At 42.7% G+C, this 72,089-nt stretch overlaps 1 long non-coding RNA gene across 1 annotated transcript; it reads left to right on the top strand.

Annotated features, from left to right (window-relative positions):
• The first annotated feature begins 21,496 nt into the window (after nucleotides 1–21,496).
• LOC136010832 (uncharacterized) lies at nucleotides 21,497–69,889 on the top strand. The gene is made up of 3 exons (XR_010611022.1): nucleotides 21,497–21,586; nucleotides 53,916–54,033; nucleotides 69,863–69,889. It is a non-coding gene; the product is annotated as an uncharacterized LOC136010832 (long non-coding RNA).
• Nucleotides 69,890–72,089: the final 2,200 nt, after the last annotated feature.

The following is a 72,089-nucleotide window of genomic DNA, read 5'->3' as shown; positions in this document are numbered from 1 at the left end:
TTTCCATTTTTCAGTCTTGGAAGAAATATGGATCTTAATACATCTGTGAATCCATTACCCATCCATAAAGCAGCCAAACTAACTCCTCACCAGTAAGCTGTGAAAATAAACCCATTATCATCATCATTTATGAAACGCTTGGATTCCTTTGTGATAAATGACATAGAAGAGGCCACAAGGAAATGAATAATCCTGACTTCAGCGCAGAGTTTGAGTAGTGTGCTGAAAAGAGATGACCTGGGACCACATGTTGATCCTAGATGTTCAAGTAAAATATTCAGCATCTGCATATTAGTCTAGAACTACTTGGAGGCTGTTAACTGAGGCAGTGATGCTACCAAAACCAAAACAAAGCAAGAGCAAATGAAAAAAGGATATCTTACATCTGCTGGTAATTCCATAGCTACAGGAATATCCTTCTTCAACATTTCTGGACTGGCACAGGTCTAAGCAGGGAATATCTAATGGAGTCAGAAGACTAAGTGGCTGAGGAAAGGCTTAGACAGGGATTTATGTGATAACTGTGTCAGAGTAGTAAAGCCAGCCCTTTCAGTCGCATCTCTCTTGCTCCCTTCTGTGTTCACATCTAGACAATCTCATTCCTTCATTGATCTGTGTGGTTCTTTCCATTATGCTGTGCAGGAGGAAAAAGCAGCAAAATCATCTGGCCTGATTTCCCTTTCTGATTTCTCTTTCTGATTCCTCTTTCTGATTCCTCAGACCACAGTAATTCCACTAAAGTGAAACGAATTCTTAAAAACACTGGGCTAGATCAGAATTAGTCTCTAAACATCTATTTATAATTCCCTGAGGATGACAGAAAGGAAAAACTGGGGATGTGCTGAAACACTGCCCCAGGCACATTCAGCTGTTATTAAAAAGAATTCACTTCCATGCAAATTGTATTTCATCAGCTAATTAAAGAGGTATTTGCCCTTTGCTTTAATTAATATCTTGTATCTTCCTTCCGAAATACTTAATCATGGAATGAAATCATCACAGAAATATTGCCCCGAAGTTAGCATCAGCATTTTATATCTCAGCAAATCTCCTGTGTGTGTGTGTATGCATATACATATATATGCGTGTGTGTATATTTTAATAGCAGTAATTATAAACTACTCTGCCAGCTTATAGGGCTGCTTTACACTTGTGGCTTGCTGCCAGGCTTTTTTCTCCTGGTGCCTGATGAATAGCAACTGTTGTGCATGCTGGATCTGTGCTCCATTTAAGCAATATCCCTGAAGAAATTGGTCTTCTTAGCCGTTAAGCACAACTTTGTTAGGCAGTGCCTGGGGCAATTGACAAAACCCATTCGTTAACTAGAAACTGTAATCAGTGGTTTGTGTATCAGGAGCGTAGGCTTTCAGTAAGGACACATTATAATAGATGGAAAATCAGTTATTTCCTGAGCATCAACAACCAATTTTCTACCAGTTAGGCTAGAGATGTATATCCCAGAGGTATGTAGGAGACAGAATTCACTGGTGTTAGCTTAAGCATGGGAATGATAGTAGCAGCACACGTGGCAGCAGGCTTTCTAAACACATTAAATAAACCATGCTGGAATATTGCCACCTGTAATTCAAGTGCAAGTTGTGAATCTTGCTAAACTATTAATGTTGCATTGAAATGGAATAAACTGCAGCCTCTGTCATTTGGAATATCTCAAGCTGGCCTCCTTACAGTCCTGAGAGGTGTTAAAACTCAAACAGAAGTTATGGGCTTGAGGCAGGTGCTGCTGAACCTTTGCCATACTGGAGACTGGTCCAAGGCTAATAATCCCATCTGAGCTTAAAAATAAATCTGTGAATTTACAAGATGAAGCCTAACTTCCTAAAGCAAGCCTTACTCTTGCCATTAAATCAATAGGCAATGTTCAGTCCATTCTTACATGGTTGGACTCAATGATCTTAAAGGTCATTTCCAGCCAAGTTGGTTCTATGATTCTGTCATTGGAGCATCACTCACATGAGCCTTTTCTTCCCATTCATCTTGGAGACATTCCTCACCCAGAATCCTTCATTCAGCTCAGCTAGTACATTACTATAAATAAAACCAAACATCAGCAGGATGTACCTTACCAGTTATTTCTGAAATGTTCTTATCTCTTTTAGTGTTTCTCACCGGGAAATAATGTGCAGACTTGTTTTTCCCCTTCTCTTTCTCTCGATTACATGGCTGGAGTGCTCTACAATTGGTATGCAGCAAACCAACAGTCATAACCTAATTGGAACAATTCACTCACTTCAGTAGTCTTAGAGATTTGGGAAGGGTTGAAGTTTCTCTTTTGATTCAAGAGTTGGAAAACCAGGTCCCAGATGCAAGCTATTACATGTGGCATCAGCCAATGGCACTGACAGGTCGCAGCACCCTTTTTAAAGTGTTTTTAAGCACTTAACTTTGAAGTGTTAACTGTCTTAACAATTTCCTTCTTCATTTCTGTCCTTAACATGATGAATTATTAGAACATTATTAAGTCAACCCTTTGTTAGAGAGCATGACAAATCCCTAACTAAGTGAATGCGAGATGCCATTGGACTGAGTGGCCTGTGGATCTTGCTGTTATAAACAGAATGATTGCAATTCCTTGTGCCTGTTTTTCACTGGAAAGATGGATTAGTAGGCAAGCATGTGCTGGAGCTGTAAGTTACAACTTATCTCAGAAAGTTTTAACTTTATGCCTTTGCATGCCTAAGAAGTCATTTTTAAAGGCAGCTTTAGCTTTTACGAGTCCCTGCGGATCGCTGCACGAATCTGTAGCTGCAAAGACTGTCCAGGCTTTTTGATGAAGGCCTGGGAGTTCAGGCAGGACAAAAGGAATCATGACCCAGTTTCTGTTCTTGAGAGTGTCACCAACTCTGGCTGTGTCACTAAAGTTCTCCAGGCTCCAGCTTTCCGTATAAGACAGGCAAAGTAGGATCTGGAGTGTTTTAATGTTTTGCTAATACTTAGAGCTGGCTACATGGTACCACTGAGAAGTATGAAGAAGTGTTTCAGGTCAGTGCTGAGTTATGGAATGCCTGATGTCCACACCTTTGTCTATCCCTAGGCTTGTTGCTGAAGACAACACTGGAGACTGCTCACAGTTCTGGTGCGATTGGTGTGAGGTCTGATGTGAGGAAACTTAGGGGCCCACTGATTAATCCTTACACATCTCTGCTCCTCTTCTCCCTCCCCTTCAGAGCGCAGTCCTCTGCTCAGTGGGTACCACACCTTTTATGCTGACTAAACAGTTAAGAAATTCATGCCTCTATTCTGTGCCCATTAATTCAATTATTGATCAACATGATCAGGTGCACTTTAACGCCAGTATCTAGGAGTTGATATTTATTACACAGGAACAGTCCAAACAACCAGAGATTCATCTCCTTGTCTAGGACAGATGGGAACTATCCAAACATTTCCATCTGCCAAGCTTAGTGAAAGACTGATAAGACCGAAATAAGAATTCTTGGGATTTATTCTGGGGAAAGACATATTGACAGATCACCAGGATAAGCCCACCACCTCCCAACCCTGGAACAATGGAGTACTTTAGACATTTTAAAGATTCAGATTTGTCTGTTCTTGTATTATCTGATCTGCTTCACCCATCAGTCCTCTCATTAAGCGACAGAGATTCTGGGAATTTTAGTAGGAATTTAGGATGTGGCAGACATTGATTGCTTTGCTTTTCCATTTTCAATCACAAAAATGACATTCAAGTACCAAGCAAGACAAGTCATGGACAGTCAGCCGTGTGATTAGGATGACTGAAGCAGAATATGGATGTGTATACAGAATACATCTGCAAACCAGGCTGTGATTTACTGCTAGGCTTAAAAATGCTTTAAAGACTTCTAAGCACAGGAAGAAATATGCTGTTAGTAAAGCTTCCATGTTATCAGCCCAGCTAAATAATGATGTGCAATGTGTCATGTGTAAAGAATATATTAATGCTTGGATAAATATTTTCCTAATGTCTGCTTGGTTGATATCTCCTTGGCATATAACCAGCGGATAGTAAATAACACTCACCACTCTGTTTACTTAAGGTCTATTTTCTTTCTTGTCTTTTACATTGGCAATAATTTTGGAGGCTACAGGGGAGGAAAAGGCTGAGGGAACTGGAGCCTTATAAAATGTTTGTTTTCCTTACAAATTTAACGAGGAATAAACTGTTTATGCTTTAGTGTTTCACTGCCGTGGAAATGTTAGATGATTTTGTGTGGCTGTCAAAGTGTTTCATGTGTAGCCAAGCAGTAGCATTGTAGAGAGAACGGGAGGGGAGGAAAACAAGAAACTTAAGGAACACAATGAAAAAAACCAAATGAGTCCGCTTTACCTCATAGTTCCTAGTATGTTATTTTCCCTTGCTCATGGGCATGACTTAATGCTGGTTACTTCCTTTGGCTTCAAACTGCATTTGTTTTCATCCTCTGTTTTGACAACCTCTTTCCCCCTCAGGCTCATGGCTAATTGAATTTGTCATGCAATCCTCACCTCCCTGAAATGGTTTGTGCAGGAGGGAGGCTGGGAGGCAGCAGGACCCAGGTTGATTTCTGTCCTGTTACCTCCAGAAATCAGGCTATTCCTGTCCTACCTTGGGAGCTGAGAGGCTTTGCATTGTCTGGTATCCCACAAATGTGGCTGTCGTACTTCTAGACCTAATCTGATACCTTCACGCAGCTCTCAGTGGACTTCCAGTTCAGATCCCTACCAACTCCTGCCCTTCTCTGCTGTCGTCTATGTCACAGGGTAGACATGCTCTTAAAGAGCTGTTTATTTTGAGATTATATTTCTCCCTGCACTCCCAAAATTGCAGCTTTCAAGCTAAATTCTGTCCTTTATGACTTCCTTGTATATCGAGGGATGTCAGTAGGGTGCACAGAGTGGACTGTGGAGCCCCCTAAGCAGGGAGGCAGACCTGAAATACCGCAGTTTATTCAGGTATACAGGCATAACAGAACTTGGCACTTGACGTTTAGTGAGGCCCCAGCTGTGATTTGTCCAAGTGGTCAAGAAGGAACTTAAGAATGTTATTTCTTCATTTTTCTCACTTCAGATGTCCTCAAGCCTGTCAGCCTCAAATACTGTGCTTTTATTCCTAACAAAGCAAAAGAACACTTAAAAAAACAACCTGAAGGCAAGTTCCCATGCAGGTACGTGTTTTCTGTATTAAAGAACTGGCTACCTTTTTCTCTCCAATTCTGCATTAAAAAAATGAAGTTCTTCTCACACCTAAAATAAGGTTTGTTTTGGTTTTTAACATTTCTGTTGCTGAATTCAGCTGAGCGGTTCCACCCTGCAAGCTCAAGCTGATAACCTTAGGCATGGGGGAGGGATATTAACACAAGAACACTCATCTTGTTCTTTAGCATAAGTGGAGCCATCATGTTGTCTTCATCTACTCCAAAGCGCTGTGTCAACATGCCCCTGTAACAAAAGCGTTCATGGTACCTAGATAACACGTCACACGTTTGACACACCACTGTGTTATCTCAACTGGCCAAATGCTAAAGATAAACAGTGTCATGGAAGTGCACACGTGCTTTAGACAGGGTTTGTGATCAACTCCAATTTGCAACCTTTGTAACTGACTGCAGCATAAACAAAAATATGACAGGCTTGTATTGTCTGCTTTTGAAAGAGAGCCGGTAGGAAATGTTGCATTATGAAATCAGAAGTGTTGCACTTCAGAAGTCAGAACATTTCCTACCTCTCCCTCCCAGGAGCCTAAGTGCAAAAGAGACAGATACTAGTATTTTAACTAATTGATAGTTAAGTATTTTCCTAAATGCACACACCTTCTAAAATGTATGTCTAAAAATCATCAAAGTCAGATTATTCCATTGTTTTCAATAGAATCTTTTCCTTTGAGCACCAAATCTCTCCCTCCCCCCTTTAGTCCCTCCTCAGAAACAAATCCTTTTTTGCTTTGTGTTGTCAGACTAGAAAGGAAATACTTTGAACCCTCCAAAACCCTGTTCTTTCACTGAGGAATCACAGCATACAGTGGTGGGCTAAAGGGGTTAGTTTTCCTACAGCAGTGCAATCTGGAGTAGATGAGAAATCAAACTACTTATGGCAATGCCATTGTTAAGTGGATAAATATTTCCAGATAGAGGATTCCAGTTTGATATACTATTTTCTTTCTCTTCTACGCAGATGATGTGAGAGCCTTGCAAATAAAGGATATAATGTCAGGGGGACGGAGGTAGGAAATGAAGATCAGTTTCCTTTTCTTCTATCTTCACCTCCCAGGGAGAAGTTAATTTTGGCTGTGTTCAGTCTCAGTTCACAGAAGGAGGAATGCTAAAAAGCTTTATTCTTGTAAAAGTCAATTGCCAAATTAAATGGAAAGAGGAAGCAAAAATAATAATAGTAAAGATAGAATTTGAATCAAGGGGGAAAAGCCAACATCCTCTCCAGACTTCAGCTCTCACCCCTTTGGCACCTTTATTTGCCAGCTCATTAGGAAACATCTTCTCCATATTTTGCTCTAATTGAAGTGGACAGATGCTGTTTCTCCCCAAAAGGAAGTGGTATGAAGAAAGCCTGTCAGTCAGTTTGGCATTTTCTTTTGTTGCATTTTGTGTTTATTGACCTTTTGTGGGTTTTTTTTTTGCTTCCCACAAATAAACTCAATAAGATAGACATGAGTCCCCTGGCAACAAGGAAACAGAAATCATGCCTGTAGGTATATGCCCTGGTCTGCAGTCTCAGAGGGCTTTGCCAGGCCCAGGTTTGACAGATCAATTTTACATATAACTTTCACACGCTGTCAACAGCCCTTTTTATTTAGAATAAACTAAGTACTGAATAGGCAGAAATATCTGGGCTTAACCAAGATACAGGATGGAAAGGCATGGCCTAATGATATTCTGTGTACACCATGGTGTAAACCATCTGAAGCCCATGGGGGCCCATTGTTGTAACTGGCAGGAAGTCCAGCAGAAAACCAGCCAGCCCTGCTCTGAAGTCCCAGCCTCATTCCCCACATCTTCTTGGCCCATTTGAAGGAAACTCTGGGTGAGGTTTAAGGACTGAGTTTTGCAGGAGGTCAACTGAGAGGCTTTTTAGTCCCCAGTGGCCTCAAAATCCAGCAGAGCAGGACTGGATTTAGTTCCCATGGCTCTGCTTACTGGCTGTTCTGAAAATTAAGTCCATAGCTATCCACAGCAGTGTAAGCAATAGATGTCTTTTAGCTTGTGTCTAGCCTGGATAAATGTTCACCCTGATGCTTGCATTGCTTCCAGCCCCCAGCAGAACCTGGATACACCTGCATCCAGGTGGAAACTAAACAGAGCTTCCCCATGCAGAGGAGCAGGGAGGGTTGCCAGTGCACACTGAGTATTGGTCTGAATCCCACATTGTTGATGTATCTAATTACCCCCAAAGGCACTCCCCGTCTATCTATTCTTTGTCACTTTGATTCAGCCCCTTCACTAATACTGCCTCGTTCCTGAGCACAGCCTGCTGAAGTCACTGTTCTGCATTAGCAAGCTGCTGGAGCATAACTGTCCAGTCTAAAACCCATCAAAAGCAGCATAAGGTTTCCCATGGGCTTACTGGGGCTTTGCAGTGCCTTCTAAACCTATGGCCCACTTTTCCCGCTGCACCAAGCTCATGCCGGGATGAGGGAGCTGGTTTGGAAATTGCAGCTATTGCAATAACTGACATTAGCTCACCTTAGTCATAGATCAAGGTAATTGCCAGAATCACCACTGCAAACTCCATCAACTGATCCCTGCCAAGGCTAGCTAAGCTATTAACCTAAAACATCCCCCTGTGCCTTCATATAGTCTGTTTTATTGTGCTATGTAAACCGGTGGTTAAATAAGCAGTCCTCATCTGCACAATGTAAAGGAAGACCAGTGCTTATCAGGAGAGGAGAGCCATGGGTTTGCTGCCTACAAGGTTATGCTTGCTCTCAAAAATGTGCATACATCATCTGGGAAATCACAGCCCTCAGAGGCATTGAAGCCAGGCATTTCTTTCTAGGACAGACACGAGGTGGTGCTCGTATGTGCACAAGTGGTGGCCAGAGGGGTGAGAAGCAGAGCCTGCAGCATGGCTGGGAGCAGTCCTCTGCAGAGCAGACAGAGCATCATTACAGCAGCTCTCTGTGTGTGTGCCCAGAACTGGCTGTGTGGAGCTGGAGTTAAGACAGTGCACACAGGCTGTGGGAGTGATGAGGTGGTTTGGAGCAAATAAAGCTTAATTAGTGCACAGTGACCCTTTAACGGTAGTTTCCAGTGTGATGAAACACCCACCACCAGTGATCAAAACTTCTAACTTAATCACTTAGCATTTTTCTTGGAAATATGCATTTCCTTCAAGCTTTCATGTTTTTCTCTTTTTAGTTCAGGGAAAGGATAAAACATACCTCTAACACAGACTTGAAGCTGTTATTCCCCTCTCTGCTGTTAATTCTCATGGCGAGCTCTGTTTTTTTCCCTCTCTGATTTGCAGGCTTGCCAAGTTTTCCAATGCTGCAGGGAGAGAGCAGGACCCAACTCTGGTTCAAATGACCCATTGATAAGCACTCTGTCTGAAGGACCATATGGAACTTCTACAGCTCCACAAGGAAAGGAATCTAACCACCCTGGGTAGGTGATTCCCAAACAAAGGGGCACCCCACTGTGGTGATCACAAATCAGGCATGACAGTAACACAGGGGAATTGCTTCCAGCCTTCATACCTTTCCTTCTCCACTTTCTACCTTCATAAGGCACTGACCTAACAGGCCCAGGATCCATGTTGCAGAGTATGTGGAGATGGACCAGAAGTGTGGCTGTTTCTCCCTTTCTGCCTGTTCTGTGAAGTGGGATGACAAGCTAAGATGGGAGAAAAGGGAAAGGACAAAATGCATCAGTGGAACAGTAAAAATCACTGGTTAAAGCAAGATAGCTACAGGGGTCAATGACAGAGCGGGAAGACGAGACATCCTAAAGAGTTTTGATAGCAGGCCTTGGTGGCATTTGGCATGGAGAAGCTTCTGGTAGAGGAACTCAGGCAAGGAGTGCAGTGAGATCCACCAGGCATTGTGGTCAGACAAGCAGACCTTACCTGGGGGTAAGATACCAAGTTTTGGGTGAAGAGAGTTAGCTGGAGAAGGCTGGGATTGGTTTCACAAGAAGAGGTGGGCAGGAGGATGGTGCTCAGTATGGTCCAGACGACCCCATGCTTAATTGCCAAGGCAAATATTTGGGGAGTCTGGGAGTGGAGTTGTGCCTAGCTATGGGAGCAGGCATGAACTGCTGAGAACATGAAGCGAGCATATGACTGGATGACAGAATTTTCAAGTGCTTCTATACCGGATTGTCCCAGAGCAAACCTGCATGGTGACAATCTTGTCAAACATCACATCTTCCTTTCATCACTAGGGCTGATTAGTGAAACACACATCTTGTCTCAGCAATGTCCTCAGCCTTTTTCACTCCCCCTCAGCTGCTGGTGTGCTCTGGCCCCCATCTCCTTTCAGACTGTAACTCTGTGGAGCAGAGACTGTTTTTCAGTGCAGAGACTCATGTTGTTGATCTGGGTTCAGCCCCAGGCAATACTCAAATGCAAAATCATAGCTGTCCTAGCACACCAGGAGCCTGGGACAGTGAGTCCTGACACTGGGTTTTCTGATGTCTCTAATAAGATGCAAACTTGACTTTTCTTTTTGCAGTTGGAGCACTTGGTCCCCTCTCAGGGGATAGATGTTGTCTCAGGTACATAAGAGCTGAGATTGCGCTGAAAGTATCCTCCCATGAGGGGCATTAAGCCCTCTCCTATCCATCTGCCGTGGTTTTGTGACATGTAGGAGCGTAATATGCACGAGACTCCCCTCATGCATCTAGTTCTGCTGAAATTGGCCCATATGTTCAGAAGCTGTAAGGGGTAGGGTAGGGTAACAGAAAAGAGATGGATTCCTCAGAAGTCCAGCTGCAAAATACTGCTAATTGCATGGTCCCTTACTGCTCGAATTGGGGGTTTCCGTTAGCAAATTAAGCCCACTCCAGATGAGACACACCACAGATGAGAGTCAGCCACAGCTCTGCTCGCCCTCTTGAAAGCTTTTGCAATATTGCCCTTTTCATTTCCCTTGCTGACAGGGCCTCAAAGGACAAGGGCTGCAATTGCAGAAGACGCTGCAAGAGCCCGCTGACAGGTGATTAACAGCTCCTGGATGCTGGGAGCCTGACCACACTTCTGACCACGGGAGCAGTTAAACAAATTATCAGCAGGGCGGTTTTGTGGTTAACTAACCCTTTTCTCTAAACAAGTCTGCTAATGACATTCCCGGGCCTGGCACCCCACCCCATGCACTTGAGAGCCAGGCACTGTGTGCTGAGACCTACCAACAGACTGCTTTAAAACACAGCAATAACAACAACAAAGACCAGCCCGGGAGGCAGAAAGAAATCTGGACTGTCAGTAACATGCACAGCAGAAACTGAATAAAGGAGTGAATTTTAATAGAGTAGTTCTCTGGGGAGACTTCCAGCCAGGTGAGGAAGCTAGAATAGTTTTGGTGGCATTTATTTCAGGGCAGTCTTTACCCAGCGCTTTCTGTCAGAGCCAATACTCTGCTCTCCATCCCAGACAAAACCTGAGATTGGAGTAAGTCCCTGACATTTTGGAGGATTCAGGTATCAGAATGTGAGGTGTTGGCTGAGATCTTGACCATGAGCAGCAACTGAGCAAACACTTCCCCATGCTACTTGTCTAAACCCCTCATTGGAACCAGTCCAAAGGGTGAAGGAACACTGGTGTCACACAATGGGACACGATGGAGAGGAATCCCCAGGGAATCTCCTGTCAGCACTGTGAGGTATTGTATGAGAGAGAGAAGGAGGGATCCACTTAACACCCTCTAGGATCATTGTGGGCTTTGTAGAATGGTGGGTTCAGAAAGCTTCACAATAAGTCACTCAAATGGGATTTGATCACAAATAAAAGTTACTGCTTTGGTATGTAAAGGAGGTTGGTGAAGATGGGAGGTTACATATATAGGCATATGGTCTGACAGCTCTCTGAGAGGAAGACTTCCCCTGGAGTAACAGGGTGCTCCAGAGCTGCTTCAGCCTGCTGCTTGAGCTATACTCATGATTTGGCATGAAGGCACACTTTTATTGATGTCCAAAACCCTTCTCCAGGTTGGTTGAGCTGAGGGATGTACCACCAAGATGCTCTTAGCTCCATATACTGGGTGTTTGTCTGTCTGCCATTCCCCAGATAATTAATGAACTCTTTATGTCACAGGGGTTTATTGTATCACCCCACCTTCCCTTCACACAGAAGAGATCCCTTAAACCTGAAGGCTTGTAGCTGAGTCTCTGGCACCATCTCATAGCAATATGGAGACTAGCTGTCTAGCTGGTGTCTCTTAATAACTCAAATTTGCATTTGATCAGTGGAGCTAGAGGTGGAAGATAGCTAAGGAGATTGCACACCCTGGGGTGGTTCACCTTATCATGTGGACATCATCTTCATGACTTTGCAAGGGCTTTGGGTTCTTGGCACCTGGGTATCTGTGACAGAGTCTGGTTTCCTCAGAAGAGGAGTGCTTAGGGCTAATCGTAGTCTTCACACTTCATTTAGAGGTGTCAGGGTGAAATTGAAAACATGAAGATGGAAGACACAAGAATACCCTTCTGGCTTTATACTTTTAGTGAAAAACATACGGTGGTGTTTTGGGAGATTCCAAAATCGTACAGTGTGCCTTAGAACCAGCTGTTAGGAAGCTGTAGTGATTCAGTGTATAGAAACAGCACATACCCTTGCTCTACTGAATATCCAAGTAGTTTCCAATAAGCCAGGAGCTCCATTTGGACTCCTCCCCATGCTTCCTGGGCTTGCCTTTCCTTGAGACTGATGCAGGAAAAGGATGTTCCAGAGGTCACCAGATCACGTCATGAATAGTGAGAAACACGCGGAGTTCCACCCTGATTGCTCTGGGCTTGAGGAGTGAGGCGCTACCAGGAGAGATGGAAAGTTGTAATAGCTTAGGTAGTGTATCCATTTTAATTGTAGCCTCTCCTCTTTCCCTTTCTTCCTCTTTTGTTACAATGTAGGCAAAGAATCTTTGTCATGACAATGCATTCAATAGCTCTCCAAGGAAAGCAAGCAGATGGTTTCACACCCTTACACAGTGAATTAGGTGAGAGAAGAGTCATTAAGTGCAACGATGAGAGTTTTTCAGCTCCAGTACTCATTGAGGTGCGTGCAGAGAGCACAGAGAGTGAGTACTTGCCATATTGAAGTGGATAGTGTTTATAGTGAAAAATATTATGGCAACCTGCCTTTTTACCTTACAGCTAATAGAAGCAGGTGGCTATGCAAAGTCCAAGCTGAAGTGCTTTTTCACTTGGAAGGCTTCAAGATACAACATTTTCTGTTTCTCCTTGATGCATGAATAAGAAGTTAGGTCTGCTTGCAACCTGGCCTAGCCTCTGCATACTTAACCCTGTTGAAAATACTGGCTGTATTTGTTCAGAATTGAGAGGAAGAAAGCAAAGCTGATGTTATATTCAGGCTCTTCTGAGCCTCTTCTGTTGTGTCGTGCTATTTTCATTTCGGAGAAAGAGTGTTATGCCTTCAACTAATGTGAATAGTAGAATTTTTAAATACTGCAGTGGCTTGTGCAGTTTGTATAACAGCTCAAATAGCTTTTTCTTTAAGCAGCAGTTATTACTATTTCTGTAAATAGCTCCTTTTTTGTTCTGAAAAAAAAAAAAGGGATAAAAAGTAAGAAAATGCATCCTGGGGAGAAGCTGCTTCTTCTGTTGCTTTACCTGAAACAGTAGCTGATCCTACTTCAGGAGTGAAGTTCAGAATAAGCTGGAACAGTTGTAAAGTCTTCCCTACCGGAAAGAACACATTGGAAACCTTCTCTTGTTTATGTAGGTCACATGCTGACATGGAGAGCAAGTGTAGCATCTGTTTCTTCAGGTATTTGAAAGACAAAAACTTCACTGTCTTGCTAGTGTGAATGAATATTCACATGGTTCTTCTCTACCTTCTTACTCGGTCAGTCTTCTAAACTACCTTCTCTCTGACAGTCTTTCCTCCCATCGAGGAGCACAGGTTCGTGCCCAGAAAGTGAGTGAGACAGTAGCAAACTAACTCCTGCCATGCAACCAAGAAGAGTCCTTCTAAATCCGAAGGCTGATTCTCAGTTTCCTGCGATGTGCTGGAGTCAGTTAAGTCCTTGTAGACCCACCTACTTTTCTAATGCCTTCACAGAATTCAACCCTCCAGGGATAAAAAGTCCTCTAATCCACCCGAGGGTGCTACTGGTTAGGAGTATTTGATTTTCCGCCCCACTCCAAAACTTGGCCGTGGGACAGATGGGTCTCAGGATCTCCTCATAAGGAGAGATATTAATTTCTGGTCCCTCTGTTTTTTATCTTAGAAGAAAACACCAGAACAGTAAGTAACTTCCGCAGGACACCTCCAGCCTGGCTGTGGGCACCCTTCTGCTGAAAATTCTACATATTTAGGTGCTTGTTGAGTTTCTGGACTGCAGTTTTGGTCTTGGCACCTAAATCTTGTTTAGCTGCTTCAGCTCTGTTTTTGTTGCATTGTAACTGGTTCTGAGCCCTACAGCTATAAGCTGGATGAAGATAAATGTACAATGCGAACAAGCCACTAGCAGGGGGAACAACGCTGTTTCTACAGTATGGCCTAGGCCAGTGTCATTAAATAACAAACCCATAACTGAACAGCACCTGCCATGTTGCGTGATTTGTAACAGCTCTATAGTCTCTCAGAAAGTCTCATTTCTTTCCAGTGCTCCCAGAACTTGTCTTCCTTTCCCACTTCCCTGTGCAGGGCATCTTGTCCCATGAAGGCCTCCATGATATTTCCCTGCCCCTCAAAGGTGTTTTAGATGCTATGGGAACTCTAAAATGTCTTTTCAACTGAATTAGTCAAAACTTGTTTGGTTCTTTTTCTTGTCATCACAACGTCGTTTCAAAGTATCCCTTAGTTTTGGAATGAGCCCTAGTATTTACACACAAATTATCCTGAAAGATGCCGAATGTGTCCTCCTGCAGGATCCACTGAGAAGGGCACTGCTGGAGGATGAGGCAGCTTTTGAAGAGAGAGAAATTTTATGAGGGCCCTTGGTTTCTGAAATGAAAGCTTGACCAACCTGAGGCTTCCATTCCTGGGACAGGAAGGGGAGCAACACTTCATTTGTTCTATAGCCCCTAATGTCAAATGTTTGCTTTCTCTAAGACAAAGCCAATGCAAAAGTCACAAAAGATTGGTGGTAATTTTAGGTAACGGATGTGCTCTTTTCTTTGGGTTGATGGTGGGTTTAAGATCATTAAATGAACAATAACATGTAAATGCATAATTGCTAGCATGCTTTCTGAGGGAGTCATTTAAAAGCAAAAAAACATGTGAAGAAGTGTAAGATTTCCCCCCCACCCCCGAGTTTTCCTGCCCTCTTACATGTTGTTACGACTTTTGTTTTCTCTATGTCGAGCCATGGGTAAGTTTTGCCAAGAAAAATCTATGTGTTCCTGTCTGTCGATGCAGCAGTCAGAGCAAGTTTCTAGGATTTTCCTTGCTTTTGCGGAGAGGTTTGGTAGCAAAGTCTGTCTGCGTGTGCTATAGAAGGACCACGAACAGACAGCATTTCTGCATTAAACATGTATTGCTTTCAAATCAGCCACAGGAAGATGAGGCCACTGCAGGTGAGCCTGTCAGCCAGAGCTGCATGAAGAACAGCTTTTTTTTTTCCCTTCAGTGGTCACAAGATAAAATCAGCAGAGGGAGGGAGAACATTGTGTTTTGTCAGACCAAATCATAGTGCACTGGGTCATTTGGTGACAAAGGAATATAAAATCAGTCAAGTTGGGCCACTTCAATACACTTCCAGGTTATTTAACTCTGAAGCTAGTGACAACAGTGTTCAAAGAATGATATCAGGGGGTTGGAACCTGATGATCTTAAGGTCCTTTCCAGCCCTAACCATTGTACAATTCTGTGATTCTATATCAGAACTAGCAGAGCAGCTTCAAAACTGCTTAGATACAGCGGAAAAAAACCAACCTGCATGGTGTTGGAGAGACAGCAGCATTTAAGGACTAAGGTTTTCTCAAAGTTTTGAAAGCCAAACCTCATTCAAAATAGGGTGAAAGCACTCTGCCTTCCACCCGAGTATGGGAATTCAGCAAAGCCTTGGACAGCTGCTTTTGTAGCACTTCATGATAAGCTTCTTTTTATGTTGTAAGAGGTGAAAGCAATAAAAAGCAAGCCCTAAGGGCATGTTTGGAGCTACCATTTCAGGCTCTCTGCAAACTCAAGAGTGTCATTGATGCCTTGCTATTGCTACATCTATTATGAGTTTTTCCTACTTTATATACTTTGGTAGTGTTTAAATTCTATAGGATAGAGATAAGCAAATATGCGATATATGCAGCATCATAGATTATAGAATCGTAGAATCATAGAATAGTTAGGGTTGGAAAGGACCTCAAGATCATCCAGTTCCAACCTCCCTGCCATGGACAGGGACACCTCACACTAAACCATCCCACACAAGGCTTCATCCAACCTGGCCTTGAACACCACCAGGGATGGAGCACTCACAACCTCCCTGGGCAACCCATTCCAGTGCCTCACCACCCTAACAGGAAAGAATTTCCTCCTTATATCCAATCTAAACTTCCCCCGTTTAAGTTTTAAACCGTTGCCCCTTGTCCTGTCACTACAGTCCCTGACGAAGAGTCCCTCCCCAGCATCCCTATAGGCCCCTTTCAGATACTGGAAGGCTGCTATTAGGTGTCCACGCAGCCTTCTTATCAAGAGTATCTTCATAAAGTTATTAGCCTTGGATGCTATTTAGACAGTCACTTACTTCTGAGCATCTGAGACTATATGAGACTGTAAAGGAGCTCTTAAAAGGCCTTCCTGCTTTCACCCATTCCTCTCACTTCCCCACACCTAGAATCATGGAGTATTTTGGGGAACACTGAATTACGTTTTTTATGTCAGGTGCTTGTGCTTCAGATCCAGCACTGCTTTTGATCCCCTTGTGAGCTGGGGCTCTTCACTGCTCAGCACCTGAGTTTCCCCATTTTTGGATAACTAATAATGAAGCTCTCCCCCACCACTTGCCATCGTAGCAGCTAACTGACTGCTGGTGAGGTGCTTAGACCAGTGTCAATGGAAATCCCTGCTGAGAGAAAAGGCTTATTTGACCAGTGCAGAGCTGTGAGATCTGTGTGTGGCACAGAAGCTGTATCATTCGTAAACATCTAAAGGAAATTTTTCTCGGAGAGAAATTCCCAAATAATCTATTGAGCCTCTGCATTTTTTATTTCTAGTTCTGCAGACTGTTTCTTGAATTTTCTGGTTTACAATTGCTCGTAAAATGAACGTCATGCCTTACAGGCAGCCATCAAATGCGTCTGAATTCCACTGCTTGCTCCTAGGCAGTGCTGGTGGTACTTTTGCAAGCAGCATAAATCTATTTGCACAGATGAGGGGACATCTCACAGGGACCAGTTGCAACAGTACTCACTCCCATCTCCTCTGAGAGGGCAAAGGCAAGACTTTAATATCACCCTCAGTTAGCCTGAGAAAGGCTTATGAGCCTGCGAAGGAATAAAAAGTCCTTGCTGGCACTGTGGGACCTGGAGGGTTCATACTGATGTGCTTTCCAAAGGGTGCTCTCTAGGGTCATGGTCCTTTCCCAGTTCTTTTACTTAAACACCAAACCAACTTTTTTCTCGAGTGTTGATTCTGTATGATAGAAGCTCCTGAATGCAATACCAAAAAATACAGAAGCTACATCAGGGGCGTTTGCCTCCCCCACATAATTCAGGCTCATCCATATTACATGCTCAATCCCATTTTACACACAATATGACCATGGGCAACTCTTCCTCCACTTGGCCACTGTCTCTGTCCAGAAAGCCACAGCCCTGGGAACCTACTCGTTTATGCTTGACTGAGGCAGATTAAGCTCTTGTTACAAATCAATGGCCAATCTGTTTTTCCAGCTATGTTTTCTAGGGATTTTCTTGCTCTCCCCAGTCCCAACACCCCTGAAACCTTTGCAAAATAATCCTTTTTGGCTTTTGTCAATCTCGGTTTCAGATTCCTTTTCCCGGCTAAAGGATTTCTGGGCAGGTTGACAGACATAACATCTCCTTCTTTTAAAAACAGTCCATATACTGGAGCGATGGGTCTGGGAGCTGTGTTTGTCTTAACTCAAATTGCAGAGCTATCCTTCAAGCTGGGAAGATTCCCCTTTTCTCAGCTCTCTGAAATTAAAGACTGCCTGCCTTCATCTCTGTCCAGGTTACATTAAAGTTGCTTCTCCATTTGTCAGGAGTTCATTTTGATGTGTAAGAGAGCCTTGCCACAAAGAGTGACTTTTATATAACATACTGATGTCAAAGAAGTAAAAAAAATCACTAAGAGAGAATCTTTATAGGCCTTGAGTGTTTCTGTGTTACTTGATCTGAGCTAACGTGTGTTATTTTGCAATGGCAAAAAGACTTTTGTTACTTTCTGGTCAGGTCAAAGCCTGGTAGATACTTGCATGTGATTGTGCATGAAGCATTTCATAGGAACCTTAATGCTTTAAGCAAAATAGCTAGCACCAGGGATGGGATACCAGAAGCGCTTTCTTTCCACTTACTGTAAACCATAAATTCTACTGCTACTTTATTGTGGTGGTTGTAGTTCTTGAAAGAGCAAAAGGGGTGAGGAACCAGTTCCCAGTCAGTTTTATAAAGTACATGATTGCTTGTACTGGTACCAAGTCCAAAGTGCAGTATTTCAACTGTGAATGATTGGATGTTTTCCCAGATTCCCATAAAGTCATTAAATACAGCGTAAAGGGTCAACTATAAAATAACCAAAAGATCAGTACATGCAGAACTAGAGCAGATTGTCAAGAGAACCCTCATTTTCAAGGAGGTGAATACACACCTTCAACTGCATAGCCTTGGAGGTGGCCTTCTCTGTGAAAATGGGCCTTGTAAAGCATACTCTGGTAAGGTCTCTTAAAATTTGCTGTGCCCTCTACAGGTATGTCTTCTAAAGTCAGCAGCCAAGAGCCAAGAGCTCCTCCATCACTAAAGAACTCATCTCATGTGGAATTTCCCTTTGGAAAAATCTTCCCTTAAGTAAGATCCAGTCTCAGACCATGTCATTTAGGATAGACATAAATAGATGATGGAATTTTCTTCCTAGTAGCTGGCACCATGCTGGTTTCTGGATTTAGTATGAGAATAATGTTGGTAGCACACTGATGTTTTATTTGTTGCTAAGTAGTGCTTACCCTAAGTCAAGGGCTTTTCAGTCTTTCATGCTCTGCCAGTGAGGAGGGGTACAAGAAGCTGGGAGGGAGCAGAGACAGGACACCTGACCCAAACTAGCCAAAGGGGTATTCCATACCATAGAGCATCACGCTCAGTTTGGAAACTGGGGGGAGATGATTTTTCCTGGGGGACAGGCTGGCTATTGGTCAGTGGGTGATGAGCAGTTATAGTGTGCAACACTTGTATTTCTTGGGTTTTATTCCTCTGTCTCTTTTTGTTGTCTCCCATTTCATGTGTATTATTTTGAATGCTTTTGTGGCAAAGACTCATCCAAAAGAATAAGGATGATTTCCAGAGGATCTACATATGTTAATTTAGGCCTCTCCATAGAAGTAACAGGGAGTTGGGTTGTCACCTATGTTTACTGAACCATGTTGCAGAATTTGATAGCTCTACTAAGATGTTTCTGTTAAACTGTATGACTGCTCAGCAAACTAGTGGGGAAATCATTATTTCCTAGCCTGCTTTGGTAGAAGGTGGGAGCCCAGCACTGACAAGAGCTGGAGGTGTACTTCCTGCAAAAACAATGCTCCTACAGGAAGAGTACTCCAAGAAAAACTGAGGAGACATGTCATCAGGCAGAGGGGACACTGCTAAGCATTGGGATGTGCACACTAGCTCAGCAGACGGCTGAAGTTAAAGCTTTCAGATCATCTTCACCAGTGGAGGGTCACCTCAGTGCCCCAGAGGTCCAAGCATGCTTTAGAACCTTAGAAGAACACTTGGCTTCCAGTGGCATGGGAAGGAAAAGATGAGATTGGGAATCAGCTCCTGGTTTCTTAGTAGTGCAAAGCATTACCACTGTAGCAGCACAGGTCACCATGCAGATTTTAGATGTTCACAAAGAGTTTGTTTTCTCAAGAAGTACTCAGTCAAGGAGGGAAAATCATAGAATCATAGAATAGAGTTAGGGTTGCAAAAGGACCTTAAGATCATCCAGTTCCAACCCCCCTGCCATGGGCAGGGACACCTTACACTAAACCACGTCACCCAAGGCTCTGTCCAAGCTGGCCTTGAACACGACCAGGGATGGAGCATTCACAACTTCCCTGGGCAACCCATTCCAGTGCCTCTCCACCCTTACAGTAAAGAACTTCTTCTTTCTATGTAATCTAAACTTCCCCTGTGTAGGTTTTAACCTGTTACCCCTTGTCCTATCACTACAGTGCCTAATAAAGAGCCCATCCCCAGCATCCTTATAGGCCACCTTCAGGTACTGGAAGGTTGCTATGAGATCTCCAGGCTGAACAGCCCCAACTTCCTCAGCGTATCTTCATACGGGAGGTGCTCCAGTCCCCTGATCATCCTCGTGGCCTCCTCTGGACTTGTTCCAACAGTTCCATGTCCTTTTCATGTTGAGGACACCAGAACTGTACACAATACTCTAAGTGAGAGCAGAGAACAGGGGCAGGATCACCTCCTTTGAGATGATTGAATTTGTCTTTTGCTGTCTGCTATAGAGACAACTCATTATCATGCTGCAACAATAGGCATTTCCAAATTGAAGCTGAAAATATTAGTCCATTTGTGGCACATGGAAAGCCTAAACAGCACATTTCATGCTTGTTTATGGCAGCAACAGGCATGGAAGCAGAGACAGGATGCGGGGTTGAACTTTTCAGTCCTGGGTGTGTTTATGTAGAGACTTTCCTTCAGTTTGTTGTGCCAAAATACAAGCAGGCCATGAATCTGAATTTTCCCCAAGTTCAAATGCAACCGTATTCAGACTCCTCAGACCCTTGTTTATTTGACGTTGTGACGTTTACACAGACACACAGGGACTCATTTAAACCATCCAACTCAAATCCTCCTACAGCCACAAACACATAAAATTTGAATGCTTTTTTTTCAGACATTTTGGCTGAAATGAAACTTTTCTACAGTAATAAATAACAGAATAATTATTTTTACTTCCTACACAGGAACTCAACTGTTTGATTGATTTTTCTCTTTTTGGCAGAGCTGATAGGTCTGAAATAGCTTTCCCTGGCATCTCAGCAATAACAGTTCCCATTAACCCTGAAGACTCCTGATGACCTAAAGTCAACTTTAGGATATTTGATTTCTCCTTCTCCCTCCTGCCCACATGGGAATGCGAGAGGAAACAGCACAGCATAGTAGTGATTAGAGCCTAACTTTTTGCTGTCCCTAGCATCTGTGCAACAGGTCAAGGTAAATTCACATCTACCTTTCCATACACTTTATACTTGGCAGTTATTTTTGGTGGAATCTGAGGATTTTTGATATTTGCCTAGGATTTCCTTACCCAGCAGGAAGAGCAGAGAACTTCTGTGCAGAGCTTAAGAGAAATAAACTGATCATTATACTTGAAAATCACAACCATTTCTGGTGCCTACTCAGTGCTTCCTGGAAACTCTGGACCAGCCGTGCCCACATTGTACAGAAGGTTCTTCAGTGTGCAATAAGCCCTGTGCAAACCAAAGATGTTGGTCTTAGGGCGTACAGTGAGTAGCTGTATGGCTAAAAGCTTCCCAGAAACCTCAGGCTGAGCATGTGTGTCTGCACACATCTGTCTGGGAAATGCCAGGTTCCACTCATCATTGGCAAATGCTCATGTTTAATGGGAACTACTGTGCTGACAGGTCTTTGGCTGCTTCAATTACATGTGAACGGTAAAGACATTATTGTTCTCACTGGTGTAACTAGACACACATGCTTGCCTGCCCTGGCTTGTTCCAAGCCACTCAAGTTTTGGTAGCCTGTGTGGCACACATTTGTCTCATCATTCATCTGAGCTGATTCAACTACCACCATGCAAACCCAGCCCATACCCAGTTTAGTCTTTCAGGCACCGGTCAGTCTTATTGTTCATGCATCCAAAATGATACAATAATCTCCTTTAACCTTCTGTGTATATTTATATATGGCAGAAAGAACTAGAAGAGTAGAATCCCATTAACCTCATTGAAATGATTTGCGAAAGCTCAGAAATCAGGGAGGTCCACATGGAAGAAACAGTGGGGTGAATCACTGGAGGCTTTTCCTTGTGAGCACAATTGTGATGATGCGATCTTAGAACGGCAGAAAGCAACAGGAAGCAGACTAACATGCTGGGATAATGTTTGGAATATGTTTAGTGTCTCTACATTACTGACGGAGTACTCTTGGATCTGTTTGACCGTCATTCTACCAGGAAATTGTTCCAGTTTCTGTGGTCTGGAATGGTTAAGAAGCAAAGGATCTTTGTGTTGGAGAACATCACTCTTCCCACTGCACTGAAATGTACAGCAGAGTACAGTACAGTAAGTATTTAGCTAAATTATTGTTCCTTCAATGACTGTGTTTCCGCAGCCCCGTTCTGTCAGCCAACACAGTGCCTCTCCTACATTAATCTTTCCAGTTTGAACCTTTTCTTTTTAATTTTATATTTTTTAAAACTGTAGCCACCATTCACTTTTCTTCCCAAACACACTAGAAAAGTTGTATGAAATGAGGCCAGTGTAGGCCCATGTTCCCTGGTACAAATAAGACCTGTAGATGGGGATCCTTGCAGGTAACACTAAGACGCAAGGAAGTCTGGAAAATGCAATTCACTTAATAGTGAACTTAATAATAAAGTCACTTAATAGTGACTTTAAGTTTGTCTGGATGTAGCTATGTGGATATCAACTGCTGCAGCTTTTGTACTTTACTGCTTCTGCAGGGAACCAGTAAAGATTACTGGAAGTTTCTGCCTTCCAAAGGCAGTCAAGTCTTTGGTAGGCTTAGATACCTTCTGGACATACCAGTTTGTCTTCACTAACCACAAAGTCCCCAGGAGACACTTAACTGTAGGCACTGTCTGCCTCTAGGTCAATGTATCCGTGTATCAATCTGTCATGGGGAGACTGTCATGGGCTTACCCATATGGTGGCTGTGAGGATAAACATGTTACCAGAGGTATTTACAAGTGGAGAGCTGGAGAAGCCTACATGATAGAGTGGCTGTTGTGTAAGAGTAAGATATTGTCTCTGTGTGTGTGCATAATCTCATTCAAATTATGGAGTTAGAATCCAGCATCTGAGAATCATTTTCTCTAAAGATCATAATTGTAAATTTTAATCAAATAAATATTGAAAGACATTATACGAAACTCCCACACAGGGCCCTGCCCTGCAACCTGAAACATAAAATATACATACAGCAGATTCTGTTCACCACAAAACTATGCCAGGAATATAAAAGTATCTTTTTATACAGATTGGCTTGCATCCCATTCCAGGGTCAGAGACATGACATTGCAATAAACATTCATGGATCGTTTGGAAATCACAGGCATCTATGAGCTGTCTTGCCTCCTCTCCCTTTTTCAGCTGAGTTGATAAAGCCCCTCACTCCTTCCTCATCATTCTCATCTCCTTAATTCCACAGTAATTCATACAGCAGAGTTTCACCATCTAAATCATTTGTTAAATGGTTAAGCCCCTTTTGAGGCTTTTAAAGCAGCTGGCTGTAGGACCGACTCAAAGTCTAATTAGTATCTCTCGTGAGAGGATGCTTTTTTTCTGCCTCTCACTTTCTTGATGACTACAGAACCCCATGAATATAATACTTTCTAAAGTTATAGTTGCTTGCTTGCCTTCCTTCTCACAGAGGGAGCCACTATGCTGAGAAAACACCAATAAGAAAAGTCTATAAATTCAGTCTTATATATTCAGAGCATCATAAAACCAACCAAGGCGTGAATTCCCACAGGCACTGTGTTCCTCTGCAGCAGTGTGAAGAACAAAGCCCCCACCATCTGAACCCTCTTGCCATATGATGTGTGCTGGCAGGCTCCTAGTAGTACCCAGAAGTAGCTTTGGCCTTTTTTGGCTTGGGAATTAGTGTGAATTTCTATCCTGCATCAGCTAGGGAGCAAAGAAGAGGGACAACAGACACACCTAGTTGTCCACCCCTTTCATGATGGTAGTTGGTTGGCACTTGCAAAGGCCAGGCATTAGGCAGCAGGCACACAGTCTTTAGGCCTGCTATCTCCATGGTAGCTGGTTGACTTCCTAAATCACAAATAGATTAAATGCATATCTGTTAAGTTTCTCCCAATTGAATAGAGAAACCGAAGAAGTCTTCATTAATTTATCTCCAGTATGGGGAGACTGACATTTACCATGGAGAAAACAAGTTCTAAAGACTAAGCTAGCTGTAAAAGACAGATGTTCAGACTCTTCTTCTACCTCATGTCCTTATTCTACCTTTGCCCATCACATATGGTTAGATAATAAAAAATATTATTTCAGTCTGAGTTACCTCAGTGGATTATGGACATATGGATAGGATCCTTTAAGCTACAGTAACACACATAAGTAAAAACCCATAACTTCTCACCAAGGAATAGGAGTATTATGAGAATAGGGGTATTATGAGTATTAGGAGTACTATGAAAATAGGAGTATTATGAGAATGGGTGACCCAAGACAAAACAAAAGTTAGACAGGGTAGAGCTGGAAGACCAGATAATGTTTGATTCATTTCAATTTATGACTTCAACGGAGTTCACCAACGCACAAATGGTATCCAAACTGCTATGGAAGTTTACATACCTGCATGGAATGGAGACTTGCACTCACATAAGTTCACAGTTATGAACTATCTCAGTACTTTTTGTTAAAGGAGTATAGGAAATGCATTAGAAGAGCTGTTACATCACTGCCTATACATGGTGGTTCTACTGGTATGAAACTATCCATCCCTCTAGCAGGCAAGCCTCTCATTCAAAAGGGGTAGGTTATCAAAGCATGGGGACACCTCCTTTCTGTAGATGGGCATAGAATCATAGAATAGTTAGGGTTGGAAAGGACCTTAAGATCATCAAGTTCCAAACCCCCCTGCCGTGGGCAGGGACACCTCACACTAAACCATGTCACCCAAGGCTTTGTCCAGCCTGGCCTTGAACACCGCCAGGGATGGAGCATTCACAGCTTCCTTGGACAACCCATTTCAGTGCCTCACCACCCTAACAGTAAAGAACTTCCTCCTTATCTCCAGTCCAAACTTCCCCTGTTTAAGTTTTAACCCATTACCCCTTGTCCTATCACTATAGTTCCTAATGAAGAGTCCCTCCCCAGCATCTTTACAGCCCCCCTTCAGGTACTGGAAGGCTGCTCTGAGGTCCCCACGCAGCCTTCTCTTCTCCAGGCTGAACAGCCCCAACTTTCTCAGCCTGTCTTCATACAGGAGGTGCTCCAGTCCCCTGATCATCCTCGTGGCCTCCTCTGGACTTGTTCCAACAGCTCCATGTCCTTTTTATGTTGAGGACACCAGAACTGCACACAATGCTCCAGGTGAGGTTTCATGAGAGCAGAGTAGAGGGGCAGGATCACCTTCTTCAACCTGCTGGTCACGCTCCTTTTGATGCAGCCCAGGACACAGTTGGCTTTCATGTTAGAGAAACCGCTCATGTTAAGTTTCTCATCCTGAATTCAGTGGCTGTGGTCAGGTTTGGTTAAAGATCCCTGACGTTCTTAGATCTGCTGCCTTCTGCCTTAACCATGTGCAGATATGGGCCTGTCTGTTGGAGCACTTGGGGACCCAGTCCTGAGAGAAGATGGTTACACAAACCCAACAGTAGCCCAGCCAGTGCAAAGCAGCTCAATGAGTCACAGGCTTTGTGGCATACAGAGGCTGCAGATGGAGATTCGTGTTCACACCAAGAAATGTAGGCTCTTTCTGTACTCTCTGCCATCTGGAGACAGAGAAATCAAATACAACTGGCATGTGTTAAAAGCCCTCCACCCTTTTGTATGGTTTAAGCTCGCAAATTGCATTTGTTTAGCAAAGGAAAAATGTATTAATTGTTCTGGACACATAACTGTGACTAATGGTGGTTAGTCCTATTCTGCTGTCAGGGCTACAGTTGAGTGTATTTAACTTCTGCTTGAAGCTGCCTTGTTTTATGCAAAATTTTCAGACTTTTGCCAGCTTCAGAGCTAGCATTGCCCATCAAAGGCTCTCTGGGGTTAGCAGACAGACCCACTGGGACATACTGCAGCAGACCTCTAGAACTTGGAGGAACTCAAGAGGTCTGAACACAAAATAGTTCCCTTCTAAACAGAAAGACCTGTGTTTCTTATCCAGCCTGTTGAGGCTAACTGCCGACTTCTGTTAGCATTGTGCCCTCCAATGATGGGAGTCTTAGTCATTTCTGGATTGTAGGACACTAATATGACCTTTATATCCAATCTGAAGACGTATGACATTTGAGGATTAGAGGTTTCAGAACTGAAAGTCTGAGTTGTACAGTTTATGTTGGGATCCCCCTCACTGGTCAAACTAACACCTTTCTAAATGCAGTGAGTTTGGAAAAGGCATTTTTTTCTGTGTTGCTGGAAATGTACATATAATAAATGCATCTGCTGAGGGATAAGGAAATATTGGGATGTCAAATCTATCTACAGCTCCATTTCTCATTTATTTTTTTAATCCTTCGGCTGCCATCTCTGTCTGTGTCTTACAATGCATCCACCGCTGCAGATGCATGGTGTGTGGCCAAGAGCGCATGAATGTGTCTAAGAAATGACATGTAGAAATACAATGGTATCAGCATTAATGGTTTCTGGGTATGGCTGAAAAGCCCCACACAGCGAAGATAGGACAGTGCACACATGCAACTCCTTCTCCTCCTTATATGAGATGTAAAATAAAAATCCTATCTAAAAGGAATCATTTCACACAGTCTGAGAGAGTAGGATCAGTGTAGGTAAAGAAAGGAAACTATAGGGACATGGAATACCTTAACAGAGAGATCTCTTAGTGAAAGTCTGAAAGAAGTGGAGGACTTCTCTCTGCAGCCCTTGAAACTAAGATCATCAAAGCACTGAAGAATATTCACCAGGGCACAAGCATCTATGATGAGAACAGAGGTGCATGGGAAGAAAGAGCTCTTTTTTCTCCAACAGTCTTTGTACAGGAAGAAAGGTGCATAAAGAAGAATTCCTTCTTTTTCTAGGAATTCCTCTACCAAGAAGTCAGATTGACTACTGCATGTGGAATGTGATCCCATCCTAAAGCCACCGTCAGCTTCTCTGTATTTTAGCTACTACGTTTATTGCTGCTCCCTTTGCTTATAGAAATGAACTGAGAGCATAGAACTGGTAAATCAGAACTGACAGCCTAGGAAGCCAAGTAGTCATATTTCAGCATCAGTCAAGTGCTTTCTCAGTAAAGAATTTGCAAAGTAACAAGTTCCATGTCTTTTTTTGGCATAATCCAGAAGGAATAAGCAAACAAAAGGAGCAGCATGTCTTCTGTCTGCTCGGCAGCAATGTACACAGATTTCCTCAGTATCTCTTTCAGGAAAAGAAAGCTGCCAAGGTGGAAGAAAAATAAGACATGAAACAAATTTTGTCCTGCTTTGCCAGTGTCATGGAACGTAGGATCTCTTTGCAACTGTCCTCTCCGAACTGCCTGTGAGTAACTCTCTGCCGTTCTTTCAGTGAAACAGCTATGAAATTTAGGCAGTGCTGTGGTCCTTCTGGGTATGCCCCAGGCCTTCCTTTATTTTCTCCTCAACCTGACTTTGTACCACATGGACTCAAACCATAAAGGCAGCAGGGCCCCAAATGATGCATCTCAAGGGTGCAGCATCTTTGCCATGGGCAACAAAAGCACTTTGACAACTTTACTGCTTTTTCCAGTGATGTTATTAAGAAATAGCAAATTAGGGACTGATGTGAGTCAAATCAGATCATTGGATTTCTTCAGATCTGTGTTGCTCCCACCATTTTAAATTGTGTTCCCTACACACTAAGGAATGTGCTGAGTTCAGACCTACCTGTATTTTGTCAAGCAAACAGTTAGCCTGGAGTCTAGTCCAGGCCTGACCAGAATCAACTGTTCTCTTTGTTTCACCTTCATGACCATCGCTCTGTAGACTCTGCCATTCACTCATTCTGCATTTTCTCTTGCTGTAAAGGGATTAAATTAAGGGAGAATTGATTAGAAACAGAAGGGAACTTGGCTTTAATGATCTGTACTTTGTTCACAAAGTAACTCACAAACCGTTCACTGATACTTTTTCATTTGCAGACCTTCCTTGCAGGCTCTGAGTCAAATCAGTGATCCAGAAGAGCTCAGAAAAGAGACATTTTTTCCCCCCTCAAAGCAGTGATATTGGAAAAAGATGTGGCCTTCTGCAGCTGTCATGGCCTTTGATATCCAGCTACATGTTGTTTCCATATTGCATAGTGAACTGTGAGACCAGATGATCTCCATAAATAATGCAGTCTTGTGATTCCCTCAATTACTGTTCCAACAGAAATTTCCAAAGGGTTGATGCACCAGGGAGCACTCATGAGCCCATGGGGACATTAGAGAGTACATTTAGAGTACTTGTGAGCATGTATGAGAGATGTCCCCACATAAAGGCTATCTAGACATAAGCATCTAATTCGGTACACTACTCTGACATTTGGAAATCAACCTAGAACAGTTTGGATTGTGGAAGAGTATAGTGCTGGGCATTGAGAGTTGTTGATGACTAGTGGTGTTAAGATGGTTCCTTTTTCTCATCTGAGGCTGTTTTGCATGTGAGATTTCATTCTCAACATGATAAATTGTGGATGCTGACTATGAATATTCCTTTATGACCTCCTTCGAGGAAGTCCTTCAAACCTCTTTACAGAAAATTCCCAGGTGAAGCTTCTTTTCTATCGTAATGTCCCTGTAGTTGTAACAAAAACTTGTTAGATATTCTTCCACTCCATTAGAAAGCTGCTAAGAAGTCCCTTTCCCAACAAACAATCAATAAGAAGTCTTCCTCCACTGAAAACATTGACCACGGGATCAAGAAGCACGTATGACTTACTAACCTGTTTAAATAAGACACATTAACATATAATAAGTTTTCCTTCCCCCATCAAAAATTATCACCGTTGTACCTCCTCTACCAGCAGCTATAAATTCATTTCCAATGGGCAGACTTGTCTGGTCTCCAAAAGTTCCTCTTTTCCATGACAGAATACATCATCTCTAAGCAGAGTCTTTACCAGCTGAACTGAAGGCATCCTTGAAAGACGGCTCCTTCTGAAAGGACCTAACATGGTACACTGAATGGCCATGTTTTTAGAGAAACAGCAGAGCAGGATGTCGGGGCAGACAGCACTGGCAGAGTGCAGCAGATGGAAAGGTAAGCTGAAACAGATCAGTTATTCACTCAGGCCCCAGCTGCAAATTGATTATACAGAAAGTTGTGTGTAAAGTATTTACAGGCCGGCCTCAAAACTCAGAATCTATTCCAAGTGGGATTGTTTACATAGTCAAATAAATTCCCATTAATTACCTGTATTTTCATACTAAGATGCTTTGATTAGGTTGGCAGGGATGGTGGGTTTGGTTTTGTTTTTTTAAACCTCCTAATTACTCTTAAACAATATCATCCTGTGAAATGTTCTTACTGAAAGATTCGATCTAAAAGGAATGAGAATTCCCACCTAACTGGGAAGAGATTTATGTCTGAATTCAGCCTCCAGTTTTGCCTCCCACAGGCAGTTCCCAGCAAAAGAAGTGGTCGGGTCTCCTTTCTCTTTCTGAACATTAGATGCCACATGCACATGGGTGCTTGTTAGCTATGCCTTTAATTTGATGCATGGCATGAGAGCATATGGTACCATAAAACCCACCAAACATAGCAACCCAAGTATTGGCTGCAAAAATCACAAAGGGCCTGGAAAGCTGAGTGAGGACAATGGTGAGAATGTGGCATCTTACTGAAGGATGGGTAGATCTTCTCAGAACGAGAACTAACACACGCTTCCTAACGTTTGTGTGTACATGCATGTACTCAAAATAGACACCATGTTCAAAATTGCCATTTGTAGTCTGGTATTCACACTGCCTTTAAAGCAGCCTGGGAAGATGATAAAAGAGTGGCACATCAGCTCTGTCTGTTATACCCTTTCCTGTACGGTTTTCACTTTAATACTTTTCAGTCATGTTTGGCTGATATATATATTCACACACAGGCATATCTGTGTGTGCATGCAAATATTTCTTTAAAAGGGAAACATTTCTTCTATATTTTGTTTCTGTCTAACACTACAATCTCCAGAGCCCTGGGCCATACCTTCCCATGTTTGGTTCTTAGATACAGATAAACACATTGCAATAATTCCCCTAATTTCCCACATGCTTTAGAGCCTAATTTATAATGGCTTAAAATCAGGGGAGAATGTCTTTTTCTTAGTGTGGGTTTTGTTGAACTTTCAGGAGGAACTTTGCTGCCATGTGACCTGAGACACAGAAAATGTTGATACCAATAAAATCTTAGCAGAGCATGCCAAGAAAAATCAGCATTTAGTTTACCTAGGATATCCCAGAGGAAACATACAGTTAATACTGAAGTTTAAAATATCTTAGCCTTGGAATCTTAAAACTCCATCAGCACTTGGAAGAAGGGGGAAGAAACAGCAACAAGAAGTCCCATAACAACAAGGAGGTTAAATACACACATATGCAAAATGTAGCGCGACTCAATGGATCACTTTGAGCGGCCACGGATTTTGTCTGACATGGGTTTTGCTCTTGATCTCTTCATATTTGTAGCATTGCAGGGAAAAAAATTAATAAAACCTTCCCCTTTCTGAGAGTACCTTAAAATGAAAACAAGAATATTTTGAGAAGAAAGAATAGGAAATGTTGACTGGGGTGTCCTGCTGCTTTCTAAGTAGCCCAGCTCCCAAGATTTATGTCAAAAGCAACAGAAGGTTGGAAATGAAAGAATGCCCTTGAAGTTATGCTCTGTAACTCAGCCAAGCGAGATGGCTTTTGCATTTACCTTGTTGAAACCCCAACGTGAAAGAAAAAGGTTGGAGATAAAAATCTTACACCATTACTGGAGATTTACAAATGATGTGACAAAATAAACATGTGTTCCGCTCATGAGCAAAGTGCTCTATTCAGTGATATAACAGCTCTCCTGTTCAAAATAGTTGGTACATAGTTTTACATCTGCAGAGCATTGGCTTGAGTTGCTCAAGTTCACAGAAGCATAGAATGGTTTGGATTGGAAGGGACTTTAAAACTATCCAGTTCCAACCCCCCTGCCATGAGCATGGACACCTTCCACTAGACTGGGTTGCTTAAAGCCCCAGTTGTACCCTTTTGGTCTGAAGCAATCCTCATACATGAGCTCTTAATCAGGCTGGGGAACTGGTATATTCCTGTCAGCCTACAGACTCAAGGAAGCTCTTCCTTTGCTGCCGCTGATGCTCACAGATCTAATAGCATTATTACATGTCTGAATTCAATGTGGTTCTTGGAATAATCTAGAAAACTATGTCAGGGGCAAGGCATTGTCCCACACTTTCCACTGTCCCTGCTAGGGTAGGTATTTCTGACTGTGAGAGCAGGCATTGGTAGGGTTGATGCTCTGGGATTAACCAGCCTGTAAGAGACAGCAATAGAAGTTAAGTAAGTAAAAGGGAGCAAGGCAGCTGTATGAAGAGTGTGCTACTGCCTGAGACAAGTCTCATTTGTGTACAAGTGTGAAGATGTCCCCACTGCATATTTCACATTTTGAAACATGCCACTTTAAAGACTATGGTGTGAAAGGGCTCCCACCAGCTTCAGATGATTTTGGACTTACAGCATGGGTGTGAGTTGATTTTGGACTTGCAGTGGCTTTTGTTAACAACAGCAGGGTCCAAAAGTCATTGTACTGAGGTGTTAATGATTTCTTGTTATCCAGTTAGTTCAGCAAACCCACTAAAACCTGGAACCAGCTCTCTTTGCTTGGGAACCCAGGCCTCCAAACCTATATCAGGCATGTAAGGAAGCCTGCATTTCAGATGCAGTATGAGGCAGGTAGTGCTAATACCTGAAATAAGAAGCACATGATCTGAGTGGATCAATAGTAGGTTTGAAATCATCTATTAAGTGAAGCTACATGCATAACATGGGCATTTTCAGTAGGCTGAAGTGTGGAGTGTATAATTCAGGCTGCCCATCCTCAAACTCATGATTATTTTTGCTCTTTCTTAACATATCTGTTTCTCAGCCTACCTGTGTATGATAACCATACCTAGATAGTAACAGCAGAAAGGGCTGCCATGCTTGTACAGACTTTTGGCAGAGTACAGGTAAGGGAATGGCACATGGTTCATACCTTTAACTTCACTTTGAGCTGCACCATGTGTAAGAGATCACTTTTTTTTTCCCAAGAAGTAACTCCTGTACTTGCTTATCGCATGTGGAATTCCCTACTGAATATTATATACATATTAATGTAGGACAGTATCTAGTGTACCTAATTTATATACCTAGAACTCAGCATTTCAGCTATACTGAAACTTTCATCTTCTGTTTATAGTGTAATTCAAGCCTTGAGAGTAAACACTCAAGCATCCTTTGCCAATGTAGCATGGCAGATCCCTCTAGGTGCCTGCAGAGATCCTTCCCCCGACACTAAGTGTCCACCTCCTTCCTTGCATGTTCTTTTACAGTAGAAGACCAATATGCTATAAAGGTACATGTCCATTCAGGATACAGTTTGTTAAGTCTTCTTTTCCATAAAGATTTCAAAACAGGGATGGTTCTTGTTAAAAAACAAAGCAGTGGTAATGATCTTGTGGCAGGAACGTTTGTCCCAGAGGATGGATACAGGTCTAGGGTTACCTCCAGGAAATAGCTACCACTGCAGGAAAGGTCTTTAACCAATACACATCATCATATTAAAATGAGTTTGCTGTGCTTAAGACTAGTATTAATGGCCCAGGAGTCTTGAAGGCTTCAGGTAGCTGTGGCTGCCAGATCACAGCAGATTTCTAGATGGGAGGTAGGTATATCGCCATAGGCAAAATACTTCTGAGTTCTGTTGTGATCTAATTACAGAATCTGAATAACTTTCAGGCAGTGAAGATGGTAGATAAGGATTAGACACTACTGGATTTGTAAATTCTGGCGAGGAGGTGAATTACACAGTGGATTTTACTGTATACAATTTACATTGCCAAATCCCAGTTTTAGGGGATTTGAGGCTGAATGATGCTTAGATTCACATCTTTCTTCTCAGCTAACTCTTCAGTATTTTGTGGTCTACAGAGTCACAGATCCTAAATGCTTGTTTCTTCAAACAGATTCAATCAACATAGCTGTTTCACATGTAATATGACTTCAGTGCTTCATAAGAATAGAGAAATGAGAACACGCTAAACAGTGTCCTGAAAACATACCCACCCATGTAAAAGGCAGAGAATAGATATGAATTCCAGTTTCCTTCCTCACTTCTCCCTCTGTAATGGGCCAAGCAAAAGCCTTCAATCCAAACAGCCCTGAACTGTGAGGAAATTCAGATCCAAACTCTTAGAAGCTAGGCCATTTCTTATTATTTTTATTGCCTCATTAAATTTATTATGTTGAACCATTTCTAGTGACCTCATTAACTCTCTGCAAAGAGTTTGTCACGTACAATCCTTAACAGATGTCTGATTTCAGGCATTGAGAAGTCAGTCATCTGGCCCTCTCCCCAGCATGCATAGACCCTTAATTCTCCAGTCCTATGCTCCACTTTCTTTCAAGAAGGATTTCATTTTGATGATGCTGTATTACTGGGAAATCTGCTGCTGTCCTGTTTGGGTCAGTTTTTATGCCTTCATCCTCTAGCTATTTCCCACATATTTCTTCTCATCTGCCTTGTTTCTTTCTGCATTAATCCAGATGGGTTGTATAACAGAATTGCGCTCTCTCCTGCGGAGAATATCTTCTGGCTTCTTAAGTCAACCAGGGTTTCCAATGCCCTGTTGGGGTTAGGCTGTAAAAAACCCTCTATTATGTGTGCAGCTGGGCTCAGAGAGATTTCACTTTGTTCTTTCTTTACCCATGATTTAAATGGCTTGGATAGCATGACCATTAAATGTTGGGGTTCTGGACCACAGCCTTGAAGGATTGTCAGAGGTATTTTGAGTCACTTTGCAGCTGAGAGCAGGATGTGCGACTGACAGGATCAACAAGGAAGGAAGGAAGCTACCATGTGAACCTGAGACTCAGCCAGGTCTCCTACAACTGGCTTGCTGGGTAGGCAACATTCGGTGCCAGACATCTGGGGACGAACAGAAGTCAAGAGTCAGTTTTGGAAGAGCATGTGGATCCTGCAGCCATTCCTGTTCCCAGATAAAGAGATGCAGACATTGCCCCATCAGGTTACATCTCATACATTGATGTAAGAACAGCTATGTACTGGCAGGCCAATAGTTCATCCCTTTGTTCAAAGTCAGCGTACACTGAATGGTCTAGGGAGCATATGTAGGGAAATTCCCACAGAATACCCCTCAGGTTTTGGCATGATATAGTTCAGGGGACTTCCTATATTGGAGTACTTAACATTTCTTGATAGATTTGAGCTTTTTCTCTTCAAAACCCCACTTCTTGAGCTCTTGTAAACCTTTACTTTCCATAAGTTCCTGTGGCAAGCATTTCACAGCTTAACTACATGCTTTATGGGGGTTGGAACTAGATGATCTTAAGGTCCTTTCCAACCCAAGCCATTCTGAGATTTTATCAAGAACCACCTTTTTTCACTTTTTAAAACTTTGTCCTCAGCTTTCCAGTTTGTTCCGTTCTTATGTTGGAAGAGAGTGACTAATCATTCTGGTTTCACCTTCTGCAGGCCACTCATGATTTTACAGACATCTATTCCCCTTCTTGGTCATCTCTTTTCATGTTGCTCCTGTATCAATTTGACATCTTCTGGTAGGCTGAGAACTGTAACAGGCTGGATGAAGATCAGGAAGATTCTTCTGCAGTTTCAGAGGGGAAGGAGAAACCGGAGTTGAGGAGGAACATGAACAGCAGTGATTAGATTACATGTTTTGTTGTGATGCTGGTACAGCTTCTTCCTGAAAGAATATCTAGTTTTGTAACTTAGATTTGCTAAGTTTCAGAAGCTGTAAGCATATAAAAAGGGGAGGACAGGAATTTACAGAAACCCTCAATTTCCACATAAAACTTAACCCCATTTCTCCTATTGCCTTTCATAAAATTTATCTGTTGCGTGGTGTTAACTTGAATTATTGTAGGGATTAGAAGGTAATATGGTCCGGTTCTTAGTTCATCTCACTTCTTTGGTTTATAGAGGTGCAGGTCTCCTGGATTTATATCTGATTTACACCAGGACAGATGGGAGCAAAGACAGGCCTATTGTTTTTACACTCTGCTTTTGACAGTGCTGAGAATCTTCATGCTATAAAAGTGTCCGCTCTGTGCCGTCCTCCATCTGTATTGCATATATTGTAACTGTCATGCTGGTTAGGAAAAGCTAATAGTTTTGGCAAGCTTTCCTTCTTGTACAACTCCACATAGAGCATCACAGCATAAAAACAGCAATGGGTGGGAAAAAAATATCCGACTCATGGGAAATTCACATACTTGTTTTATCCCATGTCAGAGCAGAAGAGGAGAGTACCAATTTCTCCCCCAGTGGAAATAAAAGGTGTTATCAGATTTCAATTAGTTCTCATCCAAATGTAAGGAGTATCCTGAGGCACTGGGACACTTCAGTCACAGGAGGCTCAGATTAATTTCTTATAATTATAGTTGTCTAAAGGTTGTCTTCTGAAATGCGTAAAAGAGAAGGATGAGCCTGTCTAAAGTGCAAGTCATTTCATTCTAAACACCACAGCTCAGATACAACAGATCACTGCATGTCTGGAGATACTTTGCTCTCTGGACTGACTAGATAAGGAACCCAGACATGCCATTTGACTAACTGCTTGCCCTCCAAATTTTTTCTTGGAGATAATATTCAGCTGAGGAGAAGACAAGGTCACAACAGACTCGGAACTGCAGCTTCCATGAGATACACCCTGGGCAGCCCAGAGCGCAGAGCTGATGGGAAGTATTTTATCCTCATTTTCCTGGCCAAAAGATCTTCTAAAACCCAACCATTTCCCAGGGAAGACTTGTGAAGGAGATGACTCCTTGCCTTCTCGTGGGAAAATTTTTCACTCAGAAATTAAGAAACAGCTTCAAGAAGTTAAAAAAATATAGCAGCAAGTTGTTTACAAGTGGAAGCTGATGGATTGAAAGCTGTAATATTTGCAGCCTCCATAGCCAAGATTTAGGAGGGCCTTTTCTTTCACACTGGCACTGACTTTACCCATGCGAAATTTAGACAACCAATCTAAGCAGTATTTGAGCTTCTTCCATCTTCAGTGTAGAGACACAGGCATCACTACAGAGATACTCATCTCATTGCTCTTATAACTGTTAAAATCTGAGGAATTTAGATGGCTGTAAGGGAGATAGATACAGCTAATGCATTTGCACCATTTTAATTCCACTTAAATACTTGAGTCATTCCCACCATCAGTTTAGAAAGATGGTGTGAATGGATAAGCTACCCAGCACAAGATGAGTTTCCGACCCCCAGAAGAGGCAGAGAACAGCTCTTTATCCCCAAAGATTTTCCCACAAATGAAGAGAGTCAGGGTGAAACGGAATGAGAGGGACCTAGAAATGTTCTTGGTAAGATCCACTAACTACAGCTGAAAAAAGTCCTTGATTATAATACATCAACATTACTATGTTAAAAAAACCTTCTAGTTCCAGACATGGTGTAGTCTTTGATTTCAGTGCATCCGATTTGCGTGGATTTTCATATGACAGCTAAAGGCTACACCTGAAGACATTTTCCAGCCGATTTTCAAGCCTTTGTTTCAAAAGAACAGATTCACTAGGAGTATGGAGAAAGAACAGCTTCAGTTCAAATAATGAAAGTCTGGCTAGTGAGTACCGTGATGGGAAGCACACAGGGATTTCCATAGCAGCACTGGTGCCAGCCTCCTGATGGTAGCAGTCTAGAGGTTGGGCAATGCTTCTTGGTGGCTGTAAAGTTTTACTGAGCCTACAAACCAACCTCTGCATTTAAAGCATCCTAACATGGGGTGGCAGGAGGGGATCTTGTCAACACATCTGTAGTATGCCCAAGGGGAGAACAGCAGTAAGGTAGGAATCTGGGAAAATAAGCAGTAAGGCAGTCTGGGTTTTGCCCCAAATCACTGTGCTTACTTCATGGTATCAGAAGTAGAAAGAGATAAAGACAGACCTGTAGATCACTGTTGATTCTTTAAAAGGGTTTGTGTGCCATGCCACGTGCTCCCATTTTATTAGCACATTAAGGAGGGACATGTGGGAGCTCGCATCCTTGCAGGATGGGTTTTCAGTAAACACCGATTGCTGCCCTCTGACTGAGACTAAGAGTTTTCACCCTCAGTGACCCATAAACACATGCCCTAGGACCCTTCCCCAGGGAATTCCAAATGACTTTACCGACTGACTGAAGTGAAAAAGCAAAGAGGCCTTACGGCTTCAAAGCCTGTGACTATAATTTCTACCCAAAGCAGAAAGTTCAGGCACTGTTTATCCTGCTCTGCCCAGGGCTTGCTCTTTTTGTTTTGCACTGAATTTCTTTCCTGTTAGACTTTGTTCACAAAACTGAAGTTTTCTTTGGAACGGCAAATGGGAAAGGACCACCTGGGTTAGAAATTCCCGTCTTCTGGAATTGCAGCTTGCTGTGCCAGTTTCATCATTTTTTTCTTGGAAAAGAAGAATGTAGTGCTGCCTGGAATGTGTAGAAATGCTCTTCCCTTTTTGCTACTGCTTGCAGATGGACACAGAGGGTAACCTCCTTCCAGAACAAGATGTATTGTACTGCAATGGCCAAGGCCTCTTCCTACCAACATCAGGAGGTGGCAATAAATAAGTTAACAGTAGATGCACCTAATCATGGCAAGGCTAGGAGGTACGTCCTACCAAAGGCAACAGAGTCTGTCTGGTATTCAACCACAGACCTCTGCAATCCCAGGGAAAGAAGGTAGGTAGGAGGGAGGAGCAGGATTAGATCTGTGCCACTTGTGTAACCCTACGGGTAACTCCTGGTGAGCATATGGAGTAGAGAGATGCCCATGTGAACTGCCATGGTCATGTCTGTGTCTTGTCACAGCCAAGGAGTGAGGCCACAGCACAGGCGTGTCAAACACATTGTCAGAAGGCGCTGAAGTGGCTGGGTTTATTTCAATCTGGAAATGTGGCCCTCACTGCCTTTTATGATGTGCCAGTCTAAGCTGCCTCTGGCAGCTGTGAGAATATTGGTTTTGGCAGACAGCTGCAAGGAGCAGCAGACTGGAAGGAGTCAGCAGCAAATGTGATAAAAGGGGAAAGTTGCTGACGCCAGGAGGAAAAGCACAAGGTCCTGCTGATTCCCAGAAACCCTTCAGGAGCTGTGAAGAAGAGGAGGTCTCCTCTGACACTGGGATGAATGGGCAGAAAATGACTAACCCCCTCCCCTTGACTTAAGTTGAACTGCGCCACAACACATGCAAGATGTCCCACTAGCTGGAGAGGAAGTATGTTCCAAAGGAGAAGGGCAGAACTGATTGGAGATGCCAGGGAAAGTTTTCTCTCTTTACCTGGCATTGGTATGAATTTGTCCTCTTTAATAAAAAGGTCTGTGTCCTGACCACCAGCAAAACATATGCATTTGTGGGACCTGAAAATGTCCAAACTAAAGGTTAAAACTGTGTGTGCAATCCAGTCAGTGCTATATTAACAGGTCCAGCATTTCCCAGCACTAGAGTTTTATTGCAACCCTCCCCTGTTTCTGTCTTACAATTACAGTCCTCCTCCTCTGTGGTTTAGGAGATGGGTTTTCTTTTGCCAACTAGATAAAAACCTCTTTGGGACCATGATTTTTTAGTGTGTTTTTTGCTCACAAGGAGGGTGGGATCTGCAAAAGATCCCAAGCCCTTGTGCCTTTTAAACAGTGATGATGATAATATGAATGTCAGAGACATTCCCAAAGTTCCTTCTCTAACCAGCTAGCTGCAACGGGAAGGCTCAGAGGTGGTCTCAGAGAGTAGATCCCTGGAAGGAGAAAAAGTTGAGATGCCAACTTGAGGATCCAAGCTGCATTTTATTTTATCATTGCAGTTTCCAGTTACATTCAGAAATGAGAGGAACTGTTTTTTCAGTCAACCTGCAGCTCAGATCACCTCAGAACAGGAGGCTTTGATGCAGCAGGTAAAGAACACAAGGCTGCTAGCTGAAAAGGAATATTCCTGGGCAGTATTGCAGTGATGCAATGAAAGGGAACACGACATCCATGAAGCAGGGAAGGATTCTTCAGAAAACAAATTTAAAGAGCTGAGTTGGTCGCTTGGCCTTTTCCCAAGGCCCAAGATGATTTTTTTTCAGTAGAATTTGTCTTTAGTATGAACATGGAAGACTTCTGTTTAAGAGAGTCGTACCCAGCACAGCAAAATCCTTGGCCAAAGGACTGCTTCGTCTGTGACTGCCCAGGTTGCACTGAGTGCCCAGCACCTGGATGGACACAGCAACCAAGTGTAGGAACTGCCCATAAGCTCACTGTAGCCTGCCCTGAGCACACCAGTGCTCTGGCCTCTTTTGAGCTACAGTTATCGGTTGCATAGGTGAACTAGTCAATGTTTCAGCTTTATTAATATGTAAACAAAAGGCAGAATCTGCTTTGCTGTCAGCATGCCCTGCCTGCAGAGGAGCAAGGAAATGCAGAGATTGCTCTGCCTGATCTCCTGCACAAGAACAGAGACTTCCGTTTCTCCTGGATAGACGCTGGTCGTTTGGGTTTGACTAAATCAGTTTCACTGCAATATTTTGCCCATAACTCTGTGTGTGCCCTTTTAATACTCAGTGGCTCAATTTTGTTTTCTATTGCATTTCCTATATCTAATCAGGGCCAGCCAAAGAGATTGCTGGAGGAATCATCTCAGATGCTGTTCTTTTAATTTCAGTGCAAGGAAAAGTCAAAACCAATGTGGTGTAAAAGCTTTTAGTCGAGATACGACTACCTTAACTTTGCAAACTGAAGACGTTTAGGGGAGAGCAGATAAGTCTCTGAAGCATATATAGCTTATCTGAAACAAAAGTGCACTCTGAACCTATCTGAGATATGCCTGTGAGTGGCTTTCAGAGAGGAATTTACAAGCCTGGAACAGTTTATAGCCAAAACAGTTTTCCAAGAAATAAATGGAGGAACAAAAATTTCCCTCCTTTCTTCAAATCTCTGTACCAAGACTTGTGCTGAAATAATTATCTTCCCTTTAAAGTTGTATTTACTCAGAGATGTACGTGCCGTGAAAAAGCAGCCCAGATTTATATAATAGACACCTTGTATAGAGAGGAACACCATAAATGTTGGCCACCTCCAGTGTGTTATATCTGTCACTTCATGGTGATTCTGGGAAGTGTATTTAGGAATATAATAGATGTGGTAAAGTTTGTTGCTTATGATATTAGATCAGAGTACTTTGCTGAAATGTTCGCTAATGCACAGATGGAAATAGCATTCATACCACAAGTTAAAGACCTGCTTGGTGGTTTTCATATAGTTAGGCACACTTGCCAAGTATCCGTTTTTCCCAACAATTTCAGATTTTCAAACAGTTGATTTTAATAAAATAAAAATCCCTATTTTGGCCTGACAGGAAAACTATGCCCCCACATCTTTTTCAAAGGCAACCAGCTTCCTGAGGAATTTTGCTTATAGGTCTCATTCTAATAATTTTTTTGTTAGAATTCTACTTTGAAAATGAAACAATAAAAGAAAAAAAGCAAAATAAACAGAGCAAAGAAAAGGAAATAAAAACTTTTCATGCCAGTGATCAGCTTGATCTGACTGTTGTTACTTAATCTCTCCATATTTCAATGTAGAGTCCTGATGTCTGTGGCTGAGTTGATGTTATGTCAGGAAACTTCAGGTGATCTGGTCTATGACATGTTGTTGTCACTTACTGGTGGTGTAACAGCAATGCCACACCACTGGAAGTTTGAATTGTGCCTGGTGGTACATGTGCACCTTGAGATAAAAAGTCCTTCCAGCTACAAAGGTAGGTGGCAGGAAGAAGACAGTATGATGTGGCTCCATAAAAGACATGACAAAGGTGATGAGAAGGCCAGAAAATTGAACTTGTGTGAAAAAGATTGACAGAACTTGGATTGTTTAGTCTAGAAAAAAAACAACTGTGAAACAGTCATGATAACAGGCTTCAAATATTTTTAAGACTTCCGCAAAGAGGGACGTAATGAACTCTTTTCTGTATCCACTGGGGATAAGGCAAGAAGTAATGGACTTAAATTGCAGTAGTGGTGGTTTGGGTTAGACAGGAAGAAAACCTTAAGAGGAAGGAAAAAGCCACAGGCATTGATTGCCTGGGAAGGTTTTGAATTCTCCGCCACTATAGGTCTTTAAAAGCAGGATGGAGGAAGATACAGCTGGTGACATCTCTCAAGGTGTTTAGCTCTATAGCAGGCTTTATGATTTTCCTGGTAGAGAGCACGAGCTGACAGCACAATGGGTAACTGAGAGCAGGAGTAGAAATCCAGTATCCCGACTTTATCAGGCTACTGAGAGAAAAAAGAAGTGTCAGGGAATAATATTAAAAATAAACAATTACCCCACATGATATCAAATAGAAGAGAAACCAAAATTGATCCAAATGTTTCTATTTTTACGATTTAGGAAGTGTGCTTATATGTGCTCTTAATGAAAACAGGCCAAACCCCCAAAATCTGCTATTGCAAAGAATTCCATTATTTTGAAATGTCTTTATTCAGAATCAGCATGAAGATAATGTGTTCCATTCAATGCTGAAACATGATGTTAAGTATGAATGGATGCACACATTAATGTACTGTAATAACTGATATGAACTATATGTTTGTCCTGGTTTCAGCTGGGATAGAATTAATTTTCTCCCTATTAGCTGGTACTGTGCTGTGTTTTGGATTTAGTAAGAGAACAATGCTGCTAACACTGATGTTTTAGTTGTTGCTAAGTAGGACTTACCCTAAGTCAAGGGCTTTTCAGTCTCTCATGCTCTGCCAGTAAGGAGGGGCACAAGAAGCTGTGAGGGACCAGAGACAGGACAGCTGACCTGAACTAGCCAAAGGGGTATTCCATGCCATGGAGTATCATGCTCAGTATAGAAACTGGAGGCAGTTGGCCAGAAGGGGCTGATCGCTTCTCAGGGACAGGCTGGGCATTGGGCTGTGACCAGTTGTACTCTGCATCATTTATCTTTCTTGGGGTTTATTATTTTATTATTATAATATTTATCATTAATATTATTGTTATTATTATTGTCATTACTACTATTATTACTATTATTATTATATTTTACTTTTATTTCAGTACTGCAGCTGCGTAGTACTTTGTTGCCAGCTGGGGTTAAACCACAACAATGTTCAAACAACAAATCAGAACATTATCACTGACACATAACATTTAAACATTTAAAGAACAAAGGGAAAGAAATCAAAATGATTAGTTGCTATTCCTCTCATGCCAAAAATGTAGTTGTTACAATCAGAATGCTTTGCTGAGCCAAGCTGGCTTCAAAGTTGGCTGTTTCAAACATGAAACTTTGCACTGCTGTTCTTTGAGCAGCTCTCTTCATGTATTTTCCATTATTCCCATTCTCTTCCTCTCTAGAACAAAATCAGAAGGGCCAGAAAAAAAAGCTTTTCCCACAAGGAAAAGCTTCTCTAACTGGAAGCTGGGTTACCTGATATAACCCCAAAGGACCTGCTCCTTTCACATTTCCAATCAGTGAAATTACTGAGTTGTCACGTGTTTATTTTTGTATCAACCTCTTCAATACAATGAAGTCAGCTTACCCCTCTGAAAAGGCAAAGAACTGTGGTGATATCCATTAAACATTCTTCTTTTAAAACATATGCAGGAAACACGATGAGCAGAAATGTCTGCATGTGGATGGCTCACTCACATTTATCTGTCTATGTCTGTGGTATCTTGTCCTTCACAGACAGCCCCAGAAAAGCTAATGCACTATAGGAGCAGCATTTTATCTTACTGTCTTTTATCTGACCACCTCTTCAACTAGATGAGACAGTTGGCCATTAGAAGCCTGATTTAAGAGAGATGCTTTGAGTCATGTACCAAGGAGTGATAAATGCTGGCGTTAGTAAAAAAGATCCAGAGCTTCCCAGTGTGAGCATGGCCAAGCACTCAGCACAAAGAGTAATAGTGGGAGAGCCTGGGGACTAAAACTAGAGGTCCTGCCTGGATAGTGCCTGGAGAAATCCCTCACTGGCTTTGCTAATGCAGTAGCTATTCTGCAAAATAATTGCATTGCTCAACCACACCTTCCACAGCCATTAAATGCACTTCAGAATGGTTCCATTCAAGACGTACCTCACATGTAGAACAAAATGTACAACTCTTAAGTTGCTGCTATTGCTCCAAGGGTCTGATTGGCATATTGTCAAACATTTTACAACCTAACAGGTTGCCAAATACTTTCTAATTAAACTGTTCCTTGCATAACACCAAACAATCAGGTTTATAGTTCTTAATCTAACACTGCATCTGGTTTAAAGGTCTGTTTAAATATCAAAATCTTCTGATCATGCAATGGCAGCTGAAAGGTGATGGTGGGACCCTTCACCCATCCTTACTGCAGTGTCTGGAGAATTCATGCTGCTTCTGTATTTTCCCACCCTCAGTGAATTCATGACATTTGTGCACAAAACCTTTTATCACCATGGCTAGATTTGGGGAAGCACCTCTGATACTCAAAACAGACTAAGGTTCCTCAAGGTTATGGACCGGAACTATGAATAGGGGTGTTCAGCCAGAGCTCAGATCCATAGTGATCAGTAAAATTTGATCAGTCTATTGGAACTATAATTTATAGTGAATTTCAAACAACCAGTGGAGGAACTGAAACAAGTTACATCTATGACAACCAAAGGGTCAGGTTCAGCAGCATGTTTATTCAGTGAACCTTCTCTTTTCTGTTCTAAATTGCTCGAAAAAGGTCTTTGCAGCAAAAAGATCTTTCTATTGTTACTTGTCTGTCTTTTCACAAAGATAATCATAAAGGTAGAGGTTTAAGTCAATGTGGAAGGCAAGCCAGCACACCAAACCATAAAGAAAACAGTGGTTGGTAGAACAGCTCGGCATGTAACTGGGAGAGACAATGTCTCTACAACCAGCCAGGCCCAGCTCTATTTATGCAGGTGTAAAAGGGCTCTTGCCATTGGAAATAATGTGCAGTCATTGTATTACACATTCTTTCCTCTGTCGGCATCCTGTTTAAACAGGCTGAGTGCAAAGGGGTGTCTGCTATTCATTTGCAGATGCCTTGTGATGATATGAAACATAATTGTATAATTTATGCCGAAAAAACCAAGAAATGGCTGCTGTTCAAGGGAAGGAGCAAGGCCCCAAAGTACTTGAAATATTGGAGCAGGAAGAAAAGATAACACAGCCTGATCTTTTTGTTGCCTCTTTCGTTAAGGCTGCTTTTGTACAGGGGGAGAGGAAACGGTTAGCAGAAGAATGTGATTCATATGTGCTTGGATATTGCTGGAAGTGAGAGAAGCGGAATGGCTTTGTAAACCTATTGAGTAACTCCACCAAAGCCAACGTAGTTGCCCTGGGAATGAATACTGGCCCCTGGACTCTTCTTTCTGTGCACTGCAGCTCTTCCAATGTTTTTCAAGATGAGTGCGCAACTGTTTGTTTGTTTAGAGCCAACACTGTCAGGCTGCACGTTATGGCCCTGCTGTGTTTGGCTTGTTCATGACTTCTTGGCCTGAAGTAGTTTCATGTGTCTTTAGCTGGAGGAGGGAAGGAGGATGTTGGAGACTTTGTTTTATCTTGTAATGCATGTTTCAAGCCTTGAACGCAAAAGTTGGGGCTTGGCTCAGAGGCAGGTCAAGAGAGAATAACTTGGAATAAACTGCTGATGTAGAGCCTTGCTTTCTACGTAATGGCAGGATGTTTTCATGCTATGAAGCTATGAACAAGTCCTCTAGAATTACTACAATCTTACCTTCCAAAGAGATTTTCTGGCTTAAAACTAAGACCTCCTGATTTTGACTTCCTGCGCACTAATGCTATCGCTACATCAAGGTAATAAACTCCCAGGCTTTTCATGTCAGTATTCTGATGCAGTTTATAAGAAATTTTAAGCTGGGAGAAAATAGTCAGAAATGAACGTGAAAAGCAAAGTGTTTCAAACTGCACTTGATATGCTGCTGCACTCCTTTCACTCTGGCTGTGTTCTTGTGAGATAAAACTCACTTTCTTGTTGTGCAGCAGGTTCCTTTAGAAAATCTGGCTCATTCAGTGTTTTCCCACTAATTGATTTCAACATAAAGTGTTTGATTTCTGTAACAACACAATGCATGTTCAAGATGCAACTCTGAGCTGAGCAAAACATTAGGTCTTTAAGGAAGGTGCACCCAGCATTCTCATTAGTGAAGGGCAAATTCAGGTGTGTGAAAGTGCACCCAGGCCCACCATTTACCTAGCTGGTTCAGTAAGGTTCCAGTCTGGTCTAGGATAGAGCAGCCACAGCTTTGCTGGGCAACCTGTGCCAGTGCCTCACCACCTTCACAGTAAAGAACTTCTTCCTTTTATCTAATCTAACTCTACCATTTTTCAGTTTAAGGACATTTCCCCTTGTCCTGTCACTACATCCCCTTGTAAAAAGTCCCTCTCCAGATTTCTTGTAGCCCCCTTCAGATACCGCAAGACTGTTATAAGGTCTCCCCAGAGCCTTCTCTTCTCCAGGCTGAACAAACCTCTTCATAGCAGAGGTGCTCCAGCCCGCTGATCATCCTCATGGTCTGCTCTGGACTTGCTCAAATAGGTCCATGTCCTTCTTATGTTGGGGGCCACAGAACTGAACACAGTGCTCCAGGTGGGGGAGCAAAAGGGGACATTCACCTCTCTCAACCATCTTCTTTTGATGCAGCTTGTTCAGTATCTTCTCTGTGTGAAGGAGATTCTGAGGACATTCAAAGCAAGAATTTAGTTCTCTGTCCTGAAATTTGTGGGTTTTTCCAGGTGAAGATAAATGGCTGCTTTGTAAAGAGCTCCCTTGGTACTTTCTAGGAAATCTGGAACTGGCTGTGCACTATAGGATTTGTTCTGATACATGAACAAAAAAACCCCTTATTTTTTAGTATTTAGATCCTATAATAGCTTAGGCATTTTTCCCCCTCTTTGACCCTCGTGGGGGCTGAAGTCCAAATGTCAAAATAATGGCATTTATCACAGGGACAGAGGTGGGCTTTTCCAATCAGCTGTATTAATGAATGAACCTCATCAGACTGTGGTGTTACTTGGCAAATTAAAACCCCATGTCCTTACTCTGAGAAATGTGTACATACTGAGGTTTAATCAAAACCTGACATTTTCAGAACGCCATAAAAAGGGCATTTGGACTGTTTTGCAATTGTCAGGAATACTGACACTAAAAATGCCCCAAGTTTTTATTATGAAAATATGGTCACACTATGTAATAAAGTTCTTTTGGCCATTGACTCAAAAGGACCTCAAAACAGTTCTCAAAACAGTCTTCTAAACGTCTCAACATCCCAGGGAGTTGGAAAACTGTCTTGCTGGGTGAAATCTGTTTCATTAGCAGCATTCCTAAACATGCCCACACTCATGCAATGTATTGAGGATGAAGGCAGAGAACAGCGTGAACACTATGGATCCGTCTGTCCTGACTGATCTAAACATTGCTTCTCTCTTTAAATTGGACAGTTCAAATAAACTTAATTTGAGTGACTTGTCTTTGCAAGTGTGGTTAGAACAGAGAGTAGAAGAGAACAGAACCACATATTCCTTAGATTGCCATAGTGCAATTCAGCTTGGAAGAGAAATCTGGAGCTTCTGGTTCAAAGCTCCTTTCAAAGGTTGCTCGCGGTTCTGTTGCTTAAGGTGTCCATTAGCTTCAAGAATGAGGATTTCCATGCCACTTCAGCCCTTTTTCCTTCTTTGCCTACCCTCATCATTACTTTTTTTCTCATTCTTATCATCCCAGAATTTCCCTTCTTGCAGCTTCCACCTATTGCCTCTTGCCCTGTTGTGTGCCTGAGTCTCTCTTTCTTCCCTATAGATCAACCAGCAGGTAGTTGAAGACAGAAATAAAATCCCTCAATAGCGTACTCAGTTCCTAAGACTCCACCAATTTCTTTCCTCACTAAGCCCTTGCCCTGCATTCATTTCCTTTCCCAGAAACCTAATGTCAGGTCTGCTGGGGAAGGAATGTCAGCCTATGTAGACCGTTGGCCTTACTCACTGTTGTGTTCATGTATCCTTAGCAAGGACATGCATACCTTGTCTCGAATCCTTGGATGCTTTCTGTGAGCCACAAGTTTGTGATTGCAAGTAAGCAAGAACACTTAACTTCTAGTGGTTGTTTTAGATGTTTAGAATTTCCTCATTTTCGAAAGCCATTGCAGTGCAGATGCTTTTAGGATCGGGTTCCTTTTGGATTGAATTGCCCTGACATCTGCAAAGTGATTTGCCTCTCAGTGTGTGTTTCAAATTCAATAAAATTTACAGTAGCCATATCTGACCACAAAGTGCTCCTATCAACTGCTGTGCAGTCCGGAAGCGAAACCCACACTTCCATATTTTCACTTTAACACAAAAGCAGTCAGTGTATGACACGAGGCTATGGAACAGTATTGTAAGATGACAGAAAACAAATGCAACACAAAGAGAGAAAACTCATGCTTTTTCTATTACCAGCTTTTTCCACTCTGCTGCTGAGAGAAGCATTGCAAAGAGGTCTCCATTAAAGCAGTTCTTTAGATATTCTGGAGGGGGTTGACTTGGTACAACACTACACTTGGCTTAAAATGCTGAAACATGAGTCCTGCAAGGCTTCTGCCTGTTCAATGGATTAAACAGCAGCAGGGCACTTCTCCACTTCAACAAGCCAAGCCTTCTCTTTTTCTCTTTCCCTTCCTTTCTTCTCCTCTTTCCTCCCCTCTTTCCTTTCCTTTCCTCTTTCCTTTCCTCTTTCCTTTCCTCTTTCCTTTTCCCTATCCTTTCCCCTTGCCTTTCCCCCATCCTTTCCCCTTTCCTTTCCCCTATCCTTTCCCCTTTCCTTTCTCCTATCCTTCCCCCTTTCTTTTCCCCTATCCTTTCCTCTATCCTAGGAATAGGAAATTCTTAGCAGGCTACATTGATTAAAATAAACGAAGAGAAGTACCTGTAAAAAGGATGTATTTGTGTAGTAAATTCCAGAGCATTTCAGCTGTACTTTTGTATAGTTAAGCTGATTTCAGGCATGTTAATCTCCACAAACTTCCAAACAGAAAACACTATGAAAATTCTTTGGATTTGGGGTTTGACTTTTAGCATTCAGTGATGAGGTAAGATCACAAAGGCAGCAGGAAGAACGAGGTCAAGAGGGAGGTGGAACAAGGGTATGAATTGCTTCATCATGTTGCTCACTGGACAGCAAAAGTTGGGGCTGCTTTTGGAAGACATTTTGGCAAATACCCATTTGCAGCACTGTTATGAAATGTCACATACAATATTGACCCTCTTATCCATGTATAGATGTATGTGTGCTTATGGAACATTGATTGACAGGTAGCGTTTCTTCTGAGCTGTGCCGCTGAATCAGGTCACAAGAGATCTGGCTGTATGTGACTGGGATCCTGGGTGATGCTGGGCAAGCCCCTGCTTTTCCCAGTCCTTCAGCTTCATCCTCTGTAAAGAAAGACACTGATTTTATTTGCAAAGTACAGATAGGAATTACTGCTTATCAGTCTGATGGTTATTATTAGAGATTAGAAATAAGAAATGATAGCAGCAAGTAAAACAGGGAAAGGGTAAATGTCCCAGATGATTTCCACTGGCAGCTGCTCCCACTAAGCCTGGGCAGAAGCTGTTGCTCTGCAGCGTTTCTCCATAACGCCAGTACCAATAAGCAGGTGCTTTCTGTGACAGCAGCCCTGAAACTGGAGGAGGAAAGTTATTGTTGTTGCCTCCATAAGAAGGTGTATCACGCTCAGGGTGAAAACTCCTGCCAATAGCAGGAAAGGCTTCATTAAAGGTGCCAAACATTGTGGCTTCACCTCCAAACCTCTCGGTAATTGGGCAGGAAACTGGAGAACCTGTTATTGCAGTTGAATTTCTGCCTGATCACCAAACAGCCCAGCAATTTGGTGAAAATTGCCCAGCCCTCCCACATGAAAAAAAACAACCCTCTCTCAGCATTAACAATTGTGAAGGGTCAGCAATTTTTAATATCCGGTAATTCCTTTTCTCTCTCTTCCTGCACTTTTCTCTCTCTACCATGCATCTCTTTGCACACTGCAGTGCTGGATAGGAGCAGGGATGGCTGCTGAGGACACTTGACACCATACAATTCATCCAGAACAAAAGGGAGGGACAGCTGGAGAAAAGCCCTTTTTAAGGAGATGCTCAAACACTCAGAATTGTCTTCTCCTGGAGGAGGGGGAAGTGGGAGAGAGAAAAAGAAAATCCTTCTCAGTTCTGGGCTCTCACACATGAATTTTGTGACAGAGATGAACAGAAAGCAGGTGAAGGAATAGACGTAGTGAGAACAGAAAGCATATGGGTAAGGAGAGCTCAGCACCTTTCTCACAAATCTTTTCCCCAGGGGAATGAGCTGCTGCTGATTTTTGCTGTCAGCAGCGTTGGGATTTACAAGGTGCTGCTGGGCTTTCTCATCCTAAGTCAAAGTGCGGGAGGCAACAGCATGCCATCTTCCTTGTCATGGCTTAATGAAAAGACAGGCTAATTGCCTGATGCAGGTATGTGTGGAAAAGTGTTTGCCTGCTTTATGGTTTGCATTTAAAGGAGCAAAAGGTTCACCTGACTTTCTTAGGGGGGGAGAATGGAGAAACTTGCATCAGATCTTTTGTCTTCAGAAAAAAAGTGCTAGATAGAGTCAGGCCAGACTTGGCTTTTTGGGGTTTCCATTCAGCACTGGTATTTCTGTTCCTCTTGAAGCTGACTAGTTAGCAAAATGCCTGCAGTGTTATTTTCACTGGCACAGAAGTGGGTGCTATGTTTGTTTATTTATGAAGAATGACTGTATTGCGGTGTTTGCCCAAGCATGGCTGAAAACAAGCAGCTGAAAACAAGCAGCAGGAGACAGTTTCTTTGCACTTGGTGCTGAGCCTCTTGTGGCTTGTAAAGCCTCTGCTTTTTCTTCCCCAGGATGATGCTACTATCCCCTCACAGTATCTGGTGCTTCTCTTATGTCTCTTCTGAGAGTGACCGGGTCTGTTCTGCCACTTCTCAGAACCATCACCTTCCTTTGAAATGCCTCCTGTTCCTCTGTGCCCCAGCCTATACACAGCTGCATGCTTGGGAGGTGGTTTTCCCTTGTCTCAGTTATCACTAAGCACAGATTATTTAAGACTGATTACTTTTAGCCAGGATAGAAGGTGGCTTTCCTGTTCCACAGCCTCACTCAGGCAATATGTAGCAGGAAACTGATGGGGTTCATCTCTGTTGGGTGATTTTAGGAGCCGAAAATGGGAAGTGGTCTGGTGCTTACAGAATTTCACCCACCTCCTGCACTGTCCTGATCAGTGTATTTCCCTGGCTAATAATACCCTGAATTAATGGCATGTGAGTGTCCTGCTCACTCACAAGCAGGAACTTCTTCTCTTCCACTTTCAAGAAGTCATATGGATGCAGACATAAGCTGGGCAGGTTGGTACTGTAGGCAGGGATCAGGAGTTGGAGATCAGCTGCCCAGCCTCAGTCTACACTGCTGGACATCTTGGTGTAGCAATAATCAAGGCCCCTCCTGAGATGAAACCCCTTTTTCAGTTCCTTGCTTCAGTCCATCGGACCATGTTTCTCGGGGGTGAAGGGCCCAGTCATGCATTTTGTGCCAAGTCTCTATTGGACCTTGTCTTACGTGTCAATGTATTCTTTCATGACACTGAGGCAGCTTTGTTGCCCCATAGCTGCTCCACTAGCCCAATCTTGTGTGCTGAAGTCTACTCAAGAAGAACAAAGACAAAGGGAAAAGGACAGAGGAGACATCAGTGGCAGAACTCATCAGAGAGGGCAGGATGCAAGGAAAGACAAAGTAGTTCAAAGTGCTTTGAGATGCTGAGGTGCCATGAAGAGGAGAGAATAGGAGGCAACACACCAGACTCAGGCAACAGAAAAGATGTAAAGTGTTTTGAGTGCATTGGAGCAGAAATGATGTGCCAGTTGTTTTCAGTTTCTCAGATGTGAGAGGCTTCATGAATTAATTTAGAGAATATACAAGCAAAAGATGTGAGTGTACTCCGTGTTCTTGACTGCATCATGCCTCTTCTCTCTTCCTGCCTTTGTTCAGCTAAATCCTGAACTTGCTAGGCTGGGACTGCTTTTCAGTATGTGCATACCCTCCGTCTCACACACCAGCATCCTCCACAACACACTAGTGAGAGAAATAACAGCTTGTGTTAAAGGGAAAATGAGGAATGGCTGGGGCACAGCCACAGGGATAGCTGTGATGTCCGGTGAGGGATGCAACAATATGTACCAGTTCTTTCACTGCCTCCATTTCCTTGAAAAGGAGAAGGGAAAAAAAAATCCTCCAAAACCCAGGAGGCACAAACGTGTTATTTTTCCTCTTTGGAAAATAAACGGTCTTTTCAATTAGACTGGTTTGTCCCTGAGACAATCAATCTGGGGTTTATAAAAGCAAACACTTGAGTAATTAGTTCTGTCCAGGAAGAATATTAACTCTGTTTATCTTTGTGTAATTAATCACCGACCCTGCCAGCTCTACAAAGCCTCCTTTGCACAGATGGGGCATGGAGGAGGCGAGCAGGGGGCAGGAGCAGAGGTAACATGTGACATACAAGGAGAGCAAGTCAGGATGCTATAACATACATATTCCACCCCCCAGCATCTAAACAAGTGCCTATGTAACTCCTGTGAAACCGTATTCCAGCCATGTGGGGCTGTGAAGGGCTGCTACTTAAAGAAACAATAAATAACACTGTTTAATGCAATTATTTATATTAACCTGTTAGCTGTGCGGACATTCAGCTCTGCACCATGGCTCATTTCCCCAGTTGATAAAACAGTGGCAGTGTTTTCTATGCAGCACTGCTGGAACCAGGGCCCCAGAAGCTGGCAGGTGAACTGGCATTGAATGCCTCCAGCCGGGGGAATCCCAGCCTGGTTTGAACATTGCCAAGTGCCACCCCACAGCTGGCTGTGTGTCAGTGGCTAGTGTTATAAGCTAGCTGCTGTTTACCCTGACCTCAATCTACAGGGAATGAAGTAACTGTGAGTCTCTTCCTCTATCCCTGACCTCCAGTTTAACTGAGGAAATGTTTGGATTAATTCAAGTGTTTTTTGACAGCATCAAACAAGATCAAGGTCTGTTTCCTTCTTCTCTCACAGCTGGCATGACTGTACAGACCACCTCTCCAATGCTGCTTCAGGAAGATTTTCTTACTGATTCCATGGTAGTAGCTGAGAACACTAGAAAGAAATAAAAGGTGACAAATAGAAAATATATTGTGTTTAGCAGCCTTCCAGTACCTAAAGGGGCCTAAGAGAAAGATGGAGAGGACTTTTTATAAGAGCAGGTATTGACAGGATAAGGAGGAATGGCTTTAAGCTGAAAGAGGGGAGGTTTAGATTAGCTATAAGGAAGAAATTCTTCACTGCTAGGGTGGTGAGGCACTGGCACAGGTTGCCCACAGAAGCTGTGGATGTGTTCAAGGCCAGATTGGATGTGGCTTAGAGCAACCTGGTCTAGTGAAAGGTGTCCCTGCCTGTGGCAAGGGGTTGTAACCAGGTGATCTCAAAGGTCCCTTCCAACCCAAAGCATTCTATGATTCTATGTAACTAAGAAAAATCAGGCAGAATTCATCAGGCAGATGGGAAGATCAGCAATAAAATAAACAGAATCAATGGGTGTCTTGTCTTGACTCAGGTTAGAGAAGACCAGACTCCTTACGGTAAGAAACAGCCTCAATTTCTGCCCACAGTCCTTTAGCACTTCGATGTGTCCTGAATATAAAACGAGAAGATGAGATGCAGCTCTCCAGACTCTTGATGAAGCCCAAGATGATAGGGGACTTGCTTTGTCTGCCAAGACCTTGGTGTTCCTGCTCTTGGCCACTGCTGTGGCTGATCACATGCACGTAAAATGTATGTGCAAGGCTGGCTGGTGGGAGTGGTGGGTCTTCCTCTTCCACACCTCCAAAATGCTCTTATACGAGTTGACTCATACCTGACTCTTTCACTAGCAGGGACTTACCAAAGGGCTGATTTCAAAAGCAATTAAGTCTGCTGGACAAAACACAGTGTTAGCCACTGCTTCCATGAACACAGAATATGTTTCAGCCCCCATTTTCATCTCTTTGAGAACCTACAGTTTGTCGTGTTGGCCTTAGCAGAGCTGGCTATGTGTGTGCTCCTGTATCTCTCTCCACACGTCCATTTGTGTGGAAGCAGGGGGTATTCTTGCACTGATCCCAGTGCTTTTGCTGGTATTATTTTGCTGTGACACGCAAAGCACAGTGTTTTGCATGCAGATCATTGCTGCTGCTGTGAGTTTGTGCATGGCCCCAGGCCAAGCTTTCCCAGAAAGGAAGAAAAAAGGGTTCCCCTTTTCTCATCTCCTTTATGATGAGTTACTTTGCTATCTCAGCCACTCTTGTTGCATCCAAAGAAGTTGAACTTCAGGTCAGAGGAAATCTGATCATCCTCTCCCACCTCCTACCCGCGTTGCTGTTCATTAAGGTGAGGTATAGCTTTACCTTCACAGGACACTCCTTTTGCACTTTACCAGCCCTGCTGAACACTGAGCAGGTCACATATGGCCTCTGTCAGCTACACTGCAAATCTTTTGTACCTTTTAATGAAAACATTGCCAGTGTTTTCCTTCTGTCGCTGCTGGAACCCAGCTGCATCTTGGTGATAAATGGTGCCCATTGATAAAGGAATGCTTCACCCAGAGCCACAGCTCTACAAGGACACTGTGCCTATCTGAAACTGCAGCCAGGGGTTGTCTCCACCAGCACTGGGGTGCAATAGGGGTTTCAGCCCTTCCCTGCAGGTGGGGCAATAAAACCCCCTCTGCCACTTCTTTTTCCACCAGGTACCGGGAAGGATGGATTTCTGTATGAACTCACATTATTGTGATAGCTATAAAATGATGAGGTTGTCTGTCATCAACTCCAGCACACAAGCTCAACAATTTTTTATTACAAAAATCTCTCAGTTTTCAAATGCCAGGGAGCTTGTTCCAGTTTGAGAATAAGCTGTACTTCAAAGATTCAGTGGAAGAGTGAGGATTTATGGAAATCCAGTGAATAGCTCTGCATCCATGTCACATACAACCAGAGACCAAGATGTGAAAGCAAGTGATGAGAAAGCGACTTAAGAAGAGAGTGACCAGCTTCTGTGCCTTCTTTCATGCGAACCATGTTCTGAGGAGACAAACCTGAGCTCCTACTCTTGTTCCTTCCGAGCTGCTACTTGGGTTAGATAGATGGTGTGAGTGCCATTCCTTGGCTTGGTAGTTTCTGTACAGTGTAGATAATGACCTGATTTAAGACTCACATCTCTCCAATATTTTCCTGTGGTCCATCCCTGGGGTCCATGAGGAGATATTGGTTCTCTTACAGTTCACCAGGACTTTGTTAATGCCAGAGCACGAATTTACTCGTGTGTTCCTTCTCGTGGTGACATCTGCGGTTGTGGAAGACCCTGACCCCTTTGATCCAGCTTACAACCACCCTAACAAGGAGGAATATGCATATTTTTTAATTATTTTAATTTATTTTTAGCCAGATCACCAAACAGATTCAACTCCCCATGCAGCTGTGTGACTGCTGCCTCGACTGGAGATCAGTGATTGCTGATGTCAAGACAAAAGAGGAAACAGGTCCCAGGAGCTGTAGAAAAGTGAGTGCTTGTGGCTTTCTTCAATGATCTTAGATCACTTTAAAGCAGCCATTAATCCTCTCCCTTTAAAGAGTCATGGTTTCAGTGTTGGATAATTTCAGGTCAAGCGAAAGTGGCTGTCAAGATGGGTGGTCATCACAATAAACTATAGGATATCGGGATGCAACTCAATTTAGCAAGGAATCTGCCAAAGTCAGTGACCCTGTAATTAATGTCTTAAGAGAAGGAAAAGAAAATCTTTACTTACAGGAAGGGAAAGACATTTTAATGTCTTCAGAGGATCACACAACAGAGCAGTGTTGTCTAAGGGTGGTAGCTGGCAAAAGGAATCGCTCTCAGTTTCCGATTTCAATACTTCACTCACAGATGCATGAGATTTGAGAAGTCAATGAGTGTTTCCTCCAAGCCAGCCTAACGACTGTGGGTTCAAGCATATTTTTTATCTATTTAGTCTGAATGGGCTTCTCTGACCCTTACTGAGAATATCACAAGAGATTATATGGAAATACATCATCAGCCCTTGTTATTTCTCTTTTCTGTTTCCTCCTTTTATTTCGAAAATACGAGGACTTTTCCAAAGCCATTGTGGTTGTAAATCAAAATTCCAGTTGGACACTGCCTTGAGCACCCAGCACTTCAATGCTTGTGCCTGCAGCCTTCAATGTAAAGGGTTTCTGGGAGACTCAGGAAAAGCGGTGAAATAATGAACCTGTATTTCTCCTCAAAGCAAGGCAGCTGAATAGGGGTCAGATTAACCTGACAATCACATTTATGCCTCTGGTTTGAAACAGCTCTTGCATTGCTTGAGGTACACACAGCAGACTTTCTGCCTGGAACAGTTTGAAAGCATTCACTGGTGGGGACAAGCAGTTTCCTTAGCTTGAGTGTGTCCTGCTCAACTGATTCCAGGCTTTTCCATTATATGGGCAGAGCTGCGTTGCAGTGGTCTGTGGATGAGAACTAGGCCTAAGGGGAGGAGGGGAGGTGACAAGAGCAGGATGAGAGGGTGAGTAGGACAGAGAAGCAGATGGAGGTCCCTGGGGCTGTGCCTTGCTGCTCCTGCTGCCAAAAGGGGAGGAGAGGATGGAAAGGGGAAATAAGGATGAACAATGTGCTTGTCTTCTCCATAAACCTCCCCTCCAGGGCAGCAGGCCATTTCTTAGAAGCATCTGGTTATTTCCTGCTCAACTGCAATTAAAGTTCCCTTGTACCCAATACCACTGATGGGGTAGAGCACGCACAAGGAGTTTGTACAATCTACTGATTTTGCCTTATGTCCATTAGATGCAAAACATCAGTTTTGTAGGCTTCTGTATTTGTCAAGGTTTTTCACAAGGCTGGGGAGAAACTTCCATGGTTCTTTGAACTCTCCTGCACACAGTCAGTATGGGACTAGGTATGAGTTTTTACCAGTCCTTGAAATTTAGGTGCAGAAATACAGTAGAGATCTCCTTCAGGTGTCCCAGGTGGCTGATTACCAGCCATATCACCTGTCCATCATATAATCTCTGCAAATTATGGGAAAATTTGCTGGTCCTTTGGCAGTCCAAAAGCAGGAAGCAGCCAGGAGCAGAGCTGGGGTTTTGTCCAGTGCTGGACTTTGAGGCCACAATGACTCTGTGCTAAGAGATGAGCTATTTCTCTTTGCTAGTGAATTTTGGAAGTTGAATAAAAATGGGATTTATCAAGTGATTTAAGGAGATTTGGAGCCCACGTTATGAGGAGGGAGTGCACGCTTATGTGAGGAGCCATGGCTGTTCCCACAGAACAGAGATGAGAAAACCACTTCTTCCCCCAACCTGCTGTCCCATTACCCCTCTGCCTGAGCATGAACTGCTGTGTGACTGAAATGAATCTGACCTTAAGAAAGAAAAAACATTACTTTTTCTTCTACACACAGCCTTTGGGTAAATGCCTTGGTGGTCTGATACACACTGGCACAAAGGAGCCATTAATGGCACGGGGAGCCTCAAGGAAGCCGCGATGCCACCTAGGAAGGCACCACAGTCGTAATTCTCCCAGAGGCTTTTTGCTTTCTTCCCCACCTGCTCCAGATCAAAGGCCTCAAGGAAAATGGATTTCAGGAGGTGGAGGGGTTAGCTGTTGTGAGTGTATGCTTGTGTGTTTTCCTGCCATATCCCAGCGGTTGTGCAGCCCCGTTGAAGACCGGAGCTCTATTATTAATTCTCTTGTATCAGTAGAAAGGAGCAGGGCAGCGGGGTCAAGGGAACTGAAAGAGGCCTTGCAAGGCAAGCAAAAGAAGGTATTGAGGGGAAAGTAGCACTATCAGCTCTTGTGATGTGATAGCAACTTTCACCATCCTTGACCTCTTTCTGTGCCTACCAGAGGTAAATGACTGTGCTGGGAAAGCCTAGAAATTGGATTGGAGAGCAGTTCAAAAGGTTTTTTAAAAGCACTGAGGGGAAAAGGGTAACTATATGTTTTATATGAAAAGTGGAGGTAGGTTATAATGTCAGTTATATTTTCAAAGCAAGAATTTAGAGCTATGGTCATTAATGATATTAAAATAAGATTGTACAAAGTGAAATAGAACAGTCTAAGGATTCACAAAATTAGTCAAAGGTGTTTGTGCACATAGATTATCATGAGAAATAACAAAATATATATATTACTATTGTCTGTAGAATTATTTAGGTTTTGTCTTAGATATTATGCTATATCTAAGACAAAACCTAATGTAATGTCATCTAATGTAAACTAAGCTGAAGTACACTCTTTTATAAAACACATTGTTTAAGGCCATGCCCCTGACCATGAGAAAAACAGATGAGTTCTAATAGGGACGGAAGCATACAGGTGGTGGCCAGCATGAAGCTCTGCTGTCTGTGGTGTGGAGCACAGGGACCAACAGAGCTTCCAGGACACACCACCTTGTTTTCACTTTTAAATGCTAAAGAAAGGAGATGATGACTCAAAGTCATGATTGCCATAGGGGAGAAGCAAGAAGAACGTTGTGGCTTCAAACATGCCCAGAGCAGCCTTGCCTTGAGCCATCACCCCTTCCCTGTGGAAAGCAGCAAAGCGGTGTTTGTTTTGTGTTTTCCTACAAAAAAGCCAAATACAGAGCTAGCACAGTTTGGATGCTGGCTTGTATCCAAAGAGATTCCCATCTTCTGGTCTTGCTTGCACAGACACTCGAGCAAACGCTGACATCTTCACTACAGAAGGTCACCTGTGCAAGTGTTTTGCAACTGTGGAAAGCTTCATTCCCTACACAGGCTTTTAGGATCACTCTTAGACTCGGTGCTTTCTCTGGGGGAGGAAGGGAGAGAGGAAGCTATCTGTTTATCCAGGTTTCGGTGAAATTGCTATTAACCTGTGACACGATGCAAGGCTTGCTGGCTCTACCTGCTGGCTAGAGGGGAAACCACACTCCCCTTGCTAGGATGTCCTTAAAGCATTAACAAACCACTTCATGAGACAATGGATTAAAGGTAATAGAGGAAATCAAAAAGCAGCTGCTACCTGACCATTTTCAGGCTGTCAAGTATACCAACACAGCCAGAGTGATGGTTTGGAGCAGTGAGAATTGATAACATTTCTCTGCTTCCTGTCAGGCTCTCAATAACTGAGAGATGAGAAACATCAGCCCAGAAACCAGTCCCGCTGCAGCAGTTTCATCTGTGTGAAGATTAAAGCTCAGACCATTGTATGTCCCGCTGCTGTCTGGAGAATTGGGGATCGACTCCATTTCACCTCAATCTCACTCTGTTCTAGGGCACTGCAAAGCCATGGGCTGCAAGGAGGGTTTTCATTACTGAATTTTAGCTCCATGGTCTCTGATGGAAAAAATGAACAGATACAAAAGCAAAAAGGGGCTTGTCTGTGGTTTAGCTGATCCCTTTTTATTTGGTGTATCAGCAGGAATGAAGTGAATGGCCTCTTCTCTCAGCTTTTCTCCAAATAATGATTGCCTCAAACAGTGCCTCTTACGCAACCAGTATTACAATCTTGACATTATAATCCTTCCCTGAACACATTTTCAAAGCTGACAGTAAAACATAGAACGGCTTTTCCTTCCTAACTGCCATCACAGCCTGGCTCTTCATGTCAGCTTGAGCTTTCCTGTTCATATCTTGTCACAGGCAATCCAACGTATGCCTCTCCAGGAGCCTTAGGGAGCTTGCATGCCAAACCCGGAGATGAAAATCAGTGGGTTTCCTGTGGAAAAAATGCTCAGAAATCTTATCAGCCCAATAATGTTCATTTCCAGACATGTCTAATCCGGAGGGACTTGCCACTGGATTTACATCTGGATTGTATAAGTTTCGCTGAAACACCTGCATTAGGCTCCTGCTCCAGCCAGCGGAAAAGATCAGTGGGATTGATGGAGTCCTCCTGGAGGTACTCTGCTCTGCTGGAGGGTATGGCAAGGTGATGAGTCTCCTAGCCTGGACACCACAACAAAGGGCAGAAAATGTCAAGGATACACTGGAGCCATAGATGATACCTTGGAGTTATCAGACTGAACCCAGCCTGCCCCAGTCTTTCCAGAGCAAACCCCTCATAGTCTTGTTTTATCCCTCAGAGGAGCGGCTGATCATTCGCATACTGTGAATGTGTCTCTGGAAGAAGTCATTTTTAAAGCAGAACCACTCAGCAAGGGAAGAATTCCACACACACACACACACACACACCCCCTCATATTTGCCCAGCTTTGCTCCCACTGGGATCAGGACTCAGCAGTTAGATCACCCTAGGCGGCCACTGAAAACGTCTGCTATTCAGGAGATGTACATATGGAATTTGCCTAGCACAGATCACAAAGTCTTGTTTTTCTCTCTCAGTCCCTCAAACTTTTGTCCCATGGACACTGACAGCGGCTTGGAGAGCTGATGTCTGCTGAGAGGCATGTTCTCCCATAAGCGAGAAACTAGAAATGGGAGTGCTCAGCTGGATGCTTATGGTTCCCTCTGGGTAAAAAATTGATAGAGATATTGCAGCTGTGCTGTCTAACTACAAAGAGTTTGGATCCCAAATTGCTTGCTCAAAATTTACTATCACCACCAAGCACAAAAAACAAGCACATCAAAACCTCACAGATTGAGAATGATCTGTCCACTGTTCTGGTGGACATGGTCCTTTTGTTGTTTTGGAGGGTGAATTCTGAGCAGCTTTCTACTGGGAGATGAAATCTTTCTGTGAGGTATCTAAAAAATCTGAAACGTGGCTTTTAGCTTTGCTAAAGAGTAAAAGAGATGACTGTAACTCAATGTTTCCACTTTGATGCATGCCTGCCATACTAATTGCACAATATGTGGCCAGAAGAGTGTCAAAACACCCACAGAATCTCTGAAAAGTCTGATTAGATGCATGAGGAAAAAGCACTACCAAACAAATAAACAGTCCTTCCATAAGCTGTTTCGGACAGAGATGTCAAAATGCTCTAAATAAATATTATATTCACAATAGTTCTGTCAAGACAAGGACCCCATTTTGTAATGTCACAACACAACACAAGCTAATATTACCCTTACCCCCCAGAATTTATGTTCTTTTGCTGAGAAAACAGGAAAATTCATTTTCTTCACTTTACAGGTGGAAGAGAGTAAGTGATTCACCCGAGGTCACACAGGAAGTCTATAAAGGAGGCAGAAACACAACCCCATTTTGCTGAGCTTTATTCTGGATCTGTAACCACAAGGCCATTCCTCCTCTCCCAAAGCAGAAATTGGTTCTGACTGCAACAATTTCTCAATGAGGGGATTTAACCATCATTTGGGTCTCCATCATGGGTGGGTGGAGCTGGGACAAACCTCACCATCAAGCCCATGATGGTATTCGTAGAATTGACTGTGTGGATGTCCCTGATGCCCAGAAGAAATTCATTATGCAAATGACCCTCAAAATCAGCCCATCATTTCAAGCTGCTAATGGAAAACAACTCTCCCTAAACTGCCTATCTAAAACATTTCCTCCGTGCAGCAGGCTTTAAAATATATATAGGCACAGTTATATTTTTTATTTAATCGGTGTTGCATTTCTCTGACAGATTGGTCCAGAATGCAGAGGGAAGGGAGAAGCCACTGGAATGTGGTCTAAATTAATAGCGAATTGTGACACAATCCAGAGCACTCATAATAATCAAGTTAGTATGTTTTACATTTTCTCTCAATGTGTTTTGCATTTTTGCTGCATTGGGAAGGAGGCTTTAGGTATCGAAACAACATAACGTTAAACTTAAAAAATGACAATTCAAACACGGGCTGCTTTAAATACCTTGATAGTCTAATGCTCTGTGCAATGTACACATGGCTTTGTTAGGGACACCTCGAATAAATATAGGTTATTTATGGCTAATGGATGGGTGCTATTATAGATTGAAAAACCTTCTGACTGCTGCCTGGCTAGCCACTCAGCAATAGTTTTTTCACACATGGGCAGTAACAAAACTGTACTAAGGAAATGAACGAGCATTTGCTTCTATTATTCCTGACCTTTACCTAGGACTTCTCCCAAGGCATGGAGGATGTGTTTCCACGGTCCCTGCAATCCTGTTTAGTGGTACCAGAGAGAGACTGTGCTTTCCCAGCACCATATCCTGCTTCCCTTCTATGTTAAACATTACCTTACATTCATCTTATGACCTTGAGGAAAGACTGTCACAGGGGTTTAGGCAACCCTTAGGTTTCGGGTTATTCTGTGGGCTTGCTTTAGAAGTCAGGTAATTTTGCTTTTAATTCTGCAGTGACAGGGTGAAATATTTTTCCTGTAATCTCCAGTCTTTTAAACAATAGATATCTCATTTAAGGTCATCGCACATTATCTCTTCAATCCATCTCATCTGTCTTGGACATGATAGATGAATCACAACTGAAGATGCCAATCTCTCTTTGTTCCTGCAATGGAATTATCCAGAAATGGTGTGGTTCAGAAGCCAAACTTCTAAATTATTACGATTAGGTTAGAGGAATACTGCCATGAACTGTCCCGTAATGAGACACAGTCACATCTTAGGCATCATGGCTAGCTTACTGTGAAATTCAGCTCAATAACAGGCATTCAGGCTGACTGATGTGGGAGACAGCCCAACCCAGGGTCCTTGGGCAAGAAATGGAGAGCAGCAGCCATCGTCCTAAAGGTAACAGCCCACAGTGTAAGGTTAGTGCATGACTCTAGTCCCTTCTCTGCTTTGGCTTGAAAATTCCTGGTACTTGTCTTCTTTCATGTATCAAGTTTGGAAGTTCTCCATGGCAGCAGGATTCGGCTTGGGGTTTGCATGGTTACTTGGACCACAGTCTTACGTGAGGCTTCAATAAGGGTGGTTTCTCCTGTAACAGAGTCCATCTCTTCCTTAATCCACAAACAGGCACGAAGGCACAGGAGACAGAACAACTTGCTTTCTAGTCTGATTATGCATCAGTAGGTGCATAATGTCTAATCAAGTCAGTCTGACTATTGATTGACCTAAACAAGTCTTGGGAAACTATTACGTACTTTTACTCTCTTCTTTTGCAGAGGTAAAACAGTACCTCACAATAACAGTGTCTTGAGAAAAACAAGTACATAAATTCTTATTTTATTTAGGAAAAGCAGCATTTAAAAGACTATTTAAAAGACTATCGAGGGACTTAAAAGACTGTTAATTCTGTGCCATTCTGTAATATGTATTTCCCTTTCTAGGACTGATAAATAGCAAGTCATTCCTTTTGGGCTGATAATTAATTGCATATTTTAATGGTAAAACCAAAAGGCACTTTTTAGTATTCCTCTTTGTATGTTGCTAGCTGGCTAATCAGGTTAAACCAGTCTAATCTTTGGCAATAAGTATATTAATTATGTCTCCTATCCTATTGATTGCTAAGTCAGAATTCAAGACCACATTGACTGTCTAAATGACAGATGACTTAAATCAATAAATGGTTCTTGCAGAAAGGAAGAATATTGAAACAAATTGACATAGAAAAATGCCTCAACATGTTCATGACTTGGATTAAAAGAATTAAAAATTGTCTCGTGTCATATTTACTTAATTTTGAAAGACTATTTACATCCTGAGGTGATGGCTTTGATGCCTAAATGAGATTCTCAGAATGAGACTGACACGGTTAAGCTGGTCCATTATGTGCAATAAACAGCCTTATTGTAAATTGTTTTTTTTGTACTAGAATTGTGTATTTTGAGGTCCCCCATCCCCATGCTGAGTGCTAGCCCTGCTACAGCCAGACTCAAACCTCAGTGCCAAAGAACTTCAAGCTAAACAGAGCAAGCTGGATGAGCAAGAAGACTTGCCCAATGTCACGCAGCAAGTCTCTGGAGGAGCAGAGAATAGAGCAGTTGACAATGGGTACCCATATGATGATCGCCAGCTAGTCAAAACAACACACAGCCAAGCTTACACCCTCATCATCCAGTTCAAAGACACTTGAGAAGAATATATAGGCAACCCTATTCTTCATTTAGCTCAAATAATTCAACACATTAACAGCAAGCAAAGCAAAAGAAACACATGAAAAATACAAGGTGATAGAACTTCTGAGCATGATTCCCATCATCTTCTCTAGAGTGCCGAAAGAAAAACAACCCCCAAAACCTAAGAAGTGATGCCACTACTCTGTTACGGAAGAAAGAAGTCACTGTCTGAAGTTCTTCTAGTCAAAGACTGGAATATTTGGGAGCCTTTTTTCCAAGGAACATCCTGACATCAGTCTTCCCAATAAAGAAGGAAGGATCTCATTGATACCTGTGACCCACTGACCTGGGTTTTTCTAGACTCACCGTTCCTCTGCTCTTCACAAACCAGCTTGCTTAGCAGTGGACCAGCATCTCTTCTGGCTGTAAAGGATACCGTTGGTCTACCACAGATTAACCAAAAAGGACACAAACCAGGGATTGTTACAAACACGCAGTGTTTGTAACTGAAACTACTGCATGCCTTCCAGATGCGGATTTGTCTGTATGCACATCAAACAAACATAACCTTCTTGTGTCCCAAGGAGCTGATTTACAGTCTGGACTTACTTAATCCCTTTTAGTTTCATTTGCAAGAAGTTCAGCATATACAAAGAGCTTGGCTATCCATAGCCTAGTAGCAGGTTATTACTAAGAACAAGAGGTGGGTTATTGTGATGGGAAGAAAACTGAGAAAAGACACAAATACATGGAATGCATCCTCATTAGCTTTGCCACTACAGAAATACAGGATTTTATTGAATACTCCCACAAATTCATTTCTTACTTGCATCTAGTTACCACATATTAAATTTTGACAATATTTGTTACCTTCAATCTGCTCATACCAACTATTCACTGATCCTTGCACATGACTGGTTACTTATTTTTCACAGTATCCCTTTTTGTTTTCTTATTCAATTCCTAATGCTTTCTGACTTCATAATGGCATAATATGACTCATAAGAAGAAAATAATGAAAAGCAATTAACTACTGAAGTCCTAGCAACACAGTCATTACCTGCAGTCTGGGCTTCATGGTCCATCAATAAGTCTCCAGACACTTTCAGCAGATTGGTAATATGATGCCACCCCTCAGAACAAATACATTTGCCACTTGCATTCACAAAATACTGTCTCCAAATCAAACTATTATGGGATAATATTTTGTAAACCCTTTTTTTTTCAGCACTAACAGTGCTGGTGATGTTGCTGCCTGATGAATACGTTAGCAAAAGAGGTAGCTGCAGCTTTGTAAGTAGAAAGTGTGTACTACTGATGCTGCTCTAGGATATATACCATTATAAGACTGATCCAAATTGTTTTTTGTGACAAATGGTTTCTTTTGAGAGAAGATACTATTGACTGATGGGAACCAAAATGATAAATTTTGTGTCTGAAAGAAGTGAAATACAAATTGTTCAAGTTCTGCATTATGCTGTGTTACAGGGGTTATGTGTTCTGTCGTCTAAGACATGATGAAAACCCAAGCTAGAAACATACCCACCGGTAAAGATATGTGGGAGAGAGAAGCTAATTAAACCAAAGAACACTGTTGGAATAGGAAAGCAGATATGAAGAATGGGGTAAAATCTGACTGTCAGTATAAACTGGCCACGAATAAGTTCAGGCTGAAAACTGGGGAGAAATGCAGTCTTTTAACACTCTACAAGAGGAGGGAAGACAAAGAAGCAAGCATCAGAAGAAAAGATCTATAGTGAGTTTCAAGAAGGAACTTGATGAAATTGGATGTAGGTCCAAGAGGTCATTCCAGCCCTATGCCATTTTTCAAAGGAGTACTCCACCAGCATGAAAAAGAGGTCAGTATGTGACACTAACCTTTAACTAGAGAAATTTGGGGAACATAGAAAGCCATTCCCAGTTTAAAGTGCTGTGCTTCTGGTATCTGTCAGTGTTACATTAAAATCACGGTCTACTTTCTGTTAGAGTGTATGTATGTAAGCTATCTTGATGCAAAAACAGTCCCAGCAGCAGATCTGGACAGTGGCAAGTTACTCCCATGTATATAAAATACGGCTGGAAAACTGTACGTACACTTTGTTACTTGTCATAGCAGTTTATTTCTTTTCTTTCTTTTTTAAATCAATCATTTGACTCCCCTCAAATATTAGCCTTTAGACGCAGAAGGCATTTATGCAGGCAGGCTATTACCGTACCCACCCAGACCTCCACACTGATTGTGCAGATTATATAAACCTTTTGGTTACATTAGCACCTGAATATGATTTATGAGGGCAGACGGGAGATGGTGATTGACCTGCTTTCATGAAAGCAGCCTGTTTGCTGTGAAACAGCTTCCAGCATAAATCATTTTAGACATGCTTTTACACCAGGACTAAATAAACACTCACTTACCCCTGGTACCTGCTAATATGTTAACAAGTAATGTCCTCAAACAGCCTCATTATTTGATTACATCCGAGATTGGGGACTTTGTGCTGTTGCTTTCTCCGCCTGCCAGGATCTGACGAGCGCAGACACATTAGCTCACTTGAACACAGAGAGAAAGTGGGAGTTTTATCAGCCTCCATTATCAACCCAGCATAACAAAATAGAGCATAAGGGCATTTATGATCTCATGGCTGAGGCATTATAACGCAAATGTCTTAATCCCTGCAGTTCTCAACAGTGCTGTTGCCATGTCTTTGGGTCAGTAACATGGTGCAGGGTTAATTAAGAAAGACAAATACAGTGGAAACAAGGGAAGCTGGAGGGGTGCCTGCAGCCCATTCCTGCCTTTACTTGTGACCAGTGTGCTCTCGGTATGTGGAAGATGTGCACTGCTGCTGCAATCTGCATTATATACCCCTCTTCAGCAGCAGTTACAGAAGTGGATCATGGCTGTGGGTGATCCTGTGTCCCTCCAGGCAGAGGAAGGCAATCACCCGGCATAGAGAACCAAAGACACACAACACACAAAAGGCAGTTTCTATCTAGTCACAGACTTCATTTACTAGCTTCACTGCCAAAAGAATGCTGACCACCAGCTCAAGATGAACTCACCTAAATCACTGCTTATCTGCAGGTAACCACCCCCATGTGCATGCAAATACAAAGTCAGACAATGAAACTGGGCCTGCACAAACCACGATTATCCTAAGTTATATCACTTTTCATGGCTCAAGGGTGTCAACATCAACAGCTGCACTCACTTATTTTATATAATGTCATTATTTTGATATGACTCTGACATGTTTACAGGCCTCACAAGCCACTTTGGGACCAGACCTTTTGTTAGCGTGAGATTCTTTCCAGCATCTAGTTGTTTTTCTAGGCAATGAAAGATGTTGTAGAAAGCGCTTGAACTCAGCTTAGGTAGAGCAGAAGGAGAGAAAAAAATGCCCATGAAATAGGAGAGGGAAACAGCACTCTGGGAGGTACATGTGCTTTATGTCCAAAATATGGTGGCAACCACTTGTTCCCATCAGCCACCAGAAGCTCCTTCATTGATTTCACCCATAAATGACTCCCCCTGGAGATAGTTTTTCAGCTCACCACCACAGCAACCGTGACCTTACAAGTTGTTCACTACCCTTCCAGGGGAAACCAATACAGTTCTGCAGTCCATTAAACTTCTGTTATCTTGGGCAACTGAGAATTCAGGCCTCCATATGGCACATTCGGGAGCCCTCAGTAGAGGGGAGAGGGGGGAGAGAGTGATTGAGAGGGTGACCCCCATATCATTCAGGAGTGCAAGTGAGGAGCCAGACTTCACCTGGAAGCTCTATCTCCTACTCCTACTGGTATGGACCTGAAGCTAACCCTATGGCTTTGGGGACATCCTGGTACCACAGAACCTGCCTTCTTATAACACAGGACAGAATCCATCTTGCCATTCATATCTGGGCAGATAACAATGAGGGTTAACACAAGCAGATAGACACACAAGGATGCAGCATTGCTCCGAGAAGAATATCAGGCCTGGAATGACAGGAAATTGTTCTCATTTTCAACGTAGTTCTCTGAGCTCAGAAATTTAAGAAACCCATTTAAATTGTCAATAACCAAAAGCTTTAAATTTTTTGTTTCCTTAACTCTGATGGAGCCATGCCATGCTCTATAAGGTTATCCCTTGTGAAACCTACATTAGATTTAACAGACTTTAGACCCTAAGTCAGGAAAGCTTCCCACCATAGGAAAATGTCAGTTCATATCAGTCCCTTTGTAGTGAAAGGGGCATAAATACATCCTAAAGTCAAACACAGGTTTGAATGTTTTACTGATTCATGCTCTAAATGCAAGCTTCATGAATACATTGAACTCCAAATACTCCTTTCCCTGGGACGACGCCTTCCCCCCGTCTTTGCTAAGAAAGGTTAGCAAAACTGATGAAGGTGAACACTGAACAGAGACTATTTTTATTTTATTAGATTTACTTTGCACCTCACATTTATCGTGGCTGTCCTAGCAGTGATGCTGTCCTAGCCATGATGTAATCTGCAATTAACTAGTCTCCTTTTGTCAGCCTGCATCATCAAAGCCTGTTTTTATGGAGTGTTAAGTCTAATATTTACAGTGTTAAATACTTGGACAATATTTAAATTGGTTTCATCACATACTATATTTAGTTGGAGTGATATTGTCTGGTTAACAGCAATGAAAACAATTCTGTTCTTTTGGGTTTTATATTTTGAGTGGGTATTAGGTAACTGGAAAATACGGTCATTATATTTGTCTAACATTTCTACAAGTTGTAACATGGCATTTCAATTTGGGCTTTAACTCATGAATTATCCGTACGCAAAACTCTTGAGAAGTTTCCAGGTTCAACATCCAAACAAGCACAGAGTTCAGTGGCATGTCTGAGAGGAAAGCAGCTTAATATTTATACACATACAGAGAAAAGTATGAAGACATTTTTCAGAGCCTTTTCTTTCCAGCAATGCTGCTGTTACACAAAGTCTGCTCCAAAGGTATTCTTCATGTCAAACAAAAATCACTACTAATGTGTGACCTAATCCCAGTCTCACAGAGACAGACATCGCTGCATTTCTGTGTGATTTGTGTTTGTCCCCACTTGTAGCTTATGTGGGCGATTGTGGCCACGCTCTCCTGAGTAATTTTGTCCTTCAAACCAAAGGGCATTGCTGTTATGCCAGCTTCTCATCGCTAGGAGCAAGGAACTCCTTCTTCAAATGATGAAGACGTCTTCTTTCTTCAAAGTACAGATCTTTTCTAGATGTTTTTGTTAATGTTTATGCATTAGAACAACTGCTATAAGGATTCTTTTTTCAGCTGCAGGGAATACTTTTTCCCTTCTTTTATGTCTTTAGCTTTTCTTTCTTTTCCTAGTGTTGGTGTTAAGGCATCTTTCCATCTCAGCTAAGTGATTTTTAGCTATCCCACTGAGCTACAGACTGGGCAAAGAAGAGATTCAGAGCAGCCCTGTGGAGAAGGACTTGGGGGTGCCGGTCGATGAGAAAATGAACATGAGCTGGCTTCAGTGTGCGCTCGCAGCCCAGAAAGCAACCGTATCCTGGGCCGCATCAAAAGGAGCGTGACCAGCAGGTCGAAGGAGGTGATCCTGCCCCTCTACTCTGCTCTTGTGAGACCTCACCTGGAGTATTGTGTGCAGTTCTGGTGTCCTCAACATAAAAAGGACATGGAACTGTTGGAACAAGTCCAGAGGAGGCCACGAGGATGATCAGGGGACTGGAGCACCTCCCGTATGAAGACAGGCTGAGGAAGTTGGGGCTGTTCAGCCTGGAGAAGAGAAGGCTGCGTGGAGACCTCATAGCAGCCTTCCAGTACCTGAAGGGGGCCTATAGGGATGCTGGGGAGGGACTCATCGTCAGGGACTGTAGTGACAGGACAAGGGGTAAGGGGTTAAAACTTAAACAGGGGAAGTTTAGATTGGATCTAAGGAGGAAATTCTTTCCTGTTAGGGTGGTGAGGCACTGGAATGGGTTGCCCAGGGAAATTGTGAATGCTCCATCCCTGGCAGTGTTCAAGGCCAGGTTGAACAGAGCCTTGGGTGACATGGTTTAGTGTGAGGTGTCCCTCCCCATGGCAGGGGCATTGGAACTAGATGATCTTAAGGTCCTTTCCAACCCTAACTATTCTATGATTCTGTGAGTTAGCCATTCTTCTCCTCGATGATCACAGCCATGGTCTCAGGGCCAGAACAATGCCTGTGCCATGTCCACCAGACATTTCTGCTCCGAAGTTGTCTATAGTTCTATGCAACAGAGAGAACCATGAAGGAGCATGGCATGGAGAAGGGTTTTCTCCTACTCTTAGAAAGGGTTGCTCACAAAACTGTGACTCTGACTCAGCTTTGTCGAGGTAGGCTTCTGTGCAGATGATCCCACTGACAAGAGCGAGCTTTAATCCCTTCAGACAGCCTTTTGAACTGCCCAGGAGCTATTTGACAAAGCCTGATGTAACTTCTGAAACACTGTAAACTTTTAGTCATCCATTCTATTTGTTTTTAGCAGAGGTTCTGCAGAAATCTACAGTCAGGCTACAGGAAACTAAGCACAAACCAAGGAATTTTGTTAGTTATTGTATGAAATGAAAATTTGTGTGCCTCTTCTTTTGAGAAGTCATTGGCTTTTGAGGTTTGAAATCTGCCTGGTTTAAGAGACTTTTAAAAGGAATCCAGTAAAGTCTGTTTCTCTCTGTGGGTTGCAGTTTCTCCTTAGCTCTGCAATGTGAGTTTGTTCACTGGACTTAAATCTGTAGTATGGAAGCAGTTCTACTTCGCCTTCTGCTTATACCAAAGCCTTCACAGATGTCATAAAACTGTTGCTTGTGCACAGTTGGCTGGAAGAGGGATGGGGATGGGAAAGGAAAATCCCATTTATGTGTAGTGTTGCCATGACTTGGTGACAAAAGTCTCAGTGTGTGCTTTTAAAGGAGCTTAGGTTTCTCCTGCTGAAGCTACAGCTTTCAGAGTATCTCACCAAAAGGGAAACTGACTCATCCAATAAATAAACTGTCAAAGCAATCACCAAATACAACATGCTTGAATTCACCATTCCTGGTAGATCACTTGGGTAAGGTTGCAGTCCACCTCTGGCTCCCTCCCATTCTCTCACTAGCTAAGTATTCCCGAAGGAAGCACGTCAAACAAGCAAGCTTTGCTTTGGCTTCAGTGCCAGGGTGAAATTGTCCAGCGCTAACAGAGTAACCTAGGGAGCACCAGAGCCCCTGAACAGTCACATCCAGAATGTAGAAGCCTCAACAGTATTTGTCTGTTTTCTTTTCTATATGCTTATGAACCATCCACGCTTATAGAAGTGGACACCTTTCCTCCAAAGGAAATAACACGCTGAGCACTTCATCCACAAACATTGATCTTGTTTTTTAAAACATTCTTGAGACTCTTAGAAAGGGTTTGAGTGGCCAAAGCTGAGATTTGCAATCGTTTTCCATTCTGTTCTTGCTTTTGCAGGTTGGACATCAGTACCCAGTGCCAAGCAAATCCACTTTTCAAGTATGCTATGGAAATGCCTGGTAAAGAAGTCACAGAATGCTGTGGGTATTGGAAAAATAAAGACCTGGGAACCTATGTCTTTTGCATCTTATTTACTGTTTTCCACATTGCCCTATGTCATTTTTGTATGAATTGTTTTATATAAATGACATAAAATGAAGCCTTTTGCCGCTCTCACTTAGTCAGAGAGTCTATTGCATATTATTTTTTAGGGAAAATATCCTTCCCCAGCAATCTTCAGGACAATTTTTGATCCTTTCAAAACATTGTTGGAGCAGAAAGAGTTTATTTCAGGCTTTTCTAAAGGACTGGGCCGGTTTTGGAAAATGAAAGGGAAAGGTTTAGTCATACTCCTTCATGAAACTGTGCTTTAATTTAAAGATGTCACAAGTTTTATGGCAGTCTTCATTTACTTTCACTTAGCCCCCACAAAGCAAGTATGACTTCCAGATTTGCTACAAAGCGAGTGAAAAAGCAGGAAATATAAACCAAACTTTGATTAAGATCCTGATTCTGCTGATTAAAATCAGTGGCCAAACACCCTCTGACTCTAGGGATCTGATTTGAACCTTTACGGCGCTGGACCTGCTCCAAACCCCACTAAAGTCAATAGGAGTTTTTCTTTCGAGCGCAGTCACTGGGTGTCTGTCTGCCTTTTTCTCTTTTAAATTATAAATCACCAGGAGGAGTTTAATCTTGCAGTTTTCAATGCCAGTGTGACATTTATTTTAGCTTTGGCTGTTGACAAAGCACCCCGCATCCTGCATTTCCCTGCTGGCAATCACATGTCTATTCTAACTCACATGTTACTTTCCGTCAGGGGTTTCGTTTTAATTGTTCTCTACTTATTGCCATCCACTTCTCCAGCTCTCCCTTTTCATCTGTCCATCACGTTTGGCAGCAAGAAAAATGGATCTATTTTGCAATACCAATTTCAGTGCCACTTGCCAGTCCAAATAAGAGTTGTGTATCTAACACACCATACAGGGGCTCAGTTTCTGGATTTTGTCTCAAGAGCTGTATTTTCTCAGCAGCTTATTAACAGCGTGTGTTTGGGGTGAAAATTAAGCAAATGGAAAAAGGATGTCACAGCAAGGAGCTGTATTGCAACACTTAGATTATTATATTGCATTAAGTTAAACAAAGACTGTTTAGCCGTGTTATGACTATGATTCTCATTCATTCCAGTCCCTTAAGAAAATGTATTTGAAAAGAGGCAACTTTGCTCAGTCAATTTCCCTTTGGTCAAAATGCTCCCAGGTGCCACTCTTGCGAATTTGACAGGGAGAAGAAAAATGAAGGGGGAGTAGAGCTTAAGGGGGAGGGCAAGGGGGCAGATTGCCATAACTCTGCTGATGCCAAGAATAAGAATAATGGGAACCGCTACAGATCGGAAACTTTCTTTTGGTCATTTATCAAGGCCATATTATTTTCTCATCTTTCACTGTCTTTGGAGCACATGTGTCAGGTGAACAAAAAAAGGCTACAAGGAATCTTGGATTGCACTCCACTTTCCCATAAAAATGTGCTGACCATCTCTCGTGTGCCTGAAGTCACCCATGCGGTGTTTAAACTGGCTCTGGATCCATAAATAGCCCCTGGACAAGGCTTTGAATTGCTCAGTCAAGGAAGGGGGTGACGTACAATTGCTCAGCACCAACTGGCTTTTCCCCACATCTGGCCAATGACTTTGTTGCCTAAATGGGAGCTGAGCAATCCTGGAAATTGGGCTCTAAGTAGAAAACATTCCCACTTCTGCTCCGTCAGTTCTGCTGGTGGGGAAATAAAGCACTGTGACTCTTTTACCACATGTGGGTTTCAGAATCATTTCTAAATCTGCCATACCTGAGCCATAGCTTGTGGAATAATTCCCATTATTCCGCATTCCTGATAAGGGTGGAAATGATGCAGGTGACTTTGATAAGATGAGCATCTTAGATTACCTGCTTTAAACACACCTTGCTTTATTCTACCTTGCAAATGCCTGGCTGGTTTCAAGCTTTAGCTTGAAAACTGACAGTTCTCAAACAGAAGGGACAACCACTGACCTCCACGGAGAAATCAGCCCTCTCTTATGCTGCAGTGGTGTGTGCTGTATCCTTTTTCCCTGTAGGATTTCCCACTTTCAGGTCTTGCTTCCACATCTTCACTTACATAGTGCCTGCACCTCTTACTTACCTAGACT

The sequence above is a fragment of the Lathamus discolor genome, chromosome 3 (genome assembly GCF_037157495.1).
Source record: "Lathamus discolor isolate bLatDis1 chromosome 3, bLatDis1.hap1, whole genome shotgun sequence".
NCBI lineage: Eukaryota > Metazoa > Chordata > Aves > Psittaciformes > Psittacidae > Lathamus > Lathamus discolor.
Note: the sequence above shows the minus strand (reverse complement) of the source record. Positions and strands in the feature narration are given on the sequence as shown.